At 37.0% G+C, this 56,247-nt stretch overlaps 2 protein-coding genes across 3 annotated transcripts; both read left to right on the top strand.

Annotated features, from left to right (window-relative positions):
- The first annotated feature begins 19,210 nt into the window (after nucleotides 1-19,210).
- VN2R568 (vomeronasal 2 receptor 568) lies at nucleotides 19,211-33,387 on the top strand. 2 transcript variants are annotated; one of them, XM_056825077.1, is made up of 6 exons: nucleotides 19,211-19,434; nucleotides 20,695-20,986; nucleotides 21,534-22,337; nucleotides 27,050-27,277; nucleotides 29,672-29,799; nucleotides 32,487-33,387. In XM_056825077.1, exons 1-6 carry the CDS (start codon nucleotides 19,211-19,213, stop codon nucleotides 33,385-33,387), a joined length of 2,577 nt encoding a protein of 858 aa, XP_056681055.1.
- Nucleotides 33,388-39,819: 6,432 nt separating this feature from the next.
- Nucleotides 39,820-55,121, top strand: VN2R571 (vomeronasal 2 receptor 571). Its single transcript, XM_056796930.1, has 6 exons — nucleotides 39,820-40,043; nucleotides 42,368-42,659; nucleotides 43,203-44,006; nucleotides 48,785-49,012; nucleotides 51,411-51,538; nucleotides 54,221-55,121. The coding sequence occupies exons 1-6, from the start codon at nucleotides 39,820-39,822 to the stop codon at nucleotides 55,119-55,121; spliced, it is 2,577 nt and encodes an 858-aa protein (XP_056652908.1).
- Nucleotides 55,122-56,247: the final 1,126 nt, after the last annotated feature.

Raw genomic sequence — 56,247 nt, 5'->3', positions numbered from 1 at the left:
ATGAAGGGCCTTAAGCCAACATGGCCTAGACCTGAGTCTCAAGAGAGAGAGATCAGTCAGTCAGTCTTTTAACACTCACCACAAGGTCTGTCTAAGCAAGGATTCTAATGACACCAGGCCAGCATCATCTCAGCTGCTTTCACCAGCTCCTTCCTCCATCTGAATGTTTCAGAATGAGTCCTCCTCAATCTGAATGTTTCAGAATGACTTTCAGCTCTTCTCTGAGCTCTTATTTTTAAGGGCAAAAATCTCCTATGTCACCTGCCCTAAGTTCTTCCATCTACCAATCACTGTAGATGTTTTCCAAAAGACAGCCCATTTTGAATTCACAGCTGAGTAGATTAATCTCTTTAGTGAATCAGAAAAAATGCTGCTGTGTCGACTAATTTCATTAAAAGAAAACCTCTGAGTAAGTTTTCACCTTTTAGGTCTAAGTAGTTTACAAGTTGCCCCACCTTTATAGGCACCTAGCATCCCATTGTATCAATTCCAAAAACAGGCATGACTCAAAGAACTCCTTTCCTTTATAAGTATGGTTTTCAAGTACTTTCATTGTTTAGCAAGGAGTTTTCTGCCCTAAAGCAGTCTTAAGTATGGGTGGAATCGAGGTCCTCCCATGGCAAGGAGTTTTCTCCCCTAAAGCAGTCTTAAGTAGGGGTGGAGTAAGGATACTCCCATAGCAAGGAGTTTTCACATTCAAGTAGAGTTCCCACTATCTGGTAGGGAATTATTTCAAGTAGGGAATTGGAGGATTCCTCAATGTGGAGTAAAATTTTTAACATTCATAAGTCTGTGAAATTTTAAGGTTTACAATCCCCCCTGATGATCATTGGGAGACTAGTCTCCCCATTGATCATTTAACATAATCAATTTGTAATCCTAAATGCACTTCTAACTATAGATATACATGATATTCAATTTTCTAAGAGAAATTAGAATAATGAGAGAGGAAATAGAAAAGAAAAGAAAGCAAAACCAATGTTTTGCTAGGCTCATTGACAGAAAGCCAAATTAGGGGAAGTCCCTTTTGGCATAAATGTGTACATTTACAATAAATGTTCAATCAAAGTTCGGTTCAATCAATCATATACAAAGTTCATTCTTGATCTTATTGATGAAGTGTAGGTTTTCGGCATCTTTCTGCAACAGTTCATTCTCTGGATATGAAAGTTTCAAGCTTCTTTCTTGAAGATCTTTTCTCGAACAAAATCAAATCTTGAATTTTCATAAAAGTACAATCTTAAACAAAAAATCAAAATTCTTGGGGTTTTATAAAAATACAGTCTCAAACTAAAAATTCAAAAATTCTTAGATTTTAAATTAAAATACAATCCCCCCTGAAGTAGGTGTTAAAAATATTCAGTTCAACTCAGAATGCAATGTTGAGTTATGGGGGTGTATGAGTCAATTATCAAAAGAAGAGAAAAATAATCAAAAACATAAGGAAAAATTCAAAATAGGCCCTTGTATAGGTCCAATATAAAGTAATTTCTATCCCACAAGTCTGTAGGACAGAATGCAGTAATATGTCATTTAGCCATTTGCAGCCAAGACTACAGGAAGTTGCCATAATATAAGAAGAAAAGAATTAGAATTCTATTTTGATAGGGAAGCTTCATTCCCTTGCCTGATTTTTTTTTCATTCTCAGGGATATAGGGAGCCAGCATGATAGTCAAACTTTGTACTTGTATGAGTACTTCATAAAGAGTGTAGATACAAGGAAGTCCTACAACTTAACATATGTCAAGCATCTCAACCTCGAGTCTCACATTAGTATTTCATGTGTGAACCTTAAAATTTCAGACTTATGAATGTTAAAAAATTTACTCCACATTGAGGAATACTCAAATTCCCTACTGAGAAGCATTCCTCATTTTGATGTGAGAACTCGCCAGGGTCAGAAATGGGAGGACCTCTACTCTACCCATACTTGGGAATGCTTTAGGGCAGTAACTCATTGCTAAACAAAGAAAGTACTTGGATCCATGCTTATGGTGGGGCAAGGAGTTCTTTGAGCCAGACCTGTTTTTAGAATTGATACAATGGGATGCTAGGTACCTAAAAGTGTCGGGCAAGTATTCTCTTGATGAGATTAGCTGACTCAGCTGTGTTTTCTCTCTTTCAGACTTACTGAGGAGATTGGTCGACTTAGCAGGAATTTAGATGGGCAGTCCTTTGGAAAGCATCTACAGTGATTGGTAGATGTAGGGACTTAGGGGAGGTGACATGGGAGAAAAACCCCTATATAAGAAAAAGCAGAATCTCTTGAGTAGAGATCTTTTTGGAGGAATTCCTTTTGGAGGATCTCTGATGAGGATTGCTTGGGAAGAATCTCTTTAGAGAGGCTCTGGAGAAGGGAAGCTCTTGGAGGACAATCTCTAAGGAGGTCTCGCTGGAGCTCCTCTAAGGGGACTCTGTCCCTCTGGAGGCTCTGGAGAGAGGCCTTTTGGAACAGTCTCTGGCTGGAAGGCGCTCTGGTGAAGTCAGCTGATGGAGCTGGCCTGGTCTCACTAGAATCCTTGTTTAGGCAGACTTTGTGATGAGTGTTAAAAGACTGACTGACTGATTCTCTCTCTTAAGATTCAGGTCTAGGCCATATTGGCTTGAGGCCCTTCATAATTATTCCTTTCCTACTCTTTCTCTAATTCCTCAATATATTATTAATTAAAAATCTCTATAAAACCCAGTTGACTTGGGTATTTGAATAATTGGGAATATTTCTCTGGCGACCACCTTATATTTGATTTAAAAACTAAGACACTGTATTGAAACATATTTTCTGCAGTCAAATTTACTCACCCTCTCCTATATCTATCACAATTTATATCTTCCACTATTTTGATCACTACAGTTTGAGACCTCAATCATTTTAAATCTAACACATGTGTGCTCTTTTTGGCACTATTCAGGTTAAGTCTGTGCTCCTTGTTTTTTATCCCTTTTTCTGGAATCATAATAAACATTAATCACAGTCCTATAATATTTTATCAATAAATGGCAGGTGCCCATACTTAAAACTTTTAGGTATATATTGATATTATAGCAAGAATATATATTAACTTCTATCACTGTAGGAAAAAATATTAATATTAACTATGTGTACCTTCAGTACAAAAATGAGAAAAAATCAAATATTCTAATCAAAATAAAGAAAAGAAATAATAAAAATGAGGAAAAAAATCAGTAATTCAATGTGTTCTTAAAAAAAACAGCATCCACTTGTCTAAGTATTATTATCTCCAATGCATGCGATAGGTTTCAGTCAATCAGTCTCACCAGAAGATGCTTTCTTCACATGTGAGCAGTGAATCCAAGAGTCCTTTTCTCCAATCTTTATGGATGTTGGAGTAGTTAACAATATTTGGAATGGTCCTTTCCACAAAGGCTGAGTTGCTCCAGTACGCTTGAAATTCTTAAAATAAACTTTATCTCCTGGATTCAGGTCATGCAGAGAAAAGTCTAATGGTCCGGCTTGTACTGCAGCTCCAGATTCATGATGTTCACGTAGTTTGTGCTGTAACTCCTGTATATAGGAAGCAATAGTAATATCTCCGCCTAATAGCGATGTATAAGCCGGGGAGAAAGGCTTAGCCTGTATAGGCAGATGTCCAAAAAGCATCTCAAATGGTGAAATATGTAAGTCTCCTCTAGGCCTGCTTCTAAGATAAAATAGGGCCAGAGGGAGAATTTCAGGCCATTTTAAATGGGTCTCAGAGCATAATTTACCAATAATAGTTTTAAGTTCTTTGTTCATCCTCTCTACTTGGCCTGAGCCCTGGGAATGATATGGAACATGAAATTTGGGAGTTATTCCCAAGCAAAAATATATCTGATTTAGAACAGAATCAGTAAAATGACTCCCCCTATCCGAATCATTACATTCTGGCAGGCCAAATCGAGGAATACTTTCCCTTAAAAGCACCTTAGCAACAAAATCTGCTGTGGCTTGGGTCTCAGGAAAAGCTTCTGGCCATCTGGTTAGTTGATCTACAATGACTAGACAAAATTTATAATGTCCAGCCTTTGGCATTGTTATGAAATCTATCTGTAGATATTCAAAATGTATGTAAGCCAGATGACGTCCACCAAAGGCTTTTCCACAAAATGCATGTTGGTTATATGCCTGGCAGGTAGAGCAGGCTGAACACACTTTAGAGGCTATGGTAGTTATACCAGGGGCTATCCATACTCTCTTAACAGAGTCCAAGATGCCCTGGGTGCCAAAATGACCATTTTTATTAATAGATTGGCAAATTTGGTTATAGAAACTTCTAGGGAGCAGGGGTTTCCCTTCAGACGATACCACACTCCATTAATCTGTTTTGCTTTGAATTTTTGTTTCCACTTTTCCACTTCCTTTTCATTATAGGAAAGTGGTAGATTTAAATCATTAGTGGTTGTTAATGTTAAAATTAATTCAGGCCCTTCTATGGCTGCTAACTTTGCAGCAACATCTGCTCAATCACTTCCTCTAGAGACAGGGTCAGTGCCACCTGCATGGGCAGAACAATGAACTACAGCTAGGGCTTCAGGCAGCTGGACAGAAGAAAGAACTTCATTAATAATTTCTGCATTAGCTATAGATTTTCCAGCTGAGTTTAAGAATCCTCTCTGGAGCCATAACATTCCAACTGAGTGACAAATGCCAAAAGCATATCTAGAATCCATATAAATTGTTGCCTTTTTATCCTTGGCAATTATACAAGCATGCTTCAGAGCTATGAGTTCTGCTCCTTGAGCACTAATGTTAGAAGGTAGTGAAGCTGACCATTCAGTGGCAAATTCTGAGACTAAGGCAGTTCCAGTGAAACTTATGACATCCCTCATAAAAGAGGAACCATCAGTAAATAAAATCAGATCTGCATTGTCTAAGGGAGTGTCCAAGAGATTATCTCGAGGCTTTTCTGCCATGGACACTAATGTTTCACAATTGTGTAATGGTTCTCCTGAAGTTGGTAAATCTGGAAGCAAGGTGGCAGGGTTAAGAGTAGTACAACGTTTTAAAGTAATGTTTTCACTATTTAATAAAGTTATTTCATATCTTGTAATTCTCTGATCCGAGAATGCCTGTGTTCTATGTTTTATCAATAATGCTTCTATGTCATGTGGGCACATTATTGTTAATGGATATCCCAATACTAAATCAACAGTTTTTGTTACTAGTAAGACTGTAGCAGCTACTTCTCTAAGGCATTGTGGTGCTCCTGCTGCTACTGGGTCCAATTTAGCAGAATAATAAGCAATTGGGAGCTGAGAAGGTCCCAAAGTCTGAGTTAACACGCCAGAGGCTACTCCTCTTTGCTCATACACATACAAAGTAAATGGCTTATTGTAATCTGGGATGCCTAGAGCAGGGGCAGACATGATAGCCTTTTTTAGATCTGATAGAGCTGACAAGTGTTCAGGCTCTAATTTGAGGGGTTCAGGAACCAAATCCTTTGTTAATGCTATAAGGGGTTTAGTAATTTCCCCATAGCAAGGAATCCATTGTCTGCAAAACCCTGTTGCTCCTAAAATTGCTCTCAACTGTTTCTTAGTAGTAGGAGCACTTAAATTTTGAATATTCTCAATTCGTTTTGGAGAAATATAATGAGCACCCCCGCACTCAGGATGAATCCCAAATATTCTACTTTAGGGAGACACCACTGAACTTTATCCTTCGAGATTTTATGTCCTCTTCTGTGCAATTCCAAAAGAAGGTGTTTGCTATGTTCTTGACATGTTTTTGCATCTGTTGAAGCCAAGAGTAGATCATCTACATATTTGATTAATTTACTACTTTTAAATGTTATATTGTCTGTGTCTTGGCTCAAAATTTGCTCAAATAAACTTGGACTTTCCTCATAACCCTGTGGCAGCCGACTCCATGAATATTGTGAGCCCTTCCAGGTAAAAGCAAAAATATGCCTGGAGTTCTCATGTATAGGTATGGAAAAGAAAGCTGAACTCACGTCTACTACTGTAAAGTATGTAGCTGTGCTAGGAATAGAGGAAATAATAGTATTTATGTTAGAAACTACAGAGTGTCTCTTTATAACATGATTATTCACTGCCCTCAGATCCTGTACAAATCTATAGAGGTGCTTGCCATCGGGCCCTCTTTTTGGTTTTTTAACTGGCAGGATGGGCGTGTTGTATTCAGATTTGCAAGGGATTATTATTCCCTGTTCTATAAATGAGTTAATAACTGGTGTAATACCCTCAATTGCCTCCTTTGAGAGGGGATACTGAGGGATGGAAGGAGGTGGGCTAGATTTAGTTTTTATCTGCACAGGAACAGCACATTTAAATAAGCCTCCATCGGAAGAAGATGTGGCCCAAAGAGACTCCAGTATATCCTTAGGTATTTCAAAAGTGGAAGGCTCCTGGTTTTCCCGAGAGAAGTACAGGGAGTAAATTTAAAGATTCCTCTGGTACTTCCAATGATAAAGAACCATCTGGTGAACAAGTTATTGTGGCTCTGAGTTTACATAGAAGGTCTCTTCCCAGCAAATTTAAAGGGGAGTCAGGCATTAAAAGAAAGGAATGTTGTACCTCTAGGTGTCCTAAAGACACCATTCTAGGGGCAAGTTTTTCAACTCTTTGGGGTATTCCTGATACCCCCACTACACTTTGTGAATCAACGGAATAACAATTTAAATCTGGTACATTCTTCAATACAGACCTGGTAGCTCCAGTGTCTAATAGACAATCATAATAAGTGTTACCCACCTTTAAGGTAACATGGGGTTCATTAGTATGGGGAGGGCAGTGGATAGGGACAATGGGTAGTAGGACCTCAGGGTCCGGAAAATCAAAGGTTGTATCCTCTGATTCCTGTGCCCCAGCCCCCCAGACATCATCATTGTGTTTGGGATATTACTTGGGCACCCCCCTGAAGGGCACCTTGACTATTTTTTGGACAAGCTCCATTTCTTATATTTTGTTGTTGGGTATTATCATTTTCTTCATTTGGAGAATTGTCATTATTTTCCCAGTTCCTATTTCTATAATTCTGGTTTCTAAAGTTCTTATTTCTATGTTCATTATAGTTATTTCCATAGTCATTATTATAATTTCTAGAATTTCTAGAATTCTGGTTTCTATGACCATTATCACCATTATAGTTGTTCTGGTTTCTATGACCATTATCATCATTTCTATAGTTATTATTTCTAAAGCTATTATTAAACTGCGTATTCCTTCCAATCATCTTAAGAAAGGTTCTACATTCCATCATTTTGTGGCCCTTCTTCTCACAGAAGTGGCAAGTTATTGATTTATTTGTGAATTCCCACAAAGGGGCTATAGTCTCTCCCTTATTTTTCAATTGTCTCTTTAACATTTCAATTTCTTTCTTTAAATCTTCCACTGAGGTATCGTCTTCCTCAGGTCTTTTTACATGACCTTTATAAACATAGGTTGCTACTCTCCTTAGTTCATCTAGGTCCATAGAGTCCCAATTAGGACAGCTAGTTCTAAAGTAGTCTTTTACCACTGAACAACAATTCTTAACAAATTGCCTACCTATTTGTCTAATGTCTCTTTCTCTGGATAAATCAAGGTCCATATATGTATTCCCTACATCAATAAGTCTGTCTATTAACTGGGAGGGTGTTTCAATATGTTGTCGGGTTTTTTCAAATTTTGACCATTTTTCAGGTCTATCAGAGCAAGCTCTCATGGCTGTCAATAATGCTTCTCTGGCCTGGTTTAGTTTTGTGTAATCTAATTCAACATTGGGGTTCCAATGTGGATCTTCAGTTGGCCAATAATGTCCTCTTCTACCTCGTTTTTGATTAGCCAGAGAGATGATTTTATTTTTTTCTCTCTTTGTTAATAATTCTTCTAATATAATCTCAACATCCAACCAAGTGGCGTCAAAAGTTCTGAATATGTTCTCTAATTTTTTTTAAATTAATATTGGTTCGTCCTCAAATTATGGCATATCTTCCTTCAACTTTTCTAAATCCTCAGGGGTAAAAGGTGTGTGATGTCTTGCAGATATTAAGTTTCCATTTTTATTAAAAGTGGGTACTTCCCTTAAAGGAAATAAACTTTATAAATTATTTGGTACTCCTGTTTCTAGACTTCTTGCTCCATTTTCAATTGGGTAAGTCTGAGACATAGAAGAGTTGTGCACATTAAAAGGAAGGGTTTGTTGTAATCACATAGTGCCAGAAAATTCAGAGGTAGGGTGAGAATTTAGGTTGGAATGTGAACTTAAAGTAGATTGTGTAGGATGAGAAGGAGGAGCCAAGGAAGAAGTGTGAAAGGATACAGAGGTTTTTGGATTGGAGGAATCAGTAAGGTGTGAAGAGAGGGATTAAGATCAGAAGTATGGGTAGGATGTGAACTTAGAGTTGATTGTGCTGGGTCGGAAGTGTGGGTGGGGTGTGTACTCAGAATGGGTTGATTAGAATTAGAGTTTTCTGAGGCCAAGGAGGCAGGGGGAGGGGTAGGTTGGTTATAAGCAGGGGGTCGTAAGGCCGAGTTGGCAGGAGGAGCTGTGTCCAGAGCAGGGTGGGACAGAGATTCTGATGATGTTCTTAACTCTCTGTTAATGCTTCTTATAAAAGTTACAATCTCTGCCTGACCTTCCTCTATAAGCTCCTGTTGAGTATTTAGTTCTTCAATTTGTTGAATATGAGAGGGAGCAATTGGTTGGTTTGACTGAGAAGTGAGTTCTTCAAGGAAATATTAAATTTACATTACATTAAATTTTTAATATTAAAATTACAATAATCAAAAACTCAAGGGAAAGTAGTATGTCAATTAGATTTTGCCATAAGTTCCATGGGATGAGCCCTTTCAGAGAGACAAGGAATTCTGTATTTATAAGATTGGTCATGGGGCTGATGAGCCAGCTGCTAAGTAAGCTACAGACCAATGTTTGTACTAAGAAAAGAACAAAGTATTTACTGAAACTCCAGTTGTTAACTAAGTTCTGAACTGTCTGTGACTCCATATTTCTAAAGTAAAAACGTGGGAAGCAGGACAAGGCCAAAAAGTTTCCAGGTTTTTATAATCCTAATTTAGACAATTGCTAGCCAGGATCTTAGGTCCCTGTTGCTAAGATCTAAAACAGCTTAATTTAAGGAGAATCAAAAAGGTTTTTTTTTACTCATCCTTTCTTGCAGCTGTAAATTTGAAGTCAAGTTAAAAAAGAAAACAAAACTGACTGATAGGCAAGTAATAAAGCAAAGAGATAAAGGAAAAAGATTTCACAGAAGTCTTTTGAGGGTTTCTCACCAACTTTGTGAGGTCGCCATAAACTGTGAGATTTAAAATGCTTGAGGTCTTAAACTGTAGTGATTAAAATAGTGGAAGATATAAATTGTGAGACATATAAGAGAGGGTGAGTAAATTTGACTGCAGAAAATATGTTTCACTACAGTGTCTTGGTTTTAAATCAAATATAAGGTGGTCGCCAGGAAAATATTCCTAATTATTCAATTACCCAAGTCAACTGGGTTTTGTAGAGATTTTAATTAATATAAATGTGGAATTAAAGAAAAGAGAGAAAAAGGAAATAAGTATGAAGGGCCTTAAGCCAACATGGCCTAGACCTGAGTCTCAAGAGAGAGAGATCAGTCAGTCAGTCTTTTAACACTCACCACAAGGTCTGTCTAAGCAAGGATTCTAATGACACCAGGCCAGCATCATCTCAGCTGCTTTCACCAGCTCCTTCCTCCATCTGAATGTTTCAGAATGAGTCCTCCTCAATCTGAATGTTTCAGAATGACTTTCAGCTCTTCTCTGAGCTCTTATTTTTAAGGGCAAAAATCTCCTATGTCACCTGCCCTAAGTTCTTCCATCTACCAATCACTGTAGATGTTTTCCAAAAGACAGCCCATTTTGAATTCACAGCTGAGTAGATTAATCTCTTTAGTGAATCAGAAAAAATGCTGCTGTGTCGACTAATTTCATTAAAAGAAAACCTCTGAGTAAGTTTTCACCTTTTAGGTCTAAGTAGTTTACAAGTTGCCCCACCTTTATAGGCACCTAGCATCCCATTGTATCAATTCCAAAAACAGGCATGACTCAAAGAACTCCTTTCCTTTATAAGTATGGTTTTCAAGTACTTTCATTGTTTAGCAAGGAGTTTTCTGCCCTAAAGCAGTCTTAAGTATGGGTGGAATCGAGGTCCTCCCATGGCAAGGAGTTTTCTCCCCTAAAGCAGTCTTAAGTAGGGGTGGAGTAAGGATACTCCCATAGCAAGGAGTTTTCACATTCAAGTAGAGTTCCCACTATCTGGTAGGGAATTATTTCAAGTAGGGAATTGGAGGATTCCTCAATGTGGAGTAAAATTTTTAACATTCATAAATCTATGAACTTTTAAGGTTTACAAGACCAACTGATCAGATGACCAGAAGCATTTCCAATGTCCCGAGCCACAGCAGCTTTTGTTGCTAAGGTACTTTTAAAAGAAATTATTACTTGCTTTGGCCTGCCTGCATATATTGATTCCAATAGAGGACGTCATTTTACTGATTTTGTTCTAAATCAGATGTATTCTTGTTTGGAAATAACTCCCAAATTCCATGTTCCATATCATCCTCAGAGCTCAGGCCAAGTGAAAAGGATGACTAGAGAACTTAAATGTATAATTGGCAAATTATGCACTGAGACACATTTAAAATGGCCTGAAATTCTCATTCTGGCACTATTTTATCTTAGAAGAAGGCCCACGGGAGATCTACACATCTCACCATTTGAGATGCTTTTTGGATATCCACTTATACAGGCTAAGCCTTTCTCCCCATCATATACATCGCTATTAGGGGGAGATACTTCTGTTGCTTCCTATATACGGGAATTACAGCACAAACTGCGTGAACTCCATGAATCCAGAGCTTCAGTAAAAGCCTGACCACTAGACTTTTAACTTCATGACCTGAACCCAGGAGACAAGGTGTACATAAATAATTTCCAGCATACAGGAGCAACTCAGCCTTCCTGGGAAGGGCCATTCCAAATACTGTTAACTACTTCAACATCATACAAATTGGAGAGAAGGACTCTTAGATTCATTGCTCACATGTAAAGTGAGCATCTTCTATTGAAACTGATTGACTGTATCCTATACATTCATTGGAAATAATAATCCATTGACAAGTGGATGCTGTTTTTTGTTTTTAATACACTGAATTCCTGAATTTATTTTTTTCTCTTTCTCTTTTCTTTATTTCCTTATTTTGTTGTTTTTTCTTTTATTTTTATTAAAATATTTGATTTTTCCCTTTTCTCATTTCTATGTACTTAAGGTACATATAATCAATATTAACTTTATTCTACAATAATATAAGTTTAAATATATATATAATTGCTATAATATTAATACATACCCAAACAGTTTTAGACTGTGTGAACAAGCCCTGTATTGATTATTGTTATGGGACTCTGATTAATGTGTGTGTCTGATTCTAGAATACGGGATCTAAAAGGAGCACAGAGATAACCTGAATAGTGCCAAAAGAGATCACAGGTCACCAAAGGAAAAACCAATCTAGGTAGGATTGATGGAACTTCTAAGCCAATACTAAGGACTTGAACCAAGGGTGAGACTCAAGTTTGCAATGCTTGACATACGTTAAGACATAGGCCTTCCTTATATCCACATTCTTCATGAAAATACTTACAAACAAGTACCAAAGGTTGGCTATCTTCCTGGATTCCTCTATCCCTGGGAATGAAGGTAAAATCAGACCAGGGTATTACAATTCCCTATCAAAATAAAAATCTGGTCTTTTTTCTCTCCTATAGTATGGCAACTACCTGTAGCCTTGGCTGCAAATGGGTAAGTAAAATGTTACTGCATTCTGTCCTACAGACCTGTGGGATTAGAAATTACTTAATAGGACCCTAAGACAAGGGCCTCTGAGAAATGTATTCTTGCTTTCTCAAAATTTTGTATACATAGATTTTTGATATTTTGATACTGACTTTGAATTTTTTAAAAATATATTTAGAGAGAGAGATTAAAAGGTTTAATTTTTCTTTCATTATTTTTTCTTTCTTTTGTTTTTGTTTTACTTTTTGGTTTTGGTTTCATTTTTGTTTTTGTTTTTTTAATTGACTCACACACCCCATAACTAAACCTTGCATCATCCGCTGAACTGGATTTTCAACACCTTCTGGAGGGATTGTATTTTCATAAAATCCAAGATTTAAATTTTTGTTCTAGAAAGATCTTCAAAGAAGAAGCTTGCTAACTCCTAAATCCAGAGAATGAACTGTTTGCAGAAAGATACCTAAACCCTTACACTAAAGGAAGATCCAGAATGAACCTTGGTGTGCGGTTGATTGAACTGAAGGTTGATTGAACATTTATTTTGAATGTACACTCTTATGCCAAAGAGGACTTCCCCCAAATTGGCTTTTGTCAATGCACCCAGCAAAAACATTGGTTTTGTTGTCTCTCTCTCTCTCCCCTATTTCCCCCTTATCTTTAACTATTGTAGTTTTCCTCTTAGAGGGTTAAATTTTATATAGACTTACAGTTAGAAATTTTTGGGGTGCAAGACTCTTATGTTTAGTTATCAATTGGGGAGACTAGTCCCCCAATCATCATATGGGGGGATTGTGATTGTTAAATTTCCTGTATCTTGCTTGGTCTAGTACCCAGGAATGTGCATACCTACACTACACAGGCATGTGCTATCTAATGTGTTAGCTATAATAGCATGTGCTAATCTAAATCAGAAACGACTAGCTGCCTCCCTCGGCTGTCCTAAGCCAAGCTTGAGCCACCATTGGCACATGTGAGACACAGGAAGGGAGGTAGAGAACAGCCTCTGGAGTTCTCAGGACTTCCTGTGAAGAGTGCTAGAGGCCAGTTCAATCCTGGAGCTCAAGCTTGAAGGAGCCCCTCAGACAGCTTTCTTTCAGCTTGGTCACATGAGTGATAAGGACTGACTCCATTCTCTGCCTTGGCTCGCCAAGGCCTTAAACTCCCACTTTGGCTCAGCCTGAGCCAGAGCAGTTTTGAGTTAAACTCCTTTCCTTCTCTCCTCTCTCTCTCCCTCCCTCTAATAATTTCTTCCTCCTGTTGTCATTAAATCACTATACAAACTACATTCTGACTTGAGTGTTTCATTTAGTATTTTATAAATAAAATCCTTGGCCATCAATAATTATTATATTCAGTCTCAACCATTAAATTTAACTTAACACAACCAAGATTGATTTAGATTAGGTCACAACCCTAAAATTATCCTTACACTACAAATTCCTTTTATAACACAAATATGGTTCTGATTCCAAAGCCAGGTAGCTCAAAAACAGAGAAAAAACTACAGACCAATATCCTTAATGAAGATAGATGAAAAAAATCTTAAATAGGATACTAGCAATAAGACTCCAGTAAGTGATCACAAGGGTTATTCACTATGGCCAGGTAGGATTTATACCAGGAATGCAAAGATGGTTCAATATTGGGAAAACCATCCACATAATTGGCCATATTAACAAGCGAACTGACAAAAATCACATGATTATCTTAATTGATGCAGAAAAAGCCTTTGACAAAATACAATACCCATTCCTATTGAAAACCCTAGAAAGCATAGGAATAGAAGGGCCTTTCCTAAAAATAATAAACAGTATATATCTAAAATCATCAGCTAATATCATCTGCAATGGGGATAAACTAGATGCATTCCCAATAAGATCAGGAGTGAAACAAGGATGCCCATTATCACCTCTATTATTTGACATTGTACTAGAAACACTAGCAGTAGCAATTAGAGAAGAAAAAGAAATCAAAGGCATTAAAATAGGCAAGGAGGAGACCAAGTTATCACTCTTGGCAGATGATATGATGGTCTGCATAAATAATCCTAGAGAATCAGCAAAAAAAGCTAATGGAAATAATCAACAACTATAGCAAGAATTAGAAAGAGAAATCCCATTTAAAATCACCCTAGACAATATAAAATACTTAGGAATTTATCGGCCAAGAAAAACACAGGAACTATATGAACACAACTGCAAAACACTCTCCATATAATTAAAACTGGATCTAAACAATTAATGAAACATTGTTTGTGTATGGGTAGGATAAGATAAGATAATAAAAATCACAATCCTACCGAAACTAATTTACTTATTCAGTGCCATACCCATTGAACTACCAAAAAACATTTTTACTGAATAAGAAAAAACATAACAAAGTTCACTTGGAAAAACAATAGATCAAGTATATCCAGGGAAATGAAAGAAAAATGCAAAGGAAGTAGGCCTTGAAGTCCCAGATCTCAAACTATACTATAAAGCAGTGATCATCAAAGCAATTTGGTACTGGCTAAGAGATAGAAAGGAGGATCAGTGGAATATACTTGGGGTAAGTGACCTCAGCAAAACAGTCTATGATAAACCCAAAGAATCCAGTTATGGGGACCAAAATCCACTATTTGATAAAAAAAACTGTTGGGAAAATTGGAAGGCTGTATGGGAGAGCTTAAGTTTGGATCAACACTTCACACTGTACACAAAGATAAACTCAGAATGGTGAATGACTTGAATATAAAGAAGGAAACTATAATAGAAGGGGACTAGGAAGGAGATTACTGTTGCTTCTATATTTTACCCTAGTTTCTTAACATTTTATTAATGAATGAGGCACAGATATATTTGCCAATCATAAAAATTTGCAGAATGTAAAAGGTTATAATTAATAAAACTCTATGTATCATTCTTTCTGTCTCTCTTCCTCTCCTTATCCCTCTCTGCCTCTGTCTCTATCTCTGTCTGTCTCTCTGTCTTTCTGTCTCTGATTCTCTCTGTCTATTTGTCTGTCTCTCTGGCTCTCTCTCCCTGGCAAGAGCAAATAAGACATTGAAAGGCCAGAATATTGAACTCAATAGAGGATGATGGAATTCAATAAAGATGGCATTGACAGCAGCCAGAAGGCATTCCTGGTCATAAGATTCTAATATTGTGTTCTGAATTCTAAATTTCTCTTCTGGACAGGAAGATCAAAGTGGGTCTGAATAAGTTTTGATCTGCATAGTTCATTCCAATAAGGAACTCAAGGATGATATCTTGCTGCCTGCAGACATTCTTGGCATGAACCAGTCTTGGTTACCAGGCAAAATACCTTCAATTTCAATCACCCCAATTTGTAAGATGCTCTGAGGCATGGAATGTAAAACCATTTCTTGAATTTCTTGCAACAAAAAGATAGTGAAAGAGATTTGAAAGGCAGACTCAAGCTTCAATTTCAAACATATAAATAAAAAATTATTAATTATATATAAATACATATTTTGTGCTGCTTCCTCTTTATGTCACTTTTATCCATCTCTAACTCATCTCTCTGTATCATTTTCTTGTTCTTATTCTCATTCTCTGTCTCTCTTTCTCTGAACTATAAAGACAAGAACAATAAGGTAGTAAAATGACAGAATATTAACATCATTTGAAGAAGATAGAATTCAATAAGGATACATGTGTGTGTATAAAGTCCTACACAATTTCAAAAATGTAATTTCACAAATATGTGGTTGAAGCAGAATATATAAATCAGTGAAATTAACTTTGATATATATAAAATCATATACAAACTCAAAAATTCAATTTCACAAGTACTGGATTATAGCACAATGTAAAATCAGTGAAATTTACTTTGATTCAAGGAAAAATTCTGGAATAAATGATGAGAAAATTATTTCTATACACTTATATATTGAAAATATTTTTACAAAGGCCTCATGATGAACATGCTGCACTAGTCCCCCACCTCCTGACAGACAGATGATGGATACAGAGCAAAATTTGAGAACTGTATCTGGATATGGCCAATGGAGAGATTTGTTTTAATTCACTACACATACTTATGAGTTTTGTTTTTCCCTCTTTTATATTTTTAGGGAGAGTGTCTTCAGCAGTCTGTACCAAAGATTTACAGATTTACATGGACTGTAATTAAATATGGGTTGGCACAGTGTCATAACAGTCAAAAAATAAATTATCCTGGGCCAAATTAAGAGAGCATAACAGTTAGGAAGAAGGTAATAGTCATATTCTACTCTGAACTTGAAAGACAAAATCTGAATCAAGAAGTTCAGTTCTTAATTACAGAGTTTAGATTGCATATTGATAATATGGATCAAATCAATAAGAGGCTTTGCAAGACACTGAAGTGTTCTGAGAGAATGCCAAAACAGGATGGAAATAGAGTTGTAAATAAAAATTTACACAATGCACTAGTTAAGAGAAAGGATTGCTTTGGTGATCTTCTAAAGCTGGAAAATGAAAATGTTGCCAACTAGAATTCTCTCAACAACTCCCACTGTGGACCCATTCAAAATGATGGAAAATTAGTCAAACAACTGAATCCTCAGAATCTTAAAGTCCTTGATTCTTGGTGAGTATACCATAAAACACTAAATAATCTAATTGACAGATAATGATGTCTGTTGGGGAAAATATTGAACTTGTAATCCACATACTCATAATGGTATTCTGGCTTGGAATACTTACTATGTGATCATGGCTAATTTTTTCTTTCATCTGTGCCTTAGTTTCTTCATGATTTTAAAATGACAGTAATAAACACAAGTGAAGTAACAAGATTGTTACAGAGAAATTCTACTCGAAAAAAAATGCTGTATGAAATTGAACCATTTTTTCAAATGCTTTGTCTTCCATTTTTCCTTTATACTTCCCATCTTTTTCCCTTTCCTTCTTCTTCATTATCCTTCTCCACACTGTGGATCTCATCTATATCACCATCCATCTCTCATTTCTTCACTGCTAGTCTTCTCTTTTACCTTTTTGCTCTACATAACTTTTTTTTTCCTTTCTCTTCAGTTCTCCTCATTCTTCACCCTCAGCTGCTTCTTCTCAACCTTCTTTTACCTTTTCTCATCCTTCTGTTTAGTTTCCTTCCAATTTCTCCACCACAACTTTCTTCAATTCTCTCTGAGTCTTCATAATCATTTTCATCATCCTAGGAGTTTTCCCTCAGACCCTGCAAACAATATTTCTGACTTCAAGGGGATGCAAAATATAAACTATGGTAAGCCTTGACTAATGAATCCATATATAATTTACACATTTGAGACCTTTTAATAGAAGAGAATGTCCAACTCAATGTAAAGGGAAGAGTTATGAAACAACTCAGTGTGACCCTGCTATTACATTGGCATTAGGCTTAAAGTATCATCACAGATCCAAGCAGAGAAGTATCTCTTCTCACAGCTTTATGCACAGTAGAATGAAAACTCCCTTAGTTCTTGGACTCCTTTCCCCAAATCCCTGTATATAAAGCAGAGAATTAGGGACTGGAACCATGATTGTATTGCCACAAAGAACTCTCCATTGAGAAATTCCTTCTGCCATTACAGTTCTGGGTTGTTAATAAATCTTTAGTGTATTGGATTCCTGTTCTAAGTGTAAATTGGACATTTCATGATATCATTGATCTTTAACATTTAAAAAGATGGTACTTATGTAAATGGAGAAACACTTATGTGGTCCTTTTTCTGAGAGATAGACATGAAATATCTGATTGAATTAATACAAGCAGACAGCAGAGGGGCTGGTTAATGGAGTGATTATGGGAAACAAACTTTTTTTCTACAGAAGGACTTCATACAAATCCCCATTCCAAACATCAGTTTTGAGTCTTTGTCAAGCAACAACTGCTGGAAATATCTCTATTTGCTGAACAAGTTACAAGATATTCTGTACCAGACCTTTATAAGAGAACAATACTCCGAAAGTATTTCCACCTTTCCACTCTGGGAGCAATTCCACCAACGCTCCCTCCGGTCAATCATGAGGATCCGATGGCAGGACCGAATCACCAACCAGGAAGTCCTCAACAGAGCCAACTCCACCAGCATCGAAGTCCTGGTCCTCAAAGCCCAGCTAGGATGGTCTGGACATGTCATCCGCATGGACCCACAGCGAATACCAAGACAGGTATTCTACGGTGAACTGTCAGCTGGACTCGGGAAGCAAGGCCGACCAAAGAACAGATTCAAGGATCAGCTAAAGTCAAACTTGAAGTGGGCTGGCATGACACCAAAGCCACTAGAACTCGCTGCCTCTGACAGAAGCAGCTGGCGAGCCCACATTCACCAGGCCGCCACCACCTTTGAAGATGAGCGACGTCGACGTCTTGCCGCTGCGCGTGAACGCCGACACCAGGCCACAACTGCACCCCCCATAACAACTGGCGTCCCAGGCCCCATGTGCCACAGACTGTGCGCCTCAGCCTTTGGACTCCAAAGCCACATGAGGGTACACCATAGATGATAATGCACAAAGACAATTGTCATTCTCGGTCACCGAGAGACTACCACTATACTATACTATACTATACTATACTATACTATACTATACTATACTATACTATACTATACTATACTATACTATACTATACTATACTATACTATACTATACTATACTATACTATACTATACTATACTATACTATACTATACTATACTATACTATACTATACTATACTATACTATACTATACTATACTATACTATACTCTGAGAGTGAACCCAAGCTGCAGGACTCTCTCATTTAGAATTGGGGACAAAGAAAGCTGAGATCACAGAACTCCTAACCACTCCGTTCTTCTCTTTTTGACCTTGTCACCTCTCACAAAATATTTTCTGATCAAACTCACCCAAGACCAGAGTCACTGTGTAAGCCAGATGCCTGCATAGATTCTCACATGCTAAGAAGTTTCCCTGTTCTGAAAACCTCATGGGACTCCAACTCACTTTGTCCCAGTTGGCCTTACTGAGGACCCAGAAGTTGGGAAGAAGGAATGAGAAAAACAAGTTTTTACTCAGACGCAGGGACACAGGTGCAGAGCCCCCAGCAGTTGTGGTCCCCAGAGAGCCTCACTGATTGAGCTCTCTCTGTCTGCAGAGGGGGAAGCAAACAGAAGATCATGTCCTTATCCAATAACAAGGCCATTTGTTTATAATTACCTCAGCCCAACTTCTTCATAAATATATGTTGGTCAGCAATGCCTCAGTCCTGATTGTCACCCAGAATTGTATTGCATTGTGTCTGCATGACTGTCAGGGGCCAAACAAAGCTGGAACTACTGCTCAGGAAAGAGACCTCGGCTAGAGTGTCCCATCCCAGGGCACCTGAATCTGCTATAGGTACTGTTTCCCAGCTTCCCCCAAAGCACATCACAAATTTTTTGTGAAAGCAGGTGGACTTTGGCTGAGTGCTAAAGAAGAGGCTACTTCATGTTCTTCCAACTTTACTTCTTCCTGCTGCTGCAGCTGCCACTCTCTATGGGCAGGGAAGAAGGGACCCCCTGCCATGCAGAAAGAACTTTCAGCCCCACATATTATAGAGATGGGGATCTTGTTGTTGGAGGATTTTTTCCTTTACTTTTACATAAATTGAACAAATTGCCATATTGGAAATGGTTTATGCATCACCCTAAGGATATAGTAAAACAGCATCAGTAAGTACTTATTCTATTTTATTGTAGTTACTCTTTTAACTTGCCAACCAGTTACTTTCTTCATTGATCACCTACAATCTCCCATTGGAAAGAAAAGGAAAGTCAGGGGAAACACTTGTAACAAATAAGTTTAATTAAGCAAACAAATTTCTATTTTCGCTACATCCAAGAATGAATGTCTTAATGTAGAGAGATACTCATGTATATGTTCTTCATAATCAGATCATTGCTGGTCACTGCATTGCTCAGAGTTCTTCAGATTCTCAGATTATTTGCTTTTATAATTATATGCATTTTTCTAAGTTCTCCTATCTTTGTACATGTCACTATGTGCAAGTCTTCTGCCATTTCTGTGAAATCATATTTCTCTTTTTTCTACAGCTCAAATATATTCCATTATTTCCACATACCAAAATTTGTTCAGCCATTCCTTAATCAATGTATATCCTCTTAATGTTCAGATATTTGCCATTACAAAATGAATATATAAATACTTGTCTATATACACACACATACATACATATACATTAAACACCAAGGTCTTTACATTTTCATTACATTCTTTAAGGTATTGGTTGGTCAAAAGATGTCTACAATTCAATGACATTTTGAAAATAGATACAAATTGCTATCCAGAATGTCCACACTGTGACTATTACATTAAATTCCTCTCGTGTTTGTTTCTTTTTTCCAACGTTACCAATATGACGGATACAAAGTAGAAATTCAGAGTTGCTATTACTTCCACTTTGTTGATCATTAGTCATTTGTAAAAAATTTAATAACTTTAGATTGTTGGGAATTCTGACCTGAAGACCTACCTGTTTAAATCCTTTGAAATGCATCAATTGGGGAATGGCTCTTGTTTTACATACTTCATTCAACTCCTTATATACCTTGGAAATGAGACTTTTTAATGATGTATTATATGTATTTTTGCAGTTAAAATTTTCCCTTGTTATCTTAGTTACATTGGTTTTGTTTGTGAGGAAAGGAATCATAGTTGCTGGATGTAATGATAATTTTCAATCGTGTCATCTTAGCCCCTAACAGTAATACAATAAAATTTTCAGAATATAACACTGAGGCTACACAAGAGACTCAAAAAGAAGTAATTGCCCTTCAATAAGTGAATGTGACCTCAGAATTATACCTTCATAAGGTGAAAAAATTCTCCATTTAAAAATTTCAGTTCCTTTAGAGGTGAAAAAGTAGGACTAAAAATATTTCTTGTTCCTAACAATGTCCTCCCTCCCACAGGTGGAAGCCCAAACACTACTACCAGGTCTTGGCCTTGATGTTTGCTGTAGAAGAGATCAACATGAACAGCAAACTGTTACCCAATATAACCCTGGGATTCCACATCTTCAATGCTTATCACAAGGATGAGACAACCTTGGAGAGCTCCCTGGTGTGGCTGTCAGGCCAGGGACCAACCATTCCAAATTACAGCTGTGAGAGGCAGGGCAAGTCTATAGTGGTCATTGGAGGAGCCACTTCTGAATTGACTATTTCCATGGGATCCCTACTTGAGCTCTATAGAATCCCACAGGTAGGGATGTATAGGTTCAATTCAGCCTATACTGCTTTGAGGACACAGAAAGGCTTTGATGTCTCTGCTACTTGAAATTTAGACTCCAAAAGTATGGGAGAATCCTAATGTCTAATTTGCCTGTCAGGTGCCTCCCAGAGAAGGGAAAGGAAACTCTTCATATAAAAGAGAAAAAATTCTTCTCTTCATCAATTCTTGTAGGAAGCAGCAAATTGTCACCTTCAGAATTTGTGATACAATGCAATTAAATGTAAATACTTGTTAATAATCAAATATTTTCAATTCTCTGTGCACAGTATTACAGATTCAAAAAGGTTTAAAAAGTCAGAAAGCACTAACTTTATATCTGTTTGAGCTTGGTCAGGTTTTATGAAGGACATGATGCCCTAGGTCGAGGCCTGAATTATCAAGAGTTTTTTAATAGCTAGAGATGAAGAATTAATCCATTCCGGGATAAAAAGGATGAAGATAATGGGTTGAGAAGGGAGGGTGAAAAAAATACATTCATAGAATGAATTCACTAAGCTCATGTTATGTTCCCATTCAGGTCACCTATGGTCTCTTTGATCCATTCTTGAGTGATCCAGTTCAGTTTCCTTCTGTCTATCAATTGGCCCCCAGGGACACCTCTCTTCCTCTTGCCATGGTTCGATTAATGCTGCATTTCAAATGGACCTGGGTGGGATTGGTTGCTTCAGATGATCCAAGAAGTGAGGAATTCCTCAGGGATCTTCAAGAACAAATGGTCAGAAATGATGTCTGTGTTGCTTTTATACACAAGGTCTTTACTGGTTTGACAGAGAATAATCGGTATCTTTTTTATTTTCTCAACCAACTATTTTTTTCTACAGTGAAGGTGATTGTAATTTATGGAAATACAGATTCACTATTGACCCTGAGGTTTAGAGAGGTTCCTAGTGCCCTTGTATACAGAATGTGGATCACCAGCAGTCACTGGGATATTGCCAAAAAGCCAGGTTATGTCCATTTTGATAATTTCCATGGAGCTCTGATACTCACAGATCAGACAAGTAAGATTCCTGGTTTCAAACATTTTCTGAAATCCATTAATCCTGTTAAAGACCCAGAGAATATCTTCCTTCAAAGCTTCTGGAACTCAGCTTTTGGATGTACATCTACAATTGGAAAAGGAGATGGAGCTGTCTGTTCACCAAATGCTTCCTTGGACACACTTAGATTGAGCTATTTAGACATAACTATGTCTGACCAGAGTTACACTGTTTACAATGCTGTGTATGCTGTAGCCTGGGCCCTTCATGAAATGTTCTTGGTGAGATCAGAAATGGAATCCAATAGAAATGGGAACAACTCAGGTGCTTATCCCTGGAAGGTAAGATCTCCTCTTAGATACTGATTTTCAAATATTGGACTGTGGGCACTGTTGACTTCAGGATAGAAAAAGGAGATTAATAAATCAGGTCTCCTCATTTGTCAGTGAGTAACTCTATAGATCCAAGGCCAAATATGCCATTTCTAGACATTTTAGAGTTATGATCATTTTGTTTACCTGTTATAAGGTATAAGAATGAGAATTAAACTCAACTGGTCCCTTAATGTTTTAGAGAAGTTTTGTGGGTTGTCATTTCCTTCTTTAATTCATTTTATGAATGAGGAATCTGAGGTGAACAATGTTTAAGAGACTCATTTAAGGCCTCACTGCATCTGAGGCCAAATACAAAAGTATGAAAATTAACTTTTCCTGACACCCGAACTCCAAACCTGGTATTTCATCCATTCTTCCACCTAACTGCCCACTGAAGGTTTTCACAGGTAGATTGGGACCAGCAACACTTCATGCTCCATTCCTCCATCAGTATAAGGAAGTCAAAGCCAGGTATCTTTCCTTTCCCTAGCAGCCTTAGTTACTCCTGAGCATCATGGTACAACAGATAGAACCTTTGTTTTGAAGTCAGAAAACCTAGGTTCAAAACTTCCCTCTGAAATTTATTTACCAGGTATCGATAAAGAATCCCATGACCTCCCTAGCTTTCATCTTTAAATTAACAAGGTTGGATTAAAGGACTCTAAGGGACTTTCCAAGTGGAGATCTAGATCTTAACAAGAGATGTTGTCTCAAAACAAAGATTTTTGTATTGACTTTTCAAAATAAAAACAGGACAATAGAAATTTCTTTTGGATTTTTCTTTCCTCTCCTGCACTAGCCTAATGACTAAACTATGCTATAAAGCCCTTAATAGATGTTTGTTGAATTAAAAAACCTCTTTAACTATAATCTTAGATTCCTGTTTCCCCTTTCTCTGATTCATACCTGAGAGAGTTGACAATAAATCAACCAGCAATTTAAAATTTTCTATTATATGACAGTAAATGTACTACACAATGGAAATCTAAAAACAAAAATGAACAAATTCCTTACTCTCATGAACCTAACTATAGTGATCCAGGTATGAACTAACCTTGAAAGTATTGTTGATGTATTCAAAAACTGACTCTTGTGAACAATATGCTCATGTACCAAATTTAATGATTGGTTACTTAAGCCTTGTAACAAAGTGTAACTATGACCTTATTGTATGCTGACCTCTCCATAAGCCTTGAGTCCAAAAGTCAATTGGGTCTATGGGTGGGGCACTGAGACCTAAATTATCTTAGCCAACACCTCTTTGATCTTTTGGTTGTTAACTGAGCCAGTGTTAAATTCTCTGCCATGTCACATGTTCATCAACTACATCCCATCACCCATTCCTTGACTCTCCAATAAAAGATTGGGGACACTTGTACCTCTCCCTTTCCACCATCAGAGGAGCATGTACATTGGAGCCCATGTGGTTGAACTTTTTGTCTCTGAGTCTTTCTTCCTATATTGTGTTCCCTCTCTCTTAAAACCCCTCCACTCATTTTCTCTCAATTTCCAGTTTCCCTTCTCAGGTGAATATATTTATTCACCCATGAATATATTAATTTGTGGATGCTGGACAGCTACCCTAACAATGGAGAGGACCACATAAAAATATATCTGTGTGTATGTACGCGTGTGTGCATACATGCACCCATATGGACATACATCTACAAGTTTATATACACATTTATATTATTGAATGGGTATGGATTATGTATGAATTCAAAAGAAATATAGAAAATACAAAAATAGAAAATATATGTTTTATAAATATATATGCAAAATAATAAATGTAAATAAGATAAAAGCAAATACAAATACATTCAAAGGTATTCAAGAATGAAGACAAAGATTGGCAAAATAATCTTCCTAAAGAATGTCTAACCATGCCACTCTTCTAATCCAACGTGATATTATACTTTTGCTCAAGATCCATCAATGACTCCATAGAGCCTTTTAAGAAAATTAAATTGGAATTGAAAGTTCTTTCTCTCTACTTTTAGCTTACCATGCTGATTTCAAAGTATACCGTATTTTTGAAAAATCAATTACAGATTATGCATTTAACACAATGTGTTCTATTAAAAATAACCTACTGAAGATGCTAAATGATCACACTATTGCAAATATTAATAATATTGTGTCACGGGCAAAGTCCACGCTTGCTCGAAACGGCAGGGTATCCGACTGGGTGAAAGATCAGTCAACAAAAAAGAACAAACCGAAGACAGCTTAATCATAGTAGCTATGGGATTGCTTTGCATCTGACAGCTTCTCCACTTTCCTGATGTCTGATCTTTATTTTTATACCCATTCTCTTGGCATGCATATATATAAAATCAAAGAGAGATAATTGGAAAAGTGATACATCAACTTTTAACAAATCACTTGATTAATATTCTATATTCTTGTATTGTGATTACAGAAAGTATAAAGGTTGCACACAAGATAAATGATTTTTGTCACAGGTGGCTTAATTCTCCCATTACCCTGTGAGAAGTTTTGAGCTTACAAGCAATCAAGGAAAATTGTGTATTACTTTTAATAAAATGGAATAATTAATCAGCAGTTCTTAGAAGAAAATTCACCAATCATATCATGGAGGCTGAGGGGTCTGGGAACACAATTCAAATTTAGACTGGTGGCTTCTAGGGAGTTACTGATTTGTGTGATTGAATCACTGAAGCATACTGAAGCTGGAAGTTCTTGTACTTATCACTTGGGCCTCTATGATTGATTACTGTGCTGACTTCATAAGAAAAGGCTTCTGTATGTGGGAGAGTTTTTGGCTTGGCCTGTAGCTGTGGTTTTGCTGGGAATTATGTACCTAAGTAAAAGTTAACCCATGATAGCCTTTTTGGGATTGGATTTGAGGGTCTGATCTTTTCTTGATGTTTTGGAGAATTAGAGTACAGGTGTTTTGCTCTTGCATTATTTCTTTTGAGACTAGGGGGAATAATAATCATGCCAATTCATAGGTAAGAGGCATTGATGAAAGAGGTCATGCAAAAGGGAGTTGGGTGGGCAATCACATCTCACCAAGGACCACTCTGTGGTCTCCTCAGCTACCACTATTAGAGGAGAGGAGACGAAAAATCCAAATCATGTAACCATGGAATAATATTCTAAATTAATCAATTAAATAAATAAATTTTAAAAAAAAAAGAATAGACTATAGTGTATTCTCTAAATTTAGGCTTGCATCCCCCAATCCATGCCTTTGAAAAGGCCCTTAAGTTAAGGCTGAGATGTACTTCTACTTCACAATTGCTTCCAAGAATCTCTAGCTTCCTTATAGGCTCAACTTATATTCTTGTTATTTGCAAATTCTTTCTTCATTTACTAATCATATGAGATATTATATTTAAAAAGAACTTAGCAGTGCCTGGCACATGCAAGGTGATATATAAATGCTACCTCCTTCCCTCTCTATTTGATAATTTTTTCTTCCTTCTGGATGTTATTGTAATAATTTAAATAGGTTTAATAAATGAAAGAATTTTTACAATTTTTGTGTACCTGCTTATAAAAATTAACTCTCAAGTCACAAAGCTCTTAGTAGCTTTATTACAGAAAGGTATAAATAGTAAAGGGGGATATGTCGAAAGGAGATAGAAAATATTGCCTCACTAAATTCCCTAAGTCTAGATCGGAGTGCCTCACTGAAGAGAGCATTCCACTGAAGACAGGAGAAAAGCAGAAAGGCCAGTGTCTCTGACCAGTAGTGAGTCACCAAAGCCAAATTCTTTGACTCACCAATATTGAAGTCCTCCAGCTCAGAAGAAGTCCAACACAGAGACACCCACACAGCAGAATCCCTCTTTAAACAAGAGCCACCAACACAGCAGAATGAATCAGAATGCCCTGGGCTGAACTTTATAAGCAGTTTTCTCCACAACACTTTCTGACTCTCTGTTTTCCTTTAACTGTGGGCTGGTGTATCTCATTTCAGGAACCATTCAGAGTTTCTTAATTTGCCTGAAGAGGGCAGTGCCTGTGGGATCCACCTCCCAACATCTGAGGGTGTAAACTTTCATCAAAAGGATCCTCAAATTCCTGACTGATTGAGAGTGGAGCATTACAAATACTTGATTGATTAAGTTAAGATAATAAAAACTCCCTTTCACAGTATTTACTTTTCTGTTTCAATTTGGTTGCCTTCAGTAGAATGTAAGCTCCTTTAATGGAGATACTTTTGATTTTCCTTTAATACTTCCAGGACCAATTTATTGGCTTTTAAATAGTGGGTAATGAATAAATGGATATGAACATTTGGTAGACTGCCTGGCAAGGAGACTCACAAAACAAAGGAGGACATTCTGCAGCACATCCAATACTATGCACCAGCATTGCAAACTCTCTTTCTGTGCATCCTTTCCCATTTCTGCTCTCATTCAATTCAGAGGACCTTTATGGCCTTTTTCTCTCTTTTCAACTATTGATACCAAGACCTTGTGATTTGGACCAACCTTATAATCAAGTGAGGCTTATTTACAACCTGCTTCTATTATTGAATTTATTAGGAATCCATCAGTTTTGTGACAAATGAAAAGCCAAAGGATGGACTAATCCAGCTTTTATGCAACTATTTGATAAAAAAAAAAAACTTTTAGGCAGCCTAGACTCTAGTACCCATCCCTGAGAGACTCACCTACCTAACTTTTCATCTTCTTCACTTTTAGCTCCACTCCTTCCTGAAGAATGTCCAGTTTAACAACAGTGCTGGGAACCGTTTAGTCTTGGATAAGAAAAAGATGTCTGTGGCAAACTATGATATTCTCAACTATGTGACCTTTGGTAATGACACTGAAGTTCTGGTCAAAGTGGGAGAGTTTATTTCTGAGGCTCCAGCTGGTCAAGAGTTCATTATCCAGCAGAAGGCAATAGTGTGGCCCAGAACGTGGGGAGAGGTGAAAAATGATTGAAATGTTTGTTTAATGAAAGATGTAAACATAAGCAAATAACACACCAGAATAGTCACTACCATTTTTCACACCTGGTTCAAATGGCACAAAAATGCCCTGCAGGAAGCAGCTTGAAAATCAAGTTTTTATGCCAAATTCAGCTGAGATAATGTTGAGAAAAGAGTACCAAGATTAATTCCTCTTTATTTGGAGAGCCTGCAAGACAATAAGATTATTCCACTGTACAGCTGTGGAAGGGGGAAGCAAGAGAATCTACCTGGTTCATAGCAGTCACAGAAAAAGGAAGTAGGAAACTTTTTATTCAGAAACTTTTTATTAGACGTAATGATTCTTGATCAATTGCTGCTTTTCCCAGCAAAATATCTATAGCACGCTTATAATATTTAGGATTCCTGGAGGAAAATCCTGTTTTATCAAAATTCAATTATAGCTCCCATTAATGGGAATAATAATTCCATTTTTATGTTGATCTACGTCCCACGCTTAGAAATCTAACAGCTACCTTTACTATCTAAATTCCTTCTTCCACAGGCCACTAAATGATGAACTATATAGTCGTCAAATCAAAAGATGACAAATCTAGTTCCATAGTATCATGGAAAAGGCCAAAATCCCTGCTTAAATCAGTATAAAGTACTCAGTCACTTGGAAGTTTTATGTGGTTGAAACAAAATTATTCAGAGAGTGGAAGTTTGTCTAAAATTATATGATCTGTAGGGCAGAGGGAGGGATTTATCATTGTTATTACACAACACAATTCCTTAATCACTCATCCACTCCACTATGTATCCATTCAAAAACTATTTGTTAAGGATACTATTTGAGTAGAGTCCTGGGTTGGATGTCTGAAAAGTTACAAGGATAATACAAGTATCTTCCATGAATGGTTTCTTACTATTTCACCTTAGAATTTGCATTTTAGAGAAAATTACAATTGTTCTGAAATCCAGGCTAGAAAAAATTCGCACTTTAGGCTTAGGTTTAGGTCGCCATTTTACCTGACTTTCTTTTGATTGCCTTCTTGTTCATGATCAAGGCTTAATTCATGTTCCTAGTAATATTTGGTTCAGCAAACAGCATATGAAATTGTACACTTGCAAATACAAGCCAAGGGGAAGTGTACTAAAAACTGGCATTTTCCTTAGACAGCCTTCTATCTAGGACATGTGCTGCAAAATGTGTATAGAGCTGGGGATCACTATGGATTCTCTCCTCTCTGCCATGTTGACTCAGGTCTAACTATAGTCCTCAGTGATATAATGGAAAAACCAAATTTACTCTAAACATTTCACTTCCAGAAAATTAGAATCTTTGGTTTTAAGAACTACTTTGTTTTATTCAAATGATGGGTTTTAACTGATTTTTAAAAGTTTATAAACCTTATTCAATTTTGATTCTGACTGAATCAATTGGACAGGGTTCCTACTTTAGATATGTGATCACTTTTAAGTAGAAATAATACAAATTAAATGTTACTCTTACAGTACCCACTCTAATACACACACAAACACACTCACACATGCAGCATGAGACACAGAGAGAGAGTCAGAAAGAGGGAGAAAAGGAAGAGATAGATATGGAAGTCGGGAGACAGAGACAGAGACAGAGATAGACAAAGAGAAAAGTTTACTGTCTCATACTAAGTCACTGGAGTCTCAAATCTCAAATAGTTCTTCTTTGTGGAGGTAGTATCTACATTATCTTTTTTAAATACATCCGCAATACTTTGTATGATAGTTAGGTAGTTCGATAAGTAGAGTGACAGTCAAGGAATCAGAAATATCGGATTTTAAATCATTTCTCTGATACTAAATATATAACTCCTGCCACACGACTTAACCACTCTTCCCTTAGTTTCCTCATTTACAAAATGAGAAAGAGAAGGAAATTCAAAACCACTCCATTGTCATTGCCTAGAAAATCACAAATAGCGTCACAAAGAGTCAAATACAACAGAAATGAATAAACAAATACTTGTACTAAAGAATCTTAGGAAAAGTCTCAATTGATAATAAATTCTAGTCACTAAGATTATTCCTTCTCCAAAAGTTTTCATATGCCAGTGTAGTAGGGAGTTTGGGGAAGGACAGACTCCACACCCCAAGTCATATGCTAAAAGCTTTTTCTCCTCCATAAGAGGAAAGAAATAGAGCTACTTTGATATTTAGCAAATTGCATCTTTTTTTCAGGGAAACTGATTCAAGCTTTTGCAGATAGGAATGCCCTATCCATGAAAAAAGAGCATTGGTAGCCTTTGCAGAAAAAGAAGATTGTGTGCCTGTAGCTAAAAGCAAACTAAAATTAGATAACAAAACACATTAACACATGCATATGCTGACTCCAAACAACATCATTATGACTTGGATGCTTTTTGTGTAGCCTCTTCCCTCCAGATGCAGCAAAGTCTGTAGCCCAGGATTCCACATAAAAGCCCAGGAGGGAAAGCCTGTCTGCTGTTTTGACTGTGCACCCTGCCCACAGGGGCAGATTTCCAACCAGACAGGTAAGTCTGTGGAGAAACTCATAGCAAGCACATATCCAGAGAAACAATATAAAGCTGGATGCCACACAGATCAAAATGGAATAATGGAGAACCCAATTCCTATGGAACATGAAATGAAAGGAAATCCAGGAGAAAGCTAAGAAAGATCAAACAGATTAGAGTCAAGAGGGATCAAAATTAGTGAGAGTTGGTGTATTGGAAGTCCACTAGATTGGAAATTTCTTACCCAGCTTTTCTGTGGCACAATTATTGAAGAATAAATGTTTGAAATTTCTATTGACACTGATCATTACACTACATCACCATTACATTAATAGAGGGCTTTGAGATTTTCAGGGGCTCTTTTCTCTCAAGACCCCAATGACATAATAGTTGTATTGAAGAGTAAGAAAGTGACCAACTGCAGTAACACAGTTATTAAGAAGAGTTCAGAATCAAACCCAGGACACTGCACAGAAGTCCACCACATTTTGAAATTCATCTCAACTGTTTCTCCTGGATGCTTACGTGTATGTTGTACTATGCATGCCAAAAAGGCACATTTCTGTTCCTCTTTGACCTCATTCAGGTCCAAATTTCTCCTCTTTCACCATAAGGTTTGGATCTCTGAGAAGAAACCAGAATACTTTGAAGAGTATATTAAGGTAACAAAGCTGAGTAAGCAGCCAGAAATTTAGAAAACCAAGGCCAACATGAGGAAAATAGAAAGTAATATAGAAAATGGAAATAATCTGACCTAGAGTAATGTCTCAAGGAAAAAAACCTCTGTGAAGGAAGTTCTCTCAATAGTCTTGGGAATAAAAGTGTTTGGGAGGATGCCCTCCCTTCAGCAGTAAGTCAATGGACTTGTTAGTTTTCAAAGGGGTGTCTCCTGATCATGGCTGGAAGATACACAGAATCTTGTTTTATAACCTGAAATGGCAGGAATTGAGCCATGACCTGCTCATATATCCTTTCCATTGGGGGAGGGATTACTTTTTTCTTGTAAGTTAATGGACTGGACAATAAATATTAAATTATGAATTTAATTATTATTAAATATGAAAAGTGGACGGACCCAAACTTCCATGAGATCCCCAGTATGTCATACTGTAAGGGGGAAAATGAAAGGGTTTGATCTAAATTTAAGAGTGTAGTCCCCAGGAATTATTAGTCACTTCCAAATTACTTTTACACTAGTTTATTTACAAAAGAAAAAAAATGTAAGAAAGAAAATCAGAGAGAGTAGATATTTACTTGGCCTATTCTAAACCAGGTAGGGCTTAAGGAGGAACCAACAAAGAAGGTCCAGAGGTAAATTAAACAAGCATTTTAGCCATAAGGTATTCTCTGAGACAAGGGGACTCTGCAGAGGCTAGTACATCCAGAACAAACCAGGGAAAGGAGTCAGCATTTTTTCTCTCACCCACATGGTAGTCCTAATAGTAAATAGAAAGTAGTCCTCAGCCAGAGCTCTTCTAGGGACCGTGAAGTAAAGTTCCAAGGCAAAAGACCTCCTCACAGGAAGTTTTGCCACTTATAAAAACCATTACTTTAATCACTTCCTGTGCCTGCCTTCCATTTTTACAAGGACCAATTACAGCTAAATCTTTGTTTAGGACTGTCCAGTGTACAGTCAGTCGAATCATATTCATTACTCACTATAATACACATGGGTTACAGACCTCCCCATATTTTAGAATCTGTGTGATGTGTACACTTCTGGTGATTACATCTAAAATTCAGAAGGGAAAAGTTTAATCCCATCTTCACAGTACTCAAGTGGCCATCCACTTTCTGCTAAAAGATCTACAAGAAGGAGATAGCCAATACTCTCAATGCAGTTCACTAAATTTTTGGAACATTCTCATTATTAATATCTCCTTCACACAGAATTTCTCTGTTCTCTAAATTTCTCTGTTTTCAATTTCTGGGCTGAATTGTATGTTGCCCTCTAGCAAAGTCCTCTAGATAGCCCTCTCCCATTAAATGGAGCAAATATAGTCCTTCCTCTAATATAAATTCTTTGAATATGAAGTATCACTTATCTTCTCATCTGAATTTTTTCCCAACCTAAACATGCACAGTTCCTTCCTTCAATATTCTTAGAATACTCAGAGTTGAGGTCCAGGAAAGCAATTGAAAAATCACAATCTTGGTGATTCTTGTCATCTTGTCACCAGCTAATGCCATTAAAGTATATCATCATAGGTGAACTCACCATCAACAGGAAAGTCAAAGGAATCAAAATCTTTAAAAATTATAGGTACTGCATCCCCACAGACAGTTCCAGAAGAGCTCTAGAAAGACTAACTTAATGAGTATAATTGAATCATTTTCCTGAGGGAAAAGTCTATAAAGAACAGATAGATACAGGATGAGGAGATAGGCACTGAAAAGATAGATTATCAACATTCATTAAATCATTTCAACAATAAACTGGATTTCTTTACTTTGTGATATATTAATTCATTTAATCCTCATAACAACTGGGTAAGGAAAGGGCCATTATTATCCTCATTTTACAAGGGATGAAATTCTGAAGAAAAAGTTAAATTGACTTCTAGGATCACAAAACTACAAATTATAAGAGGCAAGAATCAATAGAATCAATTAGAGAAAATTGTAGTATTATAATATCCTATTGGGACCCACTGATAGGGAAGGTATGCACGCCTGCCATTCTAAGACCTTATTGTTCTCTTCAGACAGAGATCAATGCATGAAGTGCCCTGAGGACCAATATCCAAATAGGGAGAGGATTCACTGCCTCCCCAAAAGGGTGACTTTCCTGGCCTATGAAGAAACCTTGGGAATGGCCTTGGCCTCCATAGCTGTTTCCTTCTATCTTCTCACAGCTCTGGTTCTCTGGGTCTTTGTGAATCAAAAAGATACCCCCATAGTCAAAGCAAACAATCGGGATCTCAGCTACATTCTACTCTTCTCCCTTTCCTTATGCTTCCTTTGTTCCCTGTTCTTCATTGGCCACCCCTCTGCAATAAATTGTCTCCTCAGACAAACAACATTTGGAGTCATGTTCACGGTGGCCGTCTCCTCTATTCTGGCCAAAACCATCACTGTGGTTCTGGCCTTTAGAGCCACAAGACCAGGCAGCAGGAGCAGGAGATGGGTGGGCTCCAGAGGTCCTATTTCTCTTGTTGTCTTTTGTACCTTTATTCAAGTCATGCTCTGTGCAATCTGGCTCCTGCTCTCTCCCCCATTCCCTGATGCAGACACACACTCTGACCCTGAACACATCATCCTTGAGTGCAATGAGGGCTCTCTCATTGCCTTCTACTCTGTCCTGGGCTACATAGCACTCTTGGCCCTGGGGAGCTTCACTGTGGCTTTTCTAGCCAGAAATCTCCCTGATACCTTCAATGAAGCCAAGTACATCACTTTTAGCATGCTTGTGTTCTGCAGTGTCTGGATTTCCTTCCTGCCCACATACCAGAGCACCAAGGGGAAGATGATGGTGGCTGTGGAGGTCTTCTCCATCTTGAGTTCCAGTGCTGGCTTACTAGGCTGCATCTTCATCCCTAAGTGCTATGTAATCCTTCTACAGCCACATAAGAACACCAATAAATTTTTAAAGAAAAATCCCATTTCCTGAGACAATAAGCCTTCAGAAAAATTCTTCATTACTCCCACAAATAACAAGATGTTCAAAAAAATGAATTAGTCTTGCTTGAAAATGTCTTAATTTTTCCCCAGCTGAAAATATTTATAGCAGCTTTCTTTGCAGTGGCAATGAACTGAAAATAGAGGGGATACTCATCAATTGGATAATGGGTATAGAAGTTGTGGCACATGTTTGTAATGAAATACAACTGGACAATAAAAGTGGCAAATTAGTTAATTTTTACAAGACATAGAAAGACCAAAATGAAATGAACAATGAAATAAACAAAACCAAAAGACCATTATAGAGAGCAACCGAGATATCATTTGAAAAATAACTTAGTGCCCACCTCAAGATAAAGAACTATTAAATAGAAACATGATATAGTACATACACACACATATATATACACAAATATGATTGAAAAATCCAGGAGACCAAGATGCATATAAGAGAATCAACTCATTGGTCAGGCTAACAATTACCAGTATATTATGGGGGGACTTGATCTCTCAATGATCAAAGTCAAAGATATTTAGCATCTTGAGCCACAAAATATAATTTTGGAAGCTTGTTATACAGCCCTCCTCTAACCATATTCTATTGGTGAATATCCAATGAGAAGGAGGACTTATTTTCCCTCAGTCCCTCCATGATTGCTTCATGACACTGACAGGAGCCATGCCTGGTCATAAGATTCTAATAGCCCTTGGTGTTCTGGACAGGAAGATCAAGTTGGGGAAAAAAAAGTTTTGATCTCTTCTTGGTTTTGTTGACATCATTGTCAATGTGGAAAGATGTTTTGCATTATTTCTCCTGTATAATGGGTATTATAATGCTTGCCTTCTAAGTGAATACATATAAATATTTTTTAAATCAGCAGTACAAATTTTAAATTATAAAATTTTTGATAACATATGGAAAGTTATTACTTTATGAAAAGTGTTGATATATGTTAGAATATGCTGCACTTAAATAGAATGGGAATTGATTGAATGGCTAAACTGAAAGAGAACCCAAAAGTCTTAAAATTCAACTTGGAAAGAGATTATTAATGATTCTATAATTTACTCTAGTTTCTTAACATTTTATTAGTGAATGAAGCACTGATATAATTGCCATCCTAAAAAGTTTGCAGAATGTAGAAAATTGTAATTAATAAAACTGTCTCTGTCTCTCTCTCTCTCTGTATCTATCTTTCTATCTATCTATCTATCTATCTACCTGTCTATCTATTTCTATCTCTGTCTCTATCTCTGGCAGGAGCAAATAAGATCTTAAAAGGCCAGAATATTGAACTCAATAAAGGATGATAGAGTTCTATAAAGATACATATAAAATCATATTCAACTTCAAAAATTCAATTTCACAAATACTGGATTATGGCACAATGTTAAATTAGTGAGATTAACTTTGATTGCTGGAAAATTCTGGAATAAATAATGAGAAAATTAGTTCTAGACACCTATAAAAGGAAAGAATGATTACAAAGGACTCATGATGAAACATACTGCAATGTTCCCTCACTTCTAGACACACAGGTAAAAAAGAGTAAAAATTCAGGCATGTATTAGGGTACAGCCAATGGAGAGATTAGTATTGCTTCACTGCACATACTATGAGTTTTGTTTTTCGCTCTTTTCTATTTTCAGGGAGAGTCTTTAGCAGTCTGTACCAAAAATTTAGGGATTTCCATGGACTGTAATTCAATATGGGTTGGCACAATGTCAACTATCTCAAACTATACTATAAAGCAGTGATCATCAAAGCAATTTGGTACTGGCTAAGAGACAGAAAGGAGAAACAGGGGAATAGACTTGGGGAAAGTGACATCAGCAAGACAGTCTATGATAAGCCCAATGATCCCAGTTTGGGGGACAAAAATCCACTATTTGATAAAAAAAAACTGTTGGGAAAATTGGAAGGCTGTATGGGAGAGATTAAGTTTTGATCAACACTTCACACTGTACACCAAGATAAACTTCAGAATGGGTGAATGACTTGAATATAAAGAAGGAAACCATAAGTAAATTAGGTGAACACAGAACAGTATACATGTCAGATCTTTGGGAAAGATTTTAAAACCAAGAGCTAGAAAAAAATCACAAAATGTAAAATCAATAATTTTGATTACATCCAATTAAAAAGGTTTTGTACAAACAAAACCAATGCAACCAAAATTTGAAGGGAAGCATCAAATTGGGAAATAATCTTTATAACAAAGACCTCTGTCAAAGGTCCAATTACTCAAATTTATAAAGAGCTAAGTCAATTGTATAAAAAATCAAGTCATTCTCCAATTTGTTCACTTCCTTTTTCTTGGTGTTCTTGACATCATTGTCAATGTGGAAATATGTTTTGCATTATTTATCCTGTATAATACCTATTATATTGCTTGCCTTCTCAATGAATGCATATAAATATTTTTTAAATCAGCAATAAAAACTTTAAATTAGGAAAATATTTGATGAGATATGAAAAATTATTACTTTTTTTAAAGCTTTGATATGTGTTAGAATATGCTGCAATGAAATACAATGGGACTTGGAAGGAGATTGCTGTTGCTTCTATATTTTACCCTAGTTTCTTAACATTTTATTAATGAATGAGGCACAGATATATTTGCCACCCATAAAAATTAGCAGAATGTAAAATGTTATAATTAATAAAACTCTGTATATGTAGCTTTCTTTCTGTCTCTCTTCCTCTCCCTATCCCTCTCTGCCTCTGTCTCTATCTCTGTCTGTCTCTATCTTTCTGTCTCTGACTCTCTCTGTCTATCTGTCTGCCTGTCTGTCTGTCTGTCTCTCCCTGGCAAGAGCAAATGATACCTTGAAAGACCAAAATATTGAACTCAATAGAGGATGATGGAATTCAATAAAGATGACATTGACAGCAGCCAGAAGGCATTCCTGGTCATAAGATTCTAACATTGTGTTCTGAATTCTAAATTTCTCTTCTGGACAGGAAGATCAAATTGGGTCTGAATAAGTTTTGATCTGCATAGTTCATTCCAATAAGGAACTCAAGGATGATATCTTGCTACCTGCAGACATTCTTGGATTAAACCAGTCTTGGTTACCAGGCAAAATACCTTCAATTTCAATCACCCCAATTTGTAAGATGCTCTGAGGCATGGAATGTAAAACCATTTCTTGAATTTCTTGCAACAAAAAGATAGTGAAAGAAATTTGAAAGGCAGACTCAACCTTCAATTTCAAACATATAAATAAAAAATGATTAATTATATATAATACATATTATGTGCTGCTTCCTCGTTATGTCTCTTTTATCCATCTCTATCTCATCTCTATTTCTCTGTATGACTTTCTTGTTCTTATTCTCGTTCTCTGTCTCTCTTTCTCTGAACTATAAAGACAAGAACCATAAGGTAGTGAAACGACAGAATATTAACCTCATTTGAATAAGATAGAATTCAATAAGGATGTATGTGTGTGTATATAAAGTCCTACACAACTTCAAAAATATAATTTCACAAATATGTGGTTGAAGCAGAATATATAAATCAGTGAAATTAACTTTGATATATATAAAATCATATACAAACTCAAAAATTCAATTTCACAAGTACTGGATTATAGCACAATGTAAAATCAGTGAAATTTACTTTGATTCAAGGAAAAATTCTGGAATAAATGATGAGAAAATTGTTTCTATACACTTATAAAAGGAAAAGATGCTTACAAAGGACTCATGATGAACATGCTACACCAGTCCCCCACCTCTTGACAGACAGGTGATGGATACAGAGCAAAAATTGAGAAATGTATCAGGATATGGCCAATGGAGAGATTTGTTTTACTTCACTACACATGCTTATTTATGAGTTTTGTTTTTCCCTCTTTTATATTTTTAGGGAGAGTGTCTTCAGCAGTCTGTACCAAATATTTAGGGATTTATATGAACTGTCATTCAATATGGGTTGGCACAGTATCATAGGAGTCAAAAAATTCATTATCCTGGGCCAAATTTAAAGAGTATAACAGTTAGGAAGAAGGTAAGAGTCACATTCTGCTCTGACCTTGAAAGACAAAATCTGAATCAAGAAGTTCAGTTCTTAATTACAGAGTTTAGATTGCATATTGATAATTTGGAGCAAATCAATAAGAGGCTTTGCAAGACACTGAAGTGTTCTGAGAACATTTTACGCAATGCACTAGTTATGAGAAAGGATTGCTTTGGTGCTCTTCTAAAGCAGGAAAATGAAAATGTTGCCAACTAGAATTCTCTCAACAACTCCCACTGTGGACCCATTCAAAATGATGGAAAATTAGTCAAACAACTGAATCCTCAGAGTCTTAGTTAAAATTCTTGATTCTTGGTCAGTATACCATAAAACACTAGATGACCTCATTGACAGGTAATGATGTCTGCAGGGGAAAATACTGAATTTGTAATCCACATGCTCATGTATTCTGGCTTGGAATACATACTATGTGATCATGGCTAATTTTTTCTTTCATCTGTGCCTCAGTTTCTTCATGATTTTAAAATGACAGTAATAAACACAAGTGAAGTTACAAGATTGTTACAGAGAAATCATACTCTAAAAAAGGAAGTACTGTATAAAAGTGAATCATTTCTTCAAATATTTTGTCTTCCATTATTCTTTTATACTTCCCATCTTTTTCCATTTCCTTCTACTTCATTATCCTTCTCCACACTGTGGATCTCATCTATATCACCATCCATTTCTCATTTCTTCACTGCTAATCTTCTCTTTTACCTTTTGACTCTACATAACTTTCTTTCCTTTCTCCTCAGTTCTCCTCATTCTTCACCCTCAGCTGCTTCTTCTCAACCTTCTTTTACCTTTTCTCATCCTTCTATTTAGTTTCCTTCCAATTTCTCTACCACAACTTTCTTCAATTTTCCCTGAGTCTCCATAATCATTTTTATCATCCTAGGAATTTTCCCTCAGACCCTGCAAATGGTATTTCTGACTTCAAGGGGATACAAGATATAAACTATGGTGATAAGCCTTGACTAATGAATCAATATATAATTTGCAAATTAATAGAAGAGAATGCCCAAATCAATGTAATGGGAAGAATTATAAAACAACATGGTGTGACCCTGCTATCACATTGGCATTAGGCTTAAAGTATCATCACAGATCCAAGCAGAGAAGCATCTCTTTCTTCTCACAGCTTTATTCACAGTAGAACGAAACCTCCCTTAGTTCTTGGACTCTTTCCCCCAATCCCTGTATATAAAGCAGAGAATTAGGGACTGGAACCATGATTGTAATGCCACAAAGAACTCTCCATTGAGAAATTCCTTCTGCCATTACAGTTCTGGGTTGTTAATAAATCTTTAGTGTATTGGATTCCTCTTCTACATTTAAATTGGACATTTCATGATATCATTGATCTTTAACATTTAAAAAGATGGTACTTATATACATAGAGAAACACTATGTACTCCTTTGTCTGAAAGTTAGAAGTGAAATATGTGATTGAATTAATGCAAGCAGACAGCAGAGGGGCTGGTTAGTGGAGTGATTATGGGAAACAAACATTTTTTTCTGCAGCAGGACTTCATACACATCCCCATTCCAAATATCAGTTTTGAGCCTTTGTCAAGCAATAACTGCATGAAATATCTCTATTTGCTGAACAAATGACAAGATACTCTGTACCAGACCCATATAAGAGAACAATACTCTGGGAGTGAATCCAAGCTGCAGGACTCTCTCATTTAGAATTGGGGACAAAGAAAGCTGAGATCACAGAACTCCTAACCACTCCGTTCCTATCTCTTTTTGACATTGTCACCTCTCACAAAATATTTTCTGATGAAACTCCCCCAAGGCCAGAGTCACTGTGTAAGCCAGATGCCTACATAGATTCTCACATGCTAAGAAGTTCCACATGTCTGAAAACCTCATGGGACGCCAACTCACTTTGTCCCAGTTGGCCTTGCTGAGGACCCAGAAGTTGGGAAGAAGGAGTGAGAAAAACAAGATTTTACTCAGACGCAGGGACACAGGTGCAGAGCCCCCAGCAGTTGTGGTCCCCAGAGTGTCTCACTGATTGAGCTCTCTCTGTCTGCAGAGGGGGAAGCAAACAGAAGATCCTGTCCTTATCCAATAACAAGGCCATTTGTTTATAATTACCTAAGCCCAAGTTCTTCATAAATACATGATGGTCAGCAATGCCTCAGTCCTGATTGTCACCCAGTATTGTATTGCATTGTGTGTGCATGACTGTCAGGGGCCAAACCAAGCTGGAACTATTGCTCAGGAAAGAGACCTCTGCTAGAGGTCCTCTGCTAGAGTGTCCCATTCCGAGGCACCTGAATCTGCTACAGGTACTGTTTCCCAGCTTCCCCCAAAGCACATCGCAAATTTTTTGTGAAAGCAGGTGGACTTTGGCTGAGAGCTAAAGGGTAGCCTACTTGATGTTCTTCCAACTTTATTTCTTCCGGTTCCTGCAGCTGCCACTCTCTATGGGCAGGGAAGAAGGGACCCCCTGCCATGCAGAAAGGACTTTCAGCCCCACATATTATAGAGATGGGGATCTTGTTGTTGGAGGATTTTTCCCTTTACTTTTACATAAATTGAACAAATTCCCACATTGGAAATGGTTTATGCATCACCCTAAGGATATAGTAAAACAGCATCAGTAAGTACTTATTCTATTTTATTGTAGTTACTTTTTTAACTTGCCAACCATTTATTTTCTTCCTTGATCACCTACAATCTCCCATTGGAAAGAAAAGGAAAGGCAGGGGGAAAATTTGTAAAAAATAAGTTTAATCAAGCAAACATTTCTAATTTAAATTTCTAAATTTATTTCTATTAAAAAAATTCTATTTTAGCTACATCCAAGAATGAATGTCTTAATGTGGAGAGATACTCATCACATTTCTGTAAGGAAGTGTATCTGTTCTTCATAATCAATCCTCTGTGATCATTGCTGGTCACTGCATTGCTCAGATTTCTTCAGATACTCAGATTATTTGCTTTTATAATTATATGCATTTTTCTAAGTTCTTCTGTCTTTCTACATCTCAGTATGTGCAAGTCTTCTGCCATTTCTGTGAAATCATCTTTCTCTTTTTTCTACAGCTCAAATATATTCCATTATTTCCACATACCAAAATTTGTTCAGCCATTCCCTAATCAATGTATATCCTCTTAATGCTCAGATATTTGCCATTACAAAATAAATATATAAATATATGTCTATATACACACACATACATACATATACATTAAACACCAAGATCTTTATATTTTCTTTACATTCTTTAAGGTATTGATTGGTCAAAAGATGTCTACAATTCAGTGACATTTTGAAAATAGATACAAATTGCTATCCAGAATGTCAGCACTATGACTATTACATTAAATTCCTCTTGTGTTTGTTTCTTTTTTCCAACTTTACCAATATGATGGATATATAAACCTTAAAATTTCTTAGACTTATAAATGTTGGAAATTTCACCATTGGGAAATTTCATACTTGAAAAATTTCCTACTAATAGTCTATTGGAATGTGAACCCCATTGGCATGGGAGGTTCCTCCTCCTCCCTTCTTAAGATTACTTTAGGACAGAAACCTTTTGCTGAACAATGGAAAGGGCTTTGACCTATGCTTAAGCATACAACAGGAATTTCTTTGAGTCATGGTTGATTTTAGAATTGATACAATAGAGATACTTGGAATGACAGAACCAGGTCTTGGAACTTACAATCTCCACCCTACTCAGTCCTAACAGGATTTAGGAAGGGCTGCAGCATAGATCAAAATTTAATTATTCCAATCTCTACCCTACTCAGGGTAACAGGATTTAGGAAGGGCTGTAGCAAAGGATCAAGATTTAATTATTTGAGAATATGACCTTCAACAGACATGTGCAAAGCCTCTGGGCAGTCCTGGGTTAAGCTAGAGCCACCATTGGCACAGGGAAGACATGGACAGTGATTGGTAGATGTGAGAACTGAGGGGAGGGAACTTGGATGGTTTGCTTAAAGAGAGAGGGGTCTGAGGACTGAACGGTGGTTGGTTGGAGAGTTTTTTGGCTCTGAGAGGTTGTGCTTGCTCTGAAGGAAGCTGCTCTGAATGAAGCTGGAGGTGGAGGCCCCTGAGACTGTTTCTCCATTTTGGTCACATGAGTAATAGGGACTGATCTCCTTTCTTTGCCCCAGCTATCTAAGGACTTGGGCCTTTTGGCCCAGCCTAAACAGAAGGGGTATTTAAGCCCTATTCCCTTCTCTTCCCTTTCTCTCTCCCTCTCTCTCTCTATCTCTAATACCTTTCTTCATCCTGTTTGTAATTAAACTCCATAAAAGGTTGACTGCTGACTTGAGTTTTCATTTAGGAATTACATAGCTGAATTCCTTGGCGACCTTAAATTAATATATATCAGTCTTTTAAAGTGATTTCCTTGTCACAGATATGAAGGAGAAATTCAGAGTTGCTATTACTTCCATTTTGCTGATCATTAGTCATTTGTAAAAATTTTAATAACTTTAGATTGTTTGGAATTCTGATCTTCAGACCTACCTGTTTAAATCATTTGAAATGCATCGATTGGGGAATGGCTCTTGTTTTACATACTTCATTCAATTCCTTAAATATCTTGTAAATGACTTTTAATGATGTACTGTATGTATTTTTGCAGTGAAAATTTTCCCTTGTTATATTAGCTACAGTGGTTTTGTTTGTGAGGAAAAGAATCACAGTTGCTGGATATAATGATAATTTTCAATCTTGTCATCTTAGTCCCTGACAGTAATAGAATAAAATTTTCAGAATATAACACTGAGGCTACACAAGAGACTCAAAAAGAAGTAATTGCCCTTCACTGAGTGAATGTGACCTCAGAATTGTACCTTCATAAGATGGAAAAAATTCTCCATTTAAAAATTTCTGTTCCTTTAGAGGGGAAAGAGTAGGACTAAAAATAGTTCTTGTTCCTAACAATCTCCTTAATCCCACAGGTGGAAACACAAACACTACTATCAGGTCCTGGCCTTGATATTTGCTGTAGAAGAGATCAACAGGAACACCAAACTGTTACCCAATATAACCCTGGGATTCCACATCTTCAATGCCTATCACAAGGATGAGACAACCTTGGAGAGCTCCCTGGTGTGGCTGTCAGGCCAGGGACAGACCATTCCAAATTACAACTGTGAGAGGCAGGGCAAGTCTATAGTGGTCATTGGAGGAGCCACTTCTGAATTGACTATTTCCATGGGATCCCTACTTGAGCTCTATAGGATCCCACAGGTAGGGATGTATAGGTTCAATTCAGCCTATACTGCTTTGAGGACACAGAAAGGATTTGATGGCTCTGCTACTTGAAATTTAGACTCCAAAAGTATGGGGGAATCCTAATGTCTAATTTGCCTGTCAGGTGCCTCCCAGAGAAGGGAAAGGAAACTCTTCATATAAGAGAAAAAATTCTTCACTTCATCAATTCTTGTAGGAAGCAGCAAATTGCCACCTACAGAATTTGTGAAACAACGCAATTAAATGCAAATACTTGTTAATCAAATATTTTCAACTCTCTGTGCACAGTATTACAGATTCAAAAAGGTTTAAAAAGTCAGAAAGCACTAACTTTATATCAGTTTGAGCTAGGTCAGGTTTTATGAAGGACATGATCCCCTAGATGGAGCCCTGAATTATCAGAAGTTTTTTAATAGCTAGAGATGAAGAATTAATCCATTCTGGGATAAAAAGGATGAAGATAATGGGTTGAGAAGGGAGGGTGAAAAAAAATACATTCAGAGAATGAATTTACTAAGCTCATGTTTTGTTCCTATTTAGGTCACCTATGGTCTCTTTGATCCATTCTTGAGTGACCCAGTCCAGTTTCCTTCTGTCTATCAGATGGCCCCCAGGGACACCTCTCTTCCTCTTGCCATGGTTCGATTAATGGTGCATTTCAAATGGACCTGGGTGGGATTGGTTGCTTCAGATGATCCAAGAAGTGAGAAATTCCTCAGGGATCTTCAAGAAGAAATGGTCAGAAATGATGTCTGTGTTGCTTTTATACGCAAGGTCTTTACTGGTTTGACAGAGGATAATCAGTATCTTTTTTATTTTCTCAACGAACTATTTTTTTCTACAGCCAGGGTGATTGTAATTTATGGAAATACAGATTCACTATTGACCCTGAGGTTTAGAGAAGTTCCTCATGCCCTTGTATACAGAATGTGGATCACCAGCAGTCACTGGGATATTGCCAAAAAACCAAGTTATGTCTATTTTGATCATTTCAATGGAGCTTTGATATTCGCAGATCAGACAAGTAAGATTCCTGGTTTCAAACATTTTCTGAAAACCATTAACCCTGTTAAAGACCCAGAGAATATCTTCCTTCAGGACTTCTGGAATTCAGCTTTTGGATGTACATCTAAAGTAGGAAGAGTAGATGGAGCTGTCTGTTCACCAAATGCTTCCTTGGACACACTTAGATTGAGCTATTTAGACATAACTATGTCTGACCAGAGTTACACTGTTTACAATTCTGTGTATGCTGTTGCCTGGGCCCTTCATGAAATGTTCTTGGTGAGATCAGAAATGGAATCCAATAGCAATGGGAACAACTCAGGTGCTTATCCCTGGAAGGTAAGATCTCCCCTTAGCTACTGATTTTCAAATATTGGACTGTGGGCACTGTTGATTCAGGATAGAAAAAGCAGATTAATAACTCAGGTCTCCTCATTTGTCAGTGAGTAACTCTATAGATTCAAGGCCTAATATGCTATAACTAGCCATTTTGGAGTTATGATCATTTTGTTTACTGTTATAAGCTATACGAATGAGAATTAAACTCAACTGGTCCCTTAAAGTTTTGGGGAAGTTTTGTAGGTTGTCATTTCCTTCTTTAATTCATTTTATGAATGAGGAATCTGAGGTAAACAACATTTAAGAGAGTCCTTTAAGGTCTCACTGCTAACTAATAAGCATCTGAGGCCAAATACAAAAGTATGAAAATGACACTTCCTGACACCTGAACTCCAAACCTGGTACTTCATCCATTCTTCCACCTAACTGCCCACTGAGGGTTTTCACAGGTAGATTGTGACCAGCAACACTTCATGCTCCATTCCTCCATCAGTATAAGGAAGTCAAAGACAGGTATCTTTCCTTTCCCTAGCAACCTTAGTTACTCCAGAGCATCTGGTACAACAGATAGAACCTTTGTTTTGAAGTCAGAAAACCTAGGTTCAAAACTTCTCTGAAATTTATTTACCAGGTATCAATAAAGAATCCCATGACCTCCCTAGCTTTCATCTTTAAATTAACAAGGTTGGATTAAAGGACACTAAGGGACTTTCCAAGTGGAGATCTAGATCTTAACAAGAGATGTTGTCTTAAAACAAAGATTTCTGTATTGACTTTTCAGAATAAAAACAGGACAATAGAAATATTTTTTAGATTTGTCTTTCCTCTCCTGCACTAGCCTAATGACTAAACTATGCTGTATACCCCTTAATAGACATTTGTTGAATTAAAAAACCTCTTTAACTATAATCTTAGATTCCTGTTTCCCCCTTCTCTGATTCATCCTTTAGAAAGTTGACAAAAAATCAGCCAACAATTTAAAATGTTCTTTTATGTGACACTAAATATACTACACAATGGAGATCTAAAAACAAAAATGAAAAAATCCCTACTCTGATGAACCTAACTATAGTGAACCAGGTATGAACTAACCTTGAAAGTATTGTTGATGTATTCAAAAACTGACTCTTGTGAACAATATGCTCATGTACCAAACTTAAGCCTTGCAACAAAGTGTAATTATGAGCTTATTGTATGCTGACCTCTCCATAAGCCTTCAGTCCAAAATCAATTGGGTCTATGGGTGGGGCACTGAGACCTAAATTATCTTAGCCAACACCTCTTTGATCTTTTGGTTGTTAACTGAGCCAGTGTTAAATTCTCTGCCATGTCACATGTTCATCAACTACATCCCATCACCCATTCCTTGATTCTCCAATAAAAGATTGGGGACACTTGTACCTCTCCCTTTCCACCATCAGAGGAGCATGTACATTGGAGCCCATATTGTCTTTCTTCCCTTGTTGTGTTCCTTCTCTCTTAAAACCCCTCCACTCATTTTCTCTCAATCTCCAGTTTCCCTTCTCAGGTGTTCACCCATGAATATATTAATTTGTGGATGCTGGACAGCTACCCTAACAATGGAAAGGACCACATAAAAATATATCTGTGTGTATATATGTGTGTGTGTGCACATACATACAACCATATGGATATACATCTACAAGTTTATATACACATTTATATTCTTGAATGGGTATGGATTATGTTTAAATTCAAGAGAAATATAGAAAATATAAAAATAGAGAATATATTTTCTATAAACATATATGCAAAATAAGAAATGTAAATAAGATAAAAGCAAATACAAATACATTCAAAGGTATTCATGAATGAAGACAGATTGACAAAATAATCTTCCTAAAGAACGTCTAATCATGCCACTCTCCTAATCCAATATGATATTATACTTTTGCTCAAGATCCATCAATGACTCCATAGAGCCTTTTTAAAAAATTAAATTAGAATTGAAAGTGTTTTCTCTCTACTTTTAGCTTACCATGCTGATTTCAAAGTATACTGAATTTTTGAAAAATCAATTACAGAGTATGCATTTTAACACAATGTGTTCTATCAAAAATAAACTACTGAAGATGCTAAATGATCACACTATTGCAAATATTAATAATATGGTGTCACGGGAAAAGTCCACCCTTGCCCAAAACTGCAGGGTATCCCGACTGGGTGAAAGATCAGTCAACAAAAATAACAAACAGAAAACAGCTTAATCATAGCAGCCTTGGGATTGCTTTGCATCTGACAGCTTCTCCACTTCCCTGATGTCTGATCTTTATTTTTATACCCATTCTCTTGGCACACATATACATAAAATCAAAGAGAGATAATTGGAAAAGTGATAAATCAACTTTTAACAAATCACTTGATTAATATTCTATATTCTTGTGTTGTGATTACAGAAAGTATAAAGGTTGCACACAAGATAAATGATTTTTGTCACAGGTGGCTTAATTCTCCCATTACCCTGTGAGAAGTTTTGAGCTTACAAGCAATCAAGGAAAATTGTGTATTACTTTTAATAAAATGGAATAATTAATCAGCAGTTCTTAGAAGACAATTCAACAATCATATCATGGAGGCTGAGGGGTCTGGGAACACAATTCAAATTTAGACTGTTGGCTTCTAGGGAGTTACTGATTTGTGGGATCGAGTCACTGAGGCATACTGAAGCTTGATGTACTTGTATTTATCGCTTGGGCCTCTATGATTGATTTCTGTGCTGACTTCATGAGAAGAGGCTTCTGTATGTGGGAGAGTTTTTGGCTTGGCCTGTAGCTGCGGTTTTGCTGGGAATTATGTACCTAAGTAAAAGTTAACCCATGATAGTCTTTTTGGGATTGGATTTGAGGGTCTGATCTTTTGTTGATGTTTTGGAGAATTAGGGTACAGGTGCTTTGCTCTTGCATTATTTCTTTTGAGACTGGGGGGAATAATAATCATGTCAATTCATAGGTAAGGGCATTGATGGAAGAAGTCATGCAAGGGGGATAGAGTGGGCAGTCACATCTCGCCAAGGACCACACTGTGGTCTCCTCAGCTACCACGCATAACTCTGTCAAGGTGTCATGGACTGATGGTTCCCAGCAATATGGAAATAAGTTATGATCAATGATAAATGTAAAACTCAGTTGAGTTGCTCATTAACTATTAGAGGAGAGGAGACGAAAAATCCAAATCATGTAACCATGGAATAATATTCTAAATTAATCAATTAAATAAATAAATTTTAAAAAGAAAAGAATAGACTATAGTGTATTCTCTAAATTTAGGCTTGCATCCCCCAATCCATGCCTTTGGAAAGGCCCTTAAGTTAAGCCTGAGATGTTCTTCTACTTCACAATTGCTTCCTAAAATCTCTAGCTTCCTTACAGACTCAAATTATATTCTTGATATTTGCAAATTCTTTCTTCATTTGCTGATCATATGAGATATTATATTTAAAAAGAACTTAGCAGTGCCTGGCACATGCAAGGTGATATATAAATGCTACCTCCTTCCCTCTCTATTTGATAATTTTTTCTTCCTTCTGGATGTTATTGTAATAATTTAAATAGGTTTAATAAATGAAAGAATTTTTACAATTTTTGTGTACCTGCTTATAAAAATTAACTCTCAAGTCACAAAGCTCTTAGTAGCTTTATTACAACAAGGTATAAATAGTAAAGGGAGATATGTCAAAAGGAGATAGAAAATATTGCCTTGCTAAATTCCCTAAGTCTAGCTCAGAGTGCCTCACTGAAGAGAGCATTCCCCTGATAAGACAGGAGAAAAGCAGAAAGGCCAGTGTCTCTGACCAGTAGTTAGTAATCAAAGCCAAATTCGTTGACTCACCAATATTGAAGTGCTCCAGTTCAGAAGAAGTCCAACACAAAGACACCCACCCAGCAGAATCCCTCTTTAAACAAGAGCCACCAAGACAGCAGAATAAATCAGAATGCCCTGGGCTGAACTTTATAAGCAGTTTTCTCCACAACACTTTCTGACTCTCTGTTTTCCTTTAACTGTGGGCTGGTGTATCTCATCTCAGGAACCATTCAGAGTTTCTTAATTTGCCTGAGGAGGGCAGTGCCTGTGGGATCCACTTCCCAACATCTGAGGGTGTAAACTTTCATCAAAAGGATCCTCAAATTCCTGACTGATTGAGAGTGGAGCATTCCAAGTACTTGATTGATTAAGTTAAGATAATAAAAAAAAAACTCCCTTTCACAGTATTTACTTTTCTGTTTCAATGTGGTTGCCTTCAGTAGAATGTAAGCTCCTTTAATGAAGATACTTTTGATTTTCTTTTAATACTTCCAGGACCAATTTATTGGCTTTTAAATAGTGGGTAATGATTAAATGGATATGAACATTTGGTAGACTGCCTGGCAAGGAGACTCACAAAACAAAGGAGGACATTCTGCAGCACATCCAATACTATGCACCAGCATTGCAAGCTCTTTTTCTGTGCATCCTTTCCCATTTCTGCTCTCATTCAATTCAGAGGACCTTTATAGCCTTTTTCTCTCTTTTCAACTATTGCTACCAAGACCTTGTGATTTGACCAAAACTTCTAATCAAGTGAGGCTTATTTAGATCGTGCTTCTATTATTCAATTTATTAGGGATCCATCAGTTTCATGACAATTGAAAAGTCTAAAGATGGACTAATCCAGCTTTTATCCAACTATTCAATAAAAAAAAAATATTTAGGCAGCCTAGACTCTAGTACCCATCCCTGAGAGACTCACCTACATAACTTTTCATCTTCTTCACTTTTAGCTCCACTCCTTCCTGAAGAATGTCCAGTTTAACAACAGTGCTGGGAACCATTTAGTTTTGGATAAGAAGAAGAACTCTGTGGCAAACTATGATATTCTCAATTATGTGACCTTTCGTAATGACAGTGAAGTTCTGGTCAAAGTGGGAGAATTTATTTCTGAGGCTCCAGTTGGTCAAGAGTTCATTATCCAGCAGAAGGCAATAGTGTGGCCCAGAAAATGGGGAGAGGTGAAGAATGATTGAAATGTTTATTTAATGAAAGATGTAAACCAAAGCAAATAGCACACCAGAATAGTCACTAGCATTTTTCACACCTGGTTCAAATCGCACAAAATTTTTTTGCAGGAAGCAGCTTGAAAATCAAGTTTTTATGCCAAATTTAGCTGAGATAATGTTGAGAAAAGAGTACCAAGATTAATTCCTCTTTATTTGGAGAGCCTTCAAGACAATAAGATTATTCCACTGTACAGCTGTGGAAGGGGGAAGCAAGAGAATCTACCTGGTTCATAGCAGTCACAGAAAAAGGAAGTAGACTCATTCAGAAACTTCTTATTAGACCTAATGATTTTTGATCAATTGCTGCTATACCCAGCAAAATTTCTATGGTACCGTAGTGCTCTAAGCAATAGCAGACATATAATATTTAGGATTCCTGGGTGAAAACCCTATTTTATCAAAATTCAATTAGAGCTCCCATTAATGGGAATAATATTTCCATTTTTATGTTGATCCACATACCACACTTGGAAATCTAACAGCTACCTTTACTATCTAAATTCCTTCTTCCACAGGCCACTAAATGATGAACTATATAGTCATCAAATCAAAAGATGACAAATCTAGGTCCATAGTATCATGGAAAAGGCCAAAAGCCCTGCTTAAATCAGTATAAAGTACTCAGTCACTTGGAAGTTTTATGTGGTTGAAACAAAATTATTCAGAGAGTGGAAGTTTGTCTAAAATTATATGATCTATAGGACAGAGAGAGGGATTTATCATTGTTATTACACAACACAATTCCTTAATCACTCATCCACTCCACTATGTATCCATTCAAAAACTATTTGTTAAGGATACTATTTGAGTAGAGTCCTGGGTTGGATGTCTGAAAAGTTACAAGGATAATACAAGTATCTTCCAGGTATGGTTTCTTCCTTTTCACCTTAGAGTATGTGTTTTAGAGAAAATTACAATTGTTCTGAAATCCAGGCTAGAAAAAATTCGCACTTTAGGCTTAGGTTTAGGTCGCCATATTACCTGACTTTCGTTTGTCTGCCTTCTTGTTCATGATCAAGGCTTAATTCATGTTCCTAGTAATATTTGGTTCAGCAAACAGCATATGAAATTGTACACTTTCAAATACACACCAAGGAAAAGTGTATTAAAACCTGGCATTTACCTTAGACAGCCTCCTATCTAGGACATGTGCTGCAAAATGTGTATAGAGCTGGGGATCCCTATGAATTCTCTCTTCTCTGCCATATTGACTCACGTCTAACTATAGTCCTCAGTGATATAATGGAAAAACCAAATTTACTCTAAACATTTCACTTCCAGACAATTAGAATCTTTGCTTTGAAGAACTACTTTGTTTTATTCAAATCATGGGTTTTTAACTGATTTTAAAAAGTTTATAAAGCTCATTCATATTTGATTCTGATTGAATCAATTGAACAGGGTTCCCACTTTAGATATGTGATCACTTTTAAGTAGAAGTAATACAAATGTAAGTGCTACTCTTACCGTACACACTCAAACACACTCACACATGCAGCATGAGACACAGAGAGAGAGTCAGAAAGAGAGAGAAAAGGAAGAGATAGATATGGAGGTCGGGAGACAGAGACAGAGACAGAGATAGACAAGGAGAAAAGTTTACTGTCTCATACTAAGTCACTGGAGTCTCAAATCTCAAATAGTTCTTCTTTGTGGAGGTAGTATCTGCATTATCTTTTTTAAATACATCCGCAATACTTTGTATGATAGTTAGGTAGTTCGATAAGTAGAGTGACAATCAAGGAATCAGAAATATTGGATTTTAAATCATTTCTCTGATATTAAATATATAACTCCTGCCACACCACTTAACCATTTTCCACTTAGTTTCCTCATTTACAAAATGAGAAAGAGGAGGAAATTCAAAACCCCTCCATTGTCTTTGCCTAGAAAATCACAAATAGCATCACAAAGAGTCAAATACAACAGATATGAATAACAAATACTTGTATTAAAGAATCTTAGGAAAAGTTTCAACTGATAATAAATTCTAGTCACTAAGATTATTCCTTCTCCAAAAGTTTTCATATGCCAGTGTAGTAGGGGGTGTGTGGAAGGACAGACTCCACACCCCAATTCATATCCTAAAAACTTTTTCTCCTCCATAAGAGGAAAGAAATAGAGCTACTTTGATATTTAGCAAATTGCATCTTTTTTCAGGGAAACTGATTCAAGCTTTTGCAGATAGGAATGTTATATCCCTGAAAAAAGAGCATTGGTAGCCTTTACAGAAAAGGACAATTGTGTGCCTGTAGCTAAAAGCAAACTAAAATTAGATAACAAAGCACATTAACACATGCATATTCTGACTCCAAACAACATCATTATGACTTGGATGCTTTTTGTGTAGCCTCTTCCCTCCAGATGCAGCAAAGTCTGTAGCCCAGGATTCCACATAAAAGCCCAGGAGGGAAAGCCTGTCTGCTGTTTTGACTGTGCACCCTGCCCACAGGGGCAGATTTCCAACCAGACAGGTAAGTCTATGGACTCATAGCAAACACATATTCAGAGAAACAAAATAAAGCTGGATGCCACACAGATCAAAATGGAATAATGGAGAACCCAATTCCTATGGAACATGAAATGAAAGGAAACCTAGGAGAAAACTCAGAAAGATCAAACAGATTAGAGTCAAGAGTGATCAAAGTTAGTGACAGTTGATGTATTTGAAGTCCACCAGATTGGAAATTTCTTACCCAGCTTTTCTGTGGCACAATTATTGAGGAATAAATGTTGGAAATGTCTATTGACACTGATCATTACACTACATCGCCATTACATTAATAGAGGGCTTCGAGATTTTCAGGGGCTCTTTTCTCTCAAGACCCCAATGACATAATAGTTGTATTGAAGAGTAAGAAAGTGACCAACTGCAGTAATACAGTTATTAAGAAGAGTTCAGAATCAAATCCAGGACACTGCACAGAAGTCCACCACATTTTGAAATTCATCTCAACTGTTTCTCCTGGATGCTTACATGTATGTTGTACTATGCATGCCAAAAAGGCACATTTCTGTTCCTCTTTGACCTCATTCAGGTCCAAATTTCTCCTCTTTCACCATAAGGTTTGGATCTCTGAGAAGAAACCAGAATACTTTGAAGAGTATATTGAGGTAACAAAGCTGAGTAAGCAGCCAGAAATTTAGAAAATCAATGTGAGCATAAGGAAAATGGGAAGTAATGTAGACTATGGAAATAATCTGACCTAGAGCAATGTCTCAGGGGGAGAAACTCTGTGAAGGAAGTTCTTTCAATATTCTTAGGAATGGAAAGTGTTTGGGAGGATGCCCTCTCTTCAGCAGTAAATCAATACAAGTGTTAGCTTTCAAAGGGGTGTCTCCTGATCATGGCTGGAAGATACACAGAATCTTGTTTTATAACCTGAAATGGCAGGAATTGAGCCATGACATGCCCATATACCCTTTCCATTGGGGGAGGGATTACTTTTTTCTTGTAAGTTAATGGACTGGACAATAAATATTAAATTATGAATTTAATTATTATTTCATATGAAAAGTGGATGGACCCAAACTTCCATGAGATCCCCAGTATATCATACTGTAATTGGGGAAATGAAAGGGTTTGATCTAAATTTAAGAGTGTAGTCCCCAGGAATTATTAGTCACTTCCAAATTATTTTATAGTAGTTTATTTACAAAAGAAGAAAAAATGTAAGCAAGAAAATGAGAGAGAGTAGATATTTACTTGGCCTGTTCTAAACCAGGTAGGGCTTGAGGGGGCACTGACAAAGAAGGTTCAGAGGTAAATTAAACAAGGGTTTTAGCCATAAGGTATTCTCTGAGACAAGGGGACTCTCCAGAGGCTAGTACATCCAGAACAAACCAGGGAAAGGAGTCAGCATTTTTTCTTTCACCCACGTGATAGTCCTAATAGTAAATAGAAAGTAGTCCTCAGCCAGAGCTCTTCTAGGGACCGTGAAGTAAAGTCCCAAGGCAAAAGACCTCCTCACAGGAAGTTCTTGCCACTTATAAAAACCATTACTTTAATCACTTCCTGTGACTGCCTTCCATTTTTACAATGGCCAATTACAGCTAGATCTTTGTTTAGGACTGTCCAGTGTACAGTCAGTCGAATCTTATTCATTACATACTATAACACACATGGGTTGCAGACCTCTCCATATTTAAGGATAAGTGGGGTGTGTACACTTCTGGTGATTAAATCTAAAATTCAGAAGGGAAAAGTTTAATCCCATCTTCACAGTACTCAAGTGGCCATCCACTTTCTGCTAAAAGATCTACAAGAAGGAGATAGCCAATACTCTCAATGCAGTTCACTAAATTTTTAGAACATTCTCATTATTAATATCTCCTTCACACAGAAATTCTCTGTTCTCTAAATTTCTCTGTTTTCAATTTCTGGGCTGAAATATATGTTGCCCTTCAGCAAAGTCCTCTAGATAGCCCTCTCCCATCAAATGGAGCAAATATAGTCCTTCCTCTAATATTAATTCTTTGAATATGAAGTACCACCTATCCTCTCATCTGAATTTTTCCCCAACCTAAACATGCACAGCTCCTTCCTTCAATATTCTTAGAATACTCAGAGTTGAGGTCCAGGCAAGGAATTTAAGAATCACATTAGTAAAACCCAAAAGACATCTTGTCATCAGCTAATGCCATCTAAGTATATCATCATAGATAAACTCACCATCAACAGGAAAGGCAACAGAATCAAGTACTTTAAAAATTATAGGTACTGCATCCCCGCAGACAGTTCCAGAAGAGCTCTAGAAAGACTAACTTAATGAGTATAATTGAATCATTTTCCTGAGGGAAAAGTCTATAAAGAACATATAGATACAGGATGAGGAGATAGACATTGAAAAGAGAGATTATCAACATTCATTAAATCATTTCAACAATAAACTGGATTTCTTTACTTTGTGATATATTAATTCATTTAATCCTCATAACAACTGGGTAAGGAAAGGGCCACTATTATCCTCATTTTACAAGGAATGAAATTCTGAAGAAAGTTAAATTGACTTCTGGGATCACAAATTACAGATTATGAGAGGCAAGAATCAATAGAATCAAATGGAGAAATTTTTAGTATTACAATATACATTTGGGACCCACTGATAGGGAAGGTATGCAAACCTGCCATTCTAAGACCTTATTGTTCTCTTCAGACAGAGATCAATGCATGAAGTGCCCTGAGGACCACTATCCCAATAGGGAGAGGATTCACTGCCTCCCCAAAAGGGTGACTTTCCTGGCCTATGAAGAAACCTTGGGAATGGCCTTGGCCTCCATAGCTGCTTCCTTCTCTCTTCTCACAGCTCTGGTTCTCTGGGTCTTTGTGAATCAAAAAGATACCCCCATAGTCAAAGCAAACAATCGGGATCTCAGCTACATTCTCCTCCTCTCCCTTTCCTTATGCTTCCTTTGTTCCCTGTTCTTCATTGGCCGCCCCACTGCAATAAGTTGCCTCCTCAGACAAACAGCATTTGGAGTCATGTTCACGGTGGCCATCTCCTCTATTCTGGCCAAAACCATCACTGTGGTTCTGGCCTTTAGAGCCACAAGACCTGGCAGCAGTAGCAGAAGATGGGTGGGCTCCAGAGGTCCTATTTCTCTTGTTGTCTTTTGTACCTTTATTCAAGTCATGCTCTGTGCAATCTGGCTCCTGCTCTCTCCTCCATTCCCTGATGCAGACACACACTCTGACCCTGAGCACATCATCCTTGAGTGCAATGAGGGCTCTCTCATTGCCTTCTACTCTGTCCTGGGCTACATAGCACTCTTGGCCCTGGGGAGCTTCACTGTGGCTTTTCTAGCCAGAAATCTCCCTGACACCTTCAATGAAACCAAATTCATCACCTTCAGCATGCTTGTGTTCTGCAGTGTCTGGATCTCCTTCCTGCCCACATACCAGAGCACCAAGGGGAAGATGATGGTGGCTGTGGAGGTCTTCTCCATCTTGAGTTCCAGTGCTGGCTTACTAGGCTGCATCTTCATCCCTAAGTGCTATATAATCCTTCTACAGCCACAGAAGAACACCAAGAAATTTTTAAAGAAAAATCCCATTTCCTGAGACAAGAAGCTTTCAGAAAATGTCTTCATTACTCCCACAAATAACAAGATGTTTAAAAAAATTAATTAATCTTGCTTGAAAATCTCTCAATTTTTCCCCAGCTGAAAATATTTATAGCAACTTTCTTTGCAGTGGCAATGAACTGAGAATAGGGGGGATAGTCATCAATTGGGTAATGGGTATAGAAGTTGTGGCACATGTTTGTAATGAAATACAACTGGACAATAAAAATGGCAAATCAGTTATTTTTTTAAAAACACAGAAAGACCAAAATTAAATGAACAATGAAATAAACACAACCAAAAGAACATTATAGAGAGCAACTGAGACATTATTTAAAGAATAACTTAATGCTCTCCTCAAGAGAAAAAACTGTTAAACAGAAACATGATAGAGATAGTACATACACACACACACATATACATACATATGATTAAAAATTCCAAGAGATTGAGTTACATATAGGAGAATAAAATTATTGTTCAGGCTAACAATAACTAGTAAATTATTTGGTCGGTTATCTCTCAGTGATCAAAGAAAAAGATATGTAGCATCTTAAGTCATAAAATATAATTTTGGAAGCTTGTTATAAAGCCCTCCTCTAACTATCTTCTCTTGGTGAATATCTAATGAGAAGGAGGACTGATTTTCCCTCAGTTCCTCCATGATTGCTTCATGACATTGACAGGAGCCATGCCTGGTCCTAAGATTCTAATTGCCTTTAGTGTTCTGGACAGGAAGATCAACTTGGGGCTGAATAAGTTTTAATCTCCATAGCTCATTTCAATAGGGAACTCAAGGATGATGTCTTCCTGCCTGCACACATTATCAACTTGAACCAGTCTTGTTTAACAGGCAACATATCTTCAATTTCAGTCACCCCAATTTGTAAGATGCTCTGAGGTGTGGAATGTAAAAGCATTTCTTGGCTTTCTTAGGAACAAAGAGATAGCAAAAGAGGTTTGGAAGACAGACTCAAGACTCAATTTCAAACTTAGAAATAAAAAATTATCACATTTATATATGTATAAATACATATGCTATGTCTATTTCTCATTCTGTCTCTTGAGCTCTCTGTCTCTTTTATCCATCTCTATCTCTATCTCATCTCTGTGTTTCTATATGA

Source organism: Monodelphis domestica, chromosome 4, assembly GCF_027887165.1.
Source record: "Monodelphis domestica isolate mMonDom1 chromosome 4, mMonDom1.pri, whole genome shotgun sequence".
Classification (NCBI taxonomy): Eukaryota; Metazoa; Chordata; class Mammalia; order Didelphimorphia; family Didelphidae; genus Monodelphis; species Monodelphis domestica.
The sequence above is the reverse complement of the archived record's forward strand: the minus strand, read 5'-3'. Positions and strand labels throughout refer to the sequence as shown.

Excerpts from the sequence above, each read along its gene's own strand:
- VN2R571 (XM_056796930.1), top strand. The coding sequence starts at position 39,820 with ATGTTCTTCCAACTTTATTTCTTCCGGTTCCTGCAGCTGCCACTCTCT. Across the intron at positions 40,044-42,367 it reads GATATAGTAAAACAGCATCA|GTGGAAACACAAACACTACT; the intron begins GTAAGTACTTAT and ends TTAATCCCACAG. Across the intron at positions 44,007-48,784 it reads CAGGTGCTTATCCCTGGAAG|CTCCACTCCTTCCTGAAGAA; the intron begins GTAAGATCTCCC and ends CTTCACTTTTAG.
- VN2R568 (XM_056825077.1), top strand. The coding sequence starts at position 19,211 with ATGTTCTTCCAACTTTACTTCTTCCTGCTGCTGCAGCTGCCACTCTCT. Across the intron at positions 27,278-29,671 it reads GGCCCAGAACGTGGGGAGAG|CCTCTTCCCTCCAGATGCAG; the intron begins GTGAAAAATGAT and ends CTTTTTGTGTAG. Across the intron at positions 29,800-32,486 it reads ATTTCCAACCAGACAGGTAA|AGATCAATGCATGAAGTGCC; the intron begins GTCTGTGGAGAA and ends CTCTTCAGACAG.